General features: G+C 46.2%; 2 protein-coding genes and 1 long non-coding RNA gene across 8 annotated transcripts in view; 2 read left to right on the top strand and 1 right to left on the bottom strand.

Moving 5' to 3' along the window:
• Positions 1-4103, bottom strand: part of LOC125166750 (zinc finger protein 883-like) — a 14968-nt gene extending 10865 nt beyond the window's left edge. Inside the window, exons 1-3 of one of the 2 annotated variants that reach the window (XR_007152524.1) lie at positions 3686-4103; positions 3100-3190; positions 1920-2351 (exon numbers count right to left, since the gene is read on the bottom strand). The gene's annotated coding sequence lies outside the window, so the exon portion shown is untranslated. Of the gene's footprint in view, positions 1-1919; positions 2352-3099; positions 3191-3685 lie in introns of those variants that run through there. The other variant, XM_047860768.1, reaches the window with a different exon arrangement.
• A 10092-nt stretch (positions 4104-14195) lies between these two features.
• Positions 14196-24824, top strand: ZNF391 (zinc finger protein 391). Of its 5 annotated transcripts, none has more exons than XM_047858574.1 (4): positions 14196-14392; positions 14777-14829; positions 20539-20631; positions 21383-24824. In XM_047858574.1, exon 4 carries the CDS (start codon positions 21460-21462, stop codon positions 22534-22536), a length of 1077 nt encoding a protein of 358 aa, XP_047714530.1. In that variant the 5' UTR covers positions 14196-14392; positions 14777-14829; positions 20539-20631; positions 21383-21459; the 3' UTR covers positions 22537-24824. The 5 variants fall into 5 exon arrangements, with proteins under 5 accessions (XP_047714530.1, XP_047714531.1, XP_047714533.1 ...); XM_047858575.1 differs by having other exon boundaries at positions 20536-20631; XM_047858577.1 differs by lacking the exons at positions 14196-14392; positions 14777-14829 and adding an exon at positions 15890-15947 and having other exon boundaries at positions 20536-20631.
• Positions 24825-48251: 23427 nt separating this feature from the next.
• Positions 48252-49318, top strand: LOC125165529 (uncharacterized). The gene is made up of 2 exons (XR_007152151.1): positions 48252-48742; positions 49169-49318. It is a non-coding gene; the product is annotated as an uncharacterized LOC125165529 (long non-coding RNA).
• Positions 49319-61559: the final 12241 nt, after the last annotated feature.

Here is a 61559-nt window from a genome sequence, read left to right as displayed (position 1 = left end):
TCAAATTGTTTCCAAGTATCCCAGATAAAAGCTCAGAAATGCCTTTAGGAACACAAAACTACCTAGCACTCAAAAAGAAAAATTGATAATGCCTGGCATCCAAACAAAGATCACTAGAGGAAAAAAAAGAATAAAATGACAACCCACAATGAAAAAGAATCAGTCAAATGAAACTAATCTGAATGAACAGAGGTGAGAATTACAATTAATACAGCTACAGTCCATGTGTCCAAATAAGTAGAGAACAGTGGAGGAAATTAAAAAAAAAGGTTCAAACAGAATTTCTAGAAATAAAAAACTAATGATCAAGATGAAAAATGCATTGATGGGTCAATGGCAAAGTAGACACTGCAAACGTAAAGGTTAGTGAACTTCAGATAGCAACAGCAACATTCCAAAAATAAATAGATAATTTTTTTTAAAAGAATGAACAGCGTATCAGTGAGGTGGGGGGCAAATTTAAACAGACTAATATTTGTGCACTTGAAATCTACAGACTGGGGGAGTGGGGCAGAAAAAGTATGTCAGGAAATAGTGGCTGAAAACTGTACAAATCTGATGAAAACTACAGACCCGCAGACCCAAGAAGTTCAACAAATTCTAAGCTCAGAAACATGGCGAAAACTAAACCAATGCATATAATAATCAATGTAGTCAAAACTAGTGATAAAGAGAAAATCTTAAAAATCAGCCAGAGAGAAAAAAGACACATTGCATACAGAAGAACACAGACAACACGTCAGAAACCATGCGATCAAGAGGACGATGGAGGAACTTCTTGAAAGTACTTACAAAGAGAAAACTACCTGTCACCTTAGAACTGTATATACAGAGGAAATGCCTTTCAAAAATGAAAGTAAAATACGGGGCGCCTGGGTGGCGCAGTCGGTTAAGCGTCCGACTTCAGCCAGGTCACGATCTCGCGGTCCGGGAGTTCGAGCCCCGCGTCGGGCTCTGGGCTGATGGCTCAGAGCCTGGAGCCTGTTTCCGATTCTGTGTCTCCCTCTCTCTCTGCCCCTCCCCCGTTCATGCTCTGTCTCTCTCTGTCCCAAAAATAAATAAATGTTGAAAAAAAAAATGAAAGTAAAATAAAGGCATTTTTCAGATGTAAGAAGACTGAGATCATTCACAATATATTCTCTGAGAAAAATGGAATTAGCAACCAGTCACAATAAGATATCCAGAAAAATCCCCATATAATTAGAAACTAAACAGTGGTAAATCAATTATTCAAGAAATTATTATTTTTAAAATTTTTTAAAAAGTGTATTTATTTGGCAAGAGAGAGCACAAGTGCATGTGCAGGCACAAGCAGGGGAGGGACAGAGAGGAGGAGAGAGAATCCCAAGTAGGTTCCGCGCCATCAGCGTAGAGCCCGATGTGGGGATCGAACTTGCAAACTGTGAGATCATGACCTGAGCGGAGATCACGAGTCAGGTGCTTAACAGACTGTGCCACCCAGGAGCCCCTTTATTTATCTTCTTATAAAGTTATAAGAAATGTAAGAAAATATTTTGAACATAATGATAACATACATAACAAATCAAAATTTGTGAGCTATAGCTATAGAAGCACTGAGTAGAACTGTCCACAATAACTTCGGAAATGAGGAAAACTTTCTGTCCCTGGGCTGTCAAATACAGCAGTGGCCATAAGGATTTGAAATATGGCTAGTACAAGTAAGGAGGTGAGCGCTTAATTTCATTTCATTTTAATTAATTTAACTTTTTTTTTTTCAACGTTTTTATTTATTTTTGGGACCGAGAGAGACAGAGCATGAACGGGGGAGGGGCAGAGAGAGAGGGAGACACAGAATCGGAAACAGGCTCCAGGCTCTGAGCCATCAGCCCAGAGCCTGACGCGGGGTTCGAACTCACAGACCGTGAGATCGTGACCTGGCTGAAGTCGGAAGCCCAACCGACTGCGCCACCCAGGCGCCCCTAATTAATTTAACTTTAAATAGCTACCTATGGCTAGGGCGTTCTTCAATCGGACAATACAGTTCTAGATCTTGATTTGGTAGACGTTTCACAACCATAAACAATTGTTAAAACTCAAACCATTCAAATAAAATTGATGAAGATAATTGTATGTAAAATACACCTCAAAGCTGGGCAAAAAACAGGAAGGGTACAGTTGCAAAGGTGTATAAACTATGAAGAGGGAGAAGGGAAAATTAAAGGTCTTGGAAATGTAGGATGGATGGGATCCAAGGCGCAGACAGAAGGGCAGACAGCCCTCTACTAACATGGGAGGGATAAAGAACGTGATGACACAGATCTGGGCAGATTTATGTTGGTTTCAGGAGGGTGAAAGGGTTCTCAGCCGAGAGACTGTATTTTCCTTGCCATCTGTGAAGAAAATAGAGTGGTTCAAGGTTTGAGGAGGCCAGAACTGAAATCTTCCTTACACACAACCACAGAGTGTTGTTTCTGTTTTCAGTGATTATTTTGTTTTCAATGATCTTTCTATAAAGGCAACTACCATCGAAATCAAGGTACTTTGTTCTGAGTTTTTACTAAGATTCGGTCAGTTTTTTGTTTTTCTTTGTTTTTTGGGTGTTGTTTTTTTTTTTTTTTTTTTTTTTGGTGGGGGGGGGCTGAGTTGCAGTGCGTTCCTTTTTCTTTCTCCTTTATTCTAAAGTTAGGGCATTATATAGCCTTAAGAATTATGTACGTTAGTTTTACCCATTTCATAAATTTCATTTCAGGATAGAAATGAGGGCATTCCACAATACTTGTAATAAAAAAGGGCCTGCGGAGTCTGAAAAAGTGGAGAACCACGGATACGCTGGGTCATTTAACCTCACAGCAACTCCCTGATAAAGTTACTCAAAAAAGTTAAGTAACTGGTCTCAGGTCACTACACAATCAATAAATCTCAAACCAGCATTCAAATTCAGACCGGTTTGCTTTTCAAAACCAGGCTGAATGAAAACTTATGTTCACAGAAAAACCTGTACCTGAACATTTAGAGCAGCATAATTCATAATTACCAGAACCGGGAAACAATCCAAATGTTCTTTAACAGGTAAGCAGATGAAAAACAAACAAACTACGGTCTATTTGGTGGAATATTACTGAGCGATACGCAACTCACACAAGACAAACGAGTCTCCAAGGCCTGGTGCTGAGTGACAGAAGCCAGCCCCAGGAGGTTATACAGAGTCAGATTCCATCTCTAGGACGTTCTGGAAAAGACAAAAGGAGAGAGATGGGGCACGGTCTGCGGCTACCGGCGGTTAGCAGTGGGGGGCAGGGGTGACTACGATAAAGGCAGCAGTGGGGGCAGGGGTGACCACGATAAAGGCAGCAGTGGGGGCAGGGGTGACCACGATAAAGGCAGGTGCGTGGAGTGCATCCTGCCGGTGCTGGTGGCTGCACCTGTCCGTACAGCTGTTAGATCGGCACGCCCCCCTGCGGTACGGTGACTTTGAAACTGATCAAACCAGGCCTTCTTCCTTGAACCGCGAAGGATAAAAGGCCTGCGTGGGAGGAGGGGTCCTGGGGAGCGACACCGGAGGGGCTTTGCTCGGGGCTCCACACAGATCCCACCTGTCTCCCCACCTTCGCCAAGAGCTCCTCCCCTCGTGCTCTCTGAGCCCCCGGGGAAGCGACAGGACAGTCGTGTCCCCACGTCCCGGCTCCACCTCCCCCCCACACCTCCCCCCCGGCCGAGGTCTCACCTCTCCCGCCGGGGCCTCTCGCAGGCTGCCTCCCGGCGCTACCGCAGCTCTGCTCCCTCAATGGCTCGGGGGTGGGGGGGCGAGTCCCCTCCGCTCCTCCCTGCGGGACCCCCAGGCCGCGCGTGGGACCACCAGGGCCGCTAGCGCCGGGCTCCGAGGCCCGGAGGCCGCCTCACCCGGGAGACAGAGCCCCTCGAAGACACCGCGCAGATCCGGGCCCGGGGGGGGGGGCGTGCCGAACCCCGACCCCGCCCCTCCCGAGGGCCACAGCTGGCGCAGGTGAAAAGGCGACCCCCCGCCCCTTCCGAAAGGGCAAGGCCCTGCGAAACTTCGGGGCCTGCGAGACCTGACCCACCAGTCCCGAGCCAGGGGCACCGACTACTGGGTCCCCGTCCCAAAGGAACTACGCCTGAGCAGCTCTCGGCTCCACAGGACCCGCTCTTTCTCCGCCAACAATTCCCAGCCACGTCTGCGGCTGCGTGGACTCGACTTGGGGGGGGGGGGGGGGAGGGGGGGCGGGTCTGCAGACGTCCACGTGACCCTAACTGGGCGGGGTCTGGGCGTGGCCGCTGGGGAGCCGGGCTTGTCTGGGAGGACGTTCGGTATACGGTCCTGGTCTGGTCGGTGCGGCACAGCCTCGGGGAGTGGGGTTTTCGTGAGTAACTCGCGTGCAATTTAGTTCCTCGGTTTTACAGCACTGACTCTGCTCTCGTAAGCGAAGGAGAAAGGAAGCTTCCTGCTATCTTCTCTCGACATACATTGAACCACTAAAATCCCAGAGCCACAGGAAAATCAGATTCCATAGCAACAGGCAATGATTATTAAACGCATACTGTGTGCCAGGCACTCTTCTCCGCGCTTTGTATGTATTATCTCGTTTGAGAAAGCGAAGTCAGCTCTGCCATTAACCAGACTCAGATGACACGGATAGAGCCTGCTGCAAAGTTAACAGCAAATATTTCTCCCCAATTGGTCATACATATTGCAGTTGTGAAATTTCAGTGGTTTTTTTTTTTTACTTTTTAATCTTTATTTATTTTTGAGAGAGAGACAGCGTGTGAGCAGGGAGGAGCAGAGAGAGAGGGAGATACAGAATCGGAGCTGTCAGCACAGAGCCTGACGTGGGGTCAGGACCCGAGGTGAAGTTGGAGGCTTAACCGACTGAGCCACCCAGGCGCACAATGATCCTCTTTAAAGATTTCCTACGTTCTTACTAATGGTATGCCCACCTTTGCCTTGCTACTCCCACTTTTTTTTTTTTTTTTTTAAGAAAAAACTAGTGAGAAATCTTCTTTGCTAAAATCAGAGACCATCAGAAACTATTTGACATCGTTCTCAGGATAAATCAACATCCCACTCTTGCCTGGGGAATTCGAGCCATTTTCAACAGAAACAATCTCTATTTCCAAACCGGGTGCAGAGCTTCAGATACAGCATTTTCACACACAACATGTCACGTTCATGTTAACTTGGAGATTTCTAAAACAACAGGCCTGCATCTATTTTTTAATCCAGACCGACCTTGCATTGAGCCCATCAAAAAAAAAAAAAAAAATGCTGCTTTACTTAATTTTACCTAAAATTTACTCTTCCTCGAAATCCTACAATAACTCTGCTTCATTCTTTGTGAGATGGTCCACGTTTCTACTGGTAAAGGTCTACCTTGTTGCAGCGAATGAATAAACCGAATTTTGTTGGACTATACATTTATTCCTGGTAGTCCTTATCAGATGTGTTTTAGCACATTTCACCTCAAAACATAAGCTCCAACAGAGACTGGCACATTGCAGATAATCAAAGAATTTTTGAATAAATGATTGATGTCATTATTAACCTCATTTTACAGATGAGAAAACGGTCTCAGAGAGGTTAAATACCTTGCCCAAGGTCACCCATGATTTGGCTACAGGAGCTCACTTTTTTTTTTTTTTTACAGGAGTTCACATTCTTAATTGTTGCGCTGTGTGCCCTAATGCTCACCCAAGATAGGTGGTGCTTAAAATTTCACAACTAGCAAATGTTCAAACTGGGATTAGAGTCCATGTCTAATCCCAGTTCAATTATTCTCCTACTCTATCTACTGTGGGGTGTGTGTGTGTGTGTGTGTGTGTGTGTGTGAGAGAGAGAGAGAGAGAGAGAGAGAGAGAGAGAGAGAGATGTATACTCTAGCTCATCTGCCTGACCTTGGATAGACACCGATATTTTTACCAATGACAATATCTCCAAGATCCAAACACTGTCATATTTGAGATGGAAAGTCTCAGATTCCATCCCTCAGTAAGGTATAGCCTTGATGTTGCTTGTTCATTCTAATAGTGAAGGAGGTGAGTGAAAGGGCCCAGCACTGAGAAGCACTTTGGTGGCTGTAAGAAGTCAGTAATGAGCAGAGAAGAACACCTCCTGGTGCTGAACAAGTGTCATCTCCGAAAACGTCTTGTTCCTCCATCAGTGGATGAGCCTGAAAAGACAACCATCAATGGATTCGTCTGATCGTCTCTCTACATTTCTTGAGTCTCATATCCTTACATCTAATCAAGCCTCCGAGAATGGGCGGGATTTTGAGACCCCTCAGTGTGAGGCGCTCTCTCTCGGCAGATGACACAAGGAACATCTGAAAGAAATTAAGGACAGTTAAGAGAGTCAAACACAGCTCAGAATTATCTAGAACGTCAATGCTCCCAAATGAAAAATTGCCGTGAAGATTCAAATAAAGCAAAATTGGAAAAACAAAAGCAATTCTATCTGGAAAAATTAAAAACTACAAAAGCATTGTCAGCATAAACTGGGAAAGATGAAGGCTCATGACCTTCAATAAGGCCGCAGAACATGGCAATGCATATACATACAAGTGTGTATTGTGTGTGTGGAGGGAAATTGATGGGGTTGAGCTTGACTCTGGATCCTACAGTCTTGCAAATCTAAATAAAGAGCTCATTTTATAAACTTCTCAAGAACGTGTGCATGTTTTAAAGAAAAAAAAATCACATGATCTGAAAGAGAAATAATAGAAATCAATGGGCCGTTCACATAACATTCTTTTCAAATATTTATTGAGAGTATTTTTAAGTATACAGGTGAACGATGTGACAAATGTATACACTTGAGTAAGCACCACCCCGCATCATGATCCAGAACACTTCTGTGTCTCCAGAAGGTTCCCTGTGTTCCCTTGCAGGCAGGATCCCTCTATAGAACATTTTAATGATTTCCCATTGAATATATGAAACCAGAAAATTTTTATTAACATATTTGGATCATTGATTCTATAATAAAAATTTATATGCTATTTTGTTAGAAGCTATGTCTCTTGGCATTTGTTAACCAACTTTAACTGATTTTGCCAATGAAAAATAACATTATTGACTCTTATGTATTCCAACTACCCCAAATGCCAGCTGCTTACCAAAATAACCATTATCTCATTACCTCATCGATGAATGGATTAAATTGAAGTTAATGGGGGGTGCCTGGGTGGCTCAGTCGGTGGAGCGTGCAACTCTTGACCTCAGAGCTGTAGGTTCAAGCCCCACATTGGGTATAGAGATTACTTATTTTTTTTAATTTTTTTAATGTTTATTTATTTCTGAGACAGACAGAGACAGAGCATGAGTGGGGAAGGGGCAGAGAGAGAGGGAGACACAGAATCCGAAGCAGGCTCCAGGCTCCCAGCTGTCAGCACAGAGACATCGGGCTGATGCGGGGCCCGAACTCACAAAGCATGAGATCATGACCCGAGCCCAAGTCGGTCGCTCAACCAACTGAGCCACCCGGGCGCCCCAGGTATAGAGATTACTTAAAAAAATGGAACATTTTAAAAATGAGAGCGGGCAGAGGAATTATTGAAAATATTGAAGTGAACAGGCTGAAATTTAATATGTTCATTTAAAACTTTTATCTACTTCTTTAAAAACATATGGCCCAGGGGTGCCTGGGTGGCTCAGTCGGTTAAGCATCCAACTTTTGATTTCAGCTCATGATCTCACGGTTCAAGTTCAAGGCCCACGTCGGGCTCTGTGCTGGCAACGTGGAGCCTGCTTGGGATTCTGTCTCTTTCTCCCTCTCTCTCTGCCCCTCCCCCACTCACACTGTTTCTGTCTCGCTGAAAATTAATACACTTTAAAAAATAAAATCAAATAAAATATATGGCCCCAGGAACTTCAGTTAGGTAGAATCAATAGATATTGTTTACTTTATACGTTTTTTCCCCCCATAAATATTAACTGATCCTCTCAATGGGCCAGGCACTGTGCTAAGTACCAGAACACAGAAGCGTGGACTCTATCAAATATGACGTGGTCTGTGTATTAATTTTAAAAATAAGAGTACAACCTAAGAAATGCCTGGAGCATTGTTTTGCCACCCACCGTATGTATACATACACAGGCCAATGTCCCTGATGAATATAGATGCAAAAATTGTCAACGAAATATTAACAAACCAAATTCAACACTACATTAAAAGGATCATACACCATGATCAAATGGGACTTTTCCCTGGGATGCAAGGATGGTTTAACACACACAAATCAATAAACCACATTAATAGGACGAAAGACAAAAATCGTGTTATGATCTCAACAGATGCAGAAAAAGCATCAGATGAAACTCAACATGTTTTCATGATAGAAAACACTCACATTGGGTATAAGATGAACACACCTCAACATAATAAAGGCTGTATATGAGAAACATGCAGCCAACATCATACTCAATGGTGGAAGGTTGAAAGCTTTTCCATGGGGCGCCTGGGTGGCTCAGTCGGTTAAGCAGCTGACTGTGGCTCAGGTCATGATCTCATGGTCTGTGAGTTCAAGCACTGCGCTGGGCTCCACACTGGGCACCTACTTAAAAAAATTGAAGTTAATGGAAGTTTAACTTGTATTTTCCATTTCATGTTATTGAATACTAGCCTAAAGATTAGACAAATAACTTGTATACATTGCCATTATTTCTGTTGTCAATGTATGGCTGTATTATAACTGCTGCCATATAATTTAGGGTATATTTTAAATTGTGTTTGAATTTACACTGTTTAATAACAGCCAACTAAAACTAAATAGAAGTAAGTTTGGGGAGAGATGAGGGAATCAAGTTTCACAATTCATCATGTTTAGGTCATTTCTGGTTTCTTTCTCAGATGCTGTGGGTATCTCAAGGGAACTCAGATTTACTATCATCGTACTTTCTGACCTGAGGCCCAATCTCTTAAAATGATGTGACCTTATTAAAATATGGATAATTAGGATTCATTCATGAAGCATGATGACATGGTACTTTTTAAACCAAGTGCCAAGTAATAAGAAATAGGCTCAGAGATAACTGTGTGTCTTTCCTAATCTTCTGCTTTACTAGTATGTTCAAAGGAGAGAAGATAGTCTTCAAAAAGTACATGCTTAGATCCTGAAGAATTTATTCTTGTAAAACACCTTGAAAATCACTCTCTTCCCACGTTGTCTTTCCGTCTTAGATAAGATCTTGTGGTGTTGGAGATGAGGTAGTGAAGAGAAGCATAGTGATGAATGGATGGCTCTGTGTTGGGGATGAGGAAGTGAAGCATAGTGGAATGAATGGCTCTGTTTAGGGGTTCAGCCATTTAAAAGATGTCCCTTTGCTTCTTCAGGTCCTCTGGAATTGTCTCTGTCACGGGTGGGAAGACTTATGGGATAGATACTTGGATTCCCGGCTTCTCTGAATAGAACTTGTGGAAATAGAATTTGGGGTGATCTTCTCAATAAAAAAAAATTTCTTAATTTTTATTTGGGTGCTTCTGTTTCCATTTGGGGCACTCTTTTTTTAAAATTTTTTATTCAAGTATACCTGGCATATGATGTTCTATTAGTTTCAGGGACACAACATAGTAATTCAATAATTCTATACACTGCACAATGCTCACCATGATAAGAATAGTTACCAGCTGTCACCATACGTTATTACAAGGTTTTTCTACTATACTCCCTATGTTGTACTTTTCATCCCTGTGACATATTTGTTCTATAAGGGAATTTCTTTTTTTTTTTTTTTAATTTCAGAGAGCTTGCGAAGATGAGAGCATAAAAAATCTGGCCAAAAATGTATTAATGAATGATGTAAGTATTTAAATGGAGTCTCTCTATAAAACACTGATAGAAAGCTGAAATATCAGAACTACACAGTACCCGTCCTCAAATATCTTACAAAATTTATTTGGTAGTTTCTTGCTCACAACGCTAACTTGATCACCTTTCATGAAATATCAAGTCTTACTTAAACTTTCCTTGTTTTACCAGTGAAATCTTTGATCTCTGGTGATGACTGACCTTTACGTGAAGTCATTAATATATTCATCACATTCACAGAATTTCTAGGTAGTGTGAGTTATCGGATGCTTAAAGGAATTTCACTCTGGCTGAAGGCTTTCTCAGACTGACTATGTCCATAGGGTCTTTCTGGAGTGTGTGGTCTTTTGATGTTTGATGAGACTTGTGCTCTGGGTAAAGATTTTGCTACATTCACCACGCTCGTAAGGTTTCTTTCCAGGATGAGTTGTCTGATGTGTGGTAAGATTTGAACTCCGGCCAATGGCTTTCCCACACTGGCTACATTCATAGGGTCTCTCTCCAGTGTTTTTTTTTTTTTCTGATGTTTGGCAAGATTTGAGCTCTGGCTAAAAGCCTTCCCCCATTATGTTCATAAAGGTTCTTTCCAGTGTGGATTACTTGATGTAAGGCAAGGTGTGAACTCTGGCGCTTGGCTCTCTCACACTCATTACACCCGTAGGGTTTTCCTCCAGTGTGTATTTGCCAATGCTGAATCAGAACTGACTGGTTTTAAAAGGCTTTCTCAGATTCATTACACTCACAGGGTTTCTCTTCAGTGTATATTCTTCTGTTTAATGAGTGTTTAATGAGCCAGGGCTGAAGGACTTTTCATACTCATATGATTTCTCACCAGTATGAGTTCTCTGATGTTTAATAAGAGAAGAATTCTAGCTGAAAGTTTTTACACAATCATTGCATTTAAAGGATTTCTCTCCACTGTGGATTTTCTGATGCTGAGTAAAGGTTAGATTGTCACTGAAGACTTTCTGACTATTACATTCAGAAGATTTCTCTCTAAAATGAGATGATGAATGATGAGTCTTTAGATGACTATTAAGAAAATAATCATAACTGAACAATTTCCCACATCCCTTAGATTTGCATGGCTTCTCAACGCTGTATATTTGACGAGGTCTTGCTTTCTGTTTGAATATATCTTCAGTCTTATCACATTTATATGGTCTCTCCCTCCTATAGGAATTTTTTGTTGTGTAGTAAGAAATGGTTTTGCAAACGTTGTATTTGCCTGGCCCTCTCTTAGATGAGTATTTTCTTGCTAGCAAACGACATTTGATCCGATACTCTTTGCTGCTCTCCCTGCTGGCTCTGCAACCTATTTTTTTTTAAATCTTTTTTTTTTTTAATGTTTATTTATTTTTGAGACAGAGAGAGACAGAGCATGAACAGGGGAGGGTCAGAGAGAGAGGGAGACACAGAATCTGAAACAGGCTCCAGGCTCTGAGCTGTCAGCACAGAGCCCGACGCGGGGCTCGAACCCACAGACCGCGAGACCATGACCTGAGCTGAAGGCAGACGCTTAACTGACTGAGCCACCCAGGCGCCCCTCTGCAACCTATTCTTACATTCCAAATCTTCTCCCAAGTTTAGGTCTTAAGGACCGTCTTTTGTGGGTCTTTCCATTATTGCCCCCAAGGCTAAATCTTCTTCAAAAACATCTTGGTTTTCAATAGACTCCTTGGTCTCTAGACTATTTTCTCAACCTGAAGAAAATGTTAAAGATTCATGCCTTTTGTGCTGAGTGAAAAGAAACTGGTAAAGATGAAGGGATGTCATGAAATTAAATATGTTCACCGATATATACGGCTCTTACACTCTGAAACATGTCTTTGCATTTGATGGAACTCAGGGATGGGAAAGGAGAAAAGGTACGTTGGGACAAGAATGGTAGGAAAGGGAGCACATCAATCTATATACAGAATTCAAAATGTGAGAGAAGGAAAGTGATCTGGTGGGAAGCATCATCAGAAATTAGTGACATATAAGACACACACACACACACACACACACACACATTTCAAGTTAGTGTTTTCCTCTTCTTCAGATCAATATTCAGCAGGGGAACTGCGGGATCATAAAGTAGTTCTATTTTTAACTTTTTGAGGAGCCTCCATACTGTTTTCCACAGTGGATACACCAATTTACATTCCCATCAACAGTACGTGAGGGTTTGCTTTCCTTCACATCCTTACTAACATTTGTTATTTCTTTTCATTTTTTGGTCCTAGCCATTCTAACGGATGTAAGGTGATAATCTCATTGTGGTTTAGATTTGCATTTCCCTGATGATGAGTGATGTTGAGCATCTTTTCATGTACCTGTTTCTTTGGAAACAGGAAAATGCCTTTGGAAAAATGCCTATTCAGATCTTCTGCCCATGTTTTAGTTGGGGTGTTTGGCTTGTTTGTTGTTGTTGTTGTTGCTTATTTGCATGTGGTTTTTGTTCTTTTTTTCCTCTTGAGTTGCACGAATCCGTCATATATTTTGGGTAACAGCCTCTTACTACTTAAATGATTCGCAATTTTTTCCTCCCATTTAGTAGGTTGTCTTTTCATTTTGTTGGTGGTTTCCTTTGCTGTGTAGGAGCGTGTTCGTGTGATGTAGAGCCACTTGTTTATTCTTGCTTTTGTTGCTTTTGCTTTTGGTGTCAGATCCAAAAAATCCTTGCTAAGACCGGTGTCAAGTAGCTTACTGCCCGTGCCTTCTTCTAGGAGTTGTATGACTTCAGGTCCTGCAGTCAGGTCTTTACTCCGTTTGAGTTAAATTTTATGCATGGTGTGAGAGAGTGGTCCGGTTTCATTCTTTTGCACAGTCATAACCAGGAAGATTTGTTATTATTTGTTCCACTATTGAGAAAGGACTCTTTCATCTCACCAACCCCGGCTCCTTGGGGAGACTCCTTGGGGGACAGGGCGAACATGCTGCCTATATCCAACTCTACCAACCGTACACAGAGTTACGCTCCCTTGACAAGCGGCATGTCATGCCTCGTTTGATGTGTTCAAGCACAGCCTGGATAGTTTTCCGGTGGAGTGTTAGAGAAAGGATTCAGTCATTGAAAAAGTGGTGGGGGCTAAATCTATAGTTCTCACCCGGGGCAGTACAATCTCTCGGAAGTCATTTTGGAAATGGGCTGGGAGTTTCTAGTTGGCTCTATGATTAAAGGGTACAATGGCATTGTGTGGACAGGGACCAGATATACCAGATATTATGCACTATACCAAAAGCAGTCCCACACAATAAAAAATTGTACCTTCCTGTACGTGAACATAAACCTAAGTGCATTTTAAAATAAACATTGTATCTTTTGCATGTTTTTAACAAAGCCTGAATTTTCCAAGGAGGCAACTTCCAGATGCCAGATGTATTAAGATAAAAGAAGACTTTATTTCGCTCTGATATATACCATGAGTGATTCATTGATACAATGCTACTCATGGTATTTGGGTTGCCAGTGCAAGAGGATGAGACACTCTCCCTGGTCTGCATTGTAGCTGTATATTCACGGTGATTTTATCTACATTTAGCCCTTGTTGGAACATATTAAATGCAACGAAAAGTATAGACAATATTCAATTCAATATTGTCTTCCTTCTCTAAGCTACATTTGTTCATTGTTTTTAGGTGCAAGCATTTGACAGCCTCATTAGGCAGTCATGCCCAAGCATTTACAAACCGAAACACGTATTACTTTGTTATGCATTCCTTTCCTTTTATTTCTTCATCTCGCAATTACAGCATCGTATCGGTGGTGCTAAATTGCGTATGTGGTTTTACTTCTTTTTGAAATTTCAAGAAGACAAAGAAAATGTTATAAAATATTTATCATGTAAGGGTTTCACTGGGCTTGGCTGGGTAGTGTACTCATGGTGTAGATGAATTCGAACGCATCTTCCAACGTTGAGGTTCTGACAAATAATTTAGGGGGAAAATGAACCCATAGACTAAAAAATTATTTCGTGTGTGATAAAAGCTGGGTTTTTATCTGAGAAAAACCAGGGTAGGGTCCTGATTTCACCCATCTCTCCGGCTCCCGGTGGGGTCCGGCGTCCAGGCTGGGCGAGGAAGCCTGTCTGTCCGGGGCGGGTCGGGGACGCCGGCATCGGGAGAACGAGCGATGCGCACCGGAAATGCCGCGTCCCGGCGCCCCTCCTCGGACCCAGGGGGACACCTTGGAGCGCGAAGCCTGGGGATCTGCGTCCTGCCCGGTGGTCCGGGTGCGCTGGGTAACACCGGGCACCCCTGGTCTGCGCTGCGCCGTGCGGAAGGCACAGAGGCGCTCAGGGCCCCCGACGCCTCCCTCAGCCTCGCGCCCGACGGGAGGGGCCGAGCGCTGGGGCGCAGGCGCAGAGCCGCCCGCGCCGCCCGCGCGCCCCGCCCGCTCCGTCCGGCGTCGGCTCGTCAGCGCAGGGTGAGGCCGCGTCCGCGCAGCCGGGCTCCGCCCGGAGCGCGAGCGCCGAGGCGCTGCTACCCCGCAAACCGGGAAGCGTGGGAGTCGACGCGAGGGCTCCCCGCTAACCCTTCCGGCTTCCTCGAGCGCCGCGCACACTCCGGTTCCGTCACCGCGCGGGCCCGGCCCCGGGTGTGTCCCGGCGCGCGGCCGGAGGCGGCCGGTGAGTGCCGCGCGCGGGGCCCGGGGCCGGGCCTGGGCGGCTGGGCCTGGAGGCTCCGGGAAGCGGTGTCGCGGAGAGCACGGGTGGTGTGGCCGCGGGGGCGGGGACGCTGGCTGCGGGGGGCCGGGGTGGGGGTGGGGGGCAGGCTGGTCCTGGGGCTGCGCGGTCGGCGGGGGGTGGGGGGGTGGTCTCGGGGTGCGTCCCCGCCACCAGCTCAGCACCCGAGTTGCGTTCCGCTCCCCTCTCGGCTCAGCCGGGCGACTGGGGTGTCCCCGGTGCTTGCCGTGTGCTGTTCACTGGTCCAAGCGTTTTTCCACCTGGACCGACTCCTCTTGTCCTCGCATTAACCCCGTGACATGCACTGTTCTTGCTCCCATGTTGCAGATGAGGAAACTGAGGCACAGAGATGAAGCACCTTCCATGATGTTACGGATCTTGTGAGTAGTAGTCCCCATTTTGTGGTTCCGATGGTGACGGTTCGTACTTTGATATGGTAGTTTATTAATTGGTGGAGGTATTGACAAATTCTGTGCATCGAATCGTGTGATCTGCTATTATTTTGAGCCGATTTCCCCGAACGCTGTTGCCTGAAGACCATTTTGCAGTCGGTCTCAGGACTTCGCTCCGTTCTAGGGTTGAACTGAGGCTGCCCAGGCCCTCGTGCGGATTCCTTTGCGCGCTGGCAAAGGCTCCAGCAAGCAGTCCAGCTGAAATACTACAAAACAGAGCACCTGGAGAAGAGCGGTTCCAGAACCTTCCGAACCTGCTTCCTTCCGAATGACATAAATTTTTAACACTGAAGGGAGCAGAGCTAAGCGAGCGTTCTTGCTGGATTCCAAGTTGATTCTAAGAAGAAGTGGCATGGGCAGAAGAATTTCGGATGGTTAGGGTAACAGGAGGTGGCCAGCGCTGGGAAGATTGGGGCGCTTGTGACTGCTCTGCTTGAGAAAAGGATTTGGAAGGGACGCAGGATCCATAAAGCAGGGAGGTGACCCAGAAAAGGAGAGGATGAGGAAGGAAGGAGGAAAAGAGAAAATGGGAGGCGACTTCCCACACTATGGTCGAGAAATCCCTTGGAGGGAAATCTGGGTAAGGGCATGGCCCTAACCTTGGGGAGATCCAGTGACCTGCCCTCTCTGAAATCTGGGGGTTCCTCCCTGAGACTTGGGTCACACAGCCCAGTCATGCCTTGGTGTGCATCCTCCAAAGCCGGGATCTGTCCAGGCGCTAGAGCAGCAGCCGCTGGAGGGGACCTCACCAGTTCTCTGAGAGCAACTTCCCTTTTTTATTTATTTTTTAATGTTTATTCATTTTGAAAGAGAGGGACAGAGCACAAGCAGGGGTGGGGTGGAGAAAGAGGGAGTCACAGAATCTGAAGCACGCTCCAGGCTCTGAGCTGTCAGCACAGAGCCCGACGTGGAGCTTGAACTCACGAACCGCGAGATCATGACCTGAGCCGAAGTTGGATGCTCAACCGACTGAGCCACCCAGGTGCCCCTGAGAGCAACTTCCCTTAAGTGTACACCAGCACGATTTTAAAATTACTTCATTTGAGGTATGTCTCCTTATGTTGTGTCTGATATTCCTTATTATAAATGCTTTGCTACCTTTTAACTTGTAACATTAACAGAAGCTTTGTGAGAAAAGCAGGTAGTAGTTACACCGTTTTACAGTGTGTGACCAGATTTTCAGGAAGGCGAGTGACCCGCCCAGGGATGCACAGCCCTGTGATGGTGGAGCGGTGGCAGCTGCCTTCTGTATTGATCCCCAGGGGGAAGTAAGAGACTGCCGTCGCTCGCACCCTCATGTGAGGAAATTGACAGAGAGGCTGGATTATATGCCTCCATTCACCTAGAGAGTTTAGGAAGAGTTTAGGCTTGGCCCAGATCCACCTCCTTTACCTTTGGTCATTAAAGAATTAGGGACTTAAGGTCAGACATCCGTGTGTATTGTCCTGTTTCTGTCTCTGGGAGGAGGAAGGATTGCTTTTAGGCATTTGTTTTACCTCGTAACCCTTAAGGTTGCGTTCAGCTAGCCAGAGGTGGTCGTTGCTAGACCAGTGGTTCTGGCTGCCCAGGAGAAGACCTCTGCCAGCTTTGCTTTTGGACAAACAGAAAGCCAGGAGGAAGCAGAAGAGGGAAAGGCAGCTGTCTGTCCTCCCAGAAGAGCTCCAGCCCATGTAAGGGAAGGATTCTTTTCTGAACGTCTGTCATCTCACCAAGCAGGGGATACACTTATTTCTCTTTTCAAGAACTTCCTTCAGGTGACTCTGCCCAATTTTGCCCCGGATGGGACTCGCCATTGTTTGCCTGCCGACCGCCCTTAATGCCTCGCTCTCCACTCCTTTGGTCTGTTTCGTCATCAGGTGATTGAAGAACACAGCCTCTTGGCCTGTTTCTTGAATGGTTTCATCTGACACATGGACCTTAGGCTCTCACATTTCTCTGGTGCTTTGAAAAAGACAAGGTTCATTCTAGTCTCATCCCCTTAGTCTAGGCAGACAGTGTCCCTTAGCGTTTGGGACCTAAAATTAAACTCCAGGAATCCGAGACCTTTGGACCAAAATCAAGTCTAACATCTTCATTTGACATATGGAGAGACATAAAACCAGATTGGTGGTTTTCCCCAGGTTTTTATATAGCTACCAACAGAGCTGTGACCAAATTCCAGACTACCTGGTGAATGCTTACACCACAGGGCTTCCATCTGGTATTTTGCCGATTGCTGCCAAGGATGCCACCTGCACTGTGGGCCGGCGGATTTGATCCTCAGGCTGCAGGGTTAGGGCTTGAGCGTGCTTGGGACTTACTGCAGCCTCTCAGGGTGATCACCTTTTAGAGACAGGCACTCTCTAAACCTCCATGGTGCTCTGCGGTCAAGGTCATGCTGGTATCCCGGTATCTGTAGAGGTTAGTTTCTTGGCCTTTTAGGGGCCACAGGAGTAAAAAGTGCAACTGAGGCATTCGTCTTTAGTGAGTCTGAGTCTAGCATTTATCACTTGGCCTTGGGCCAATTACTTAACCTCTCTGTACCTCAAATTCTTCCTGTGTTGTATTGTGGGAATAATCATAGTATCCCCCTCACTGATGGGAGGCATAAATGAGTCAACATTCATAAAAGTGCTTACAATAAGCAGACACAAAAGACCTCAAGAGCTTCCAAGTTAAGTTCCTTTTTTAAAAAAAATTTTTTAAATGTCTTAGTTTTGAGAGAGAGAGCGCGCGCGCAAGTAGGGGGAGGTGCAGAGACAGAGGGAGACACAGAATCCAAAGCAGGCTCCAGACTCTGAGCTGTCAGCATAGAGCCCGACGCAGGGCTTGAACTCACAAGCCTCGAGATCGTGACCTGAGCCGAAGCCGGATGTTTAACCAACTGAGCCACCCAGGCGCTCCAAATTCCTTTTTTTAATGTTTATTTATTTTTGAGACAGGGAGAGACAGAGCATGAACGGGGGAGGGTGAGAGAGAGAGGGAGACACAGAATCCGAAACAGGCTCCGGGCTCTGAGCTGTCCGCCCAGAGCCCGACGCGGGGCTCGAACTCACGGACCGCGAGATCATGACCTGAGCCGAAGTCGGACGCTTAACTGACTGAGCCACCCAGGCACCCCCAAATTCCTTTTTTTAATGTAGAAACGTTCCCCAGTGGGGTTTCTATGTATCGGTCACACATGCCACATATACAAACGTAAAATGCATGGTACAGTTACACATGTAGTGAGCTTATTTGAAATGCCAGAACAACTACGTTTGGCGACACTTGTACTACCGGAATAAATGAATTGATTTATAGATGCCCTGATATAACACTGGCTCCTTTTACCAATCGCCAAGGTATTAGTGAGTGTGAGGGAGACACTTGACCTCAAACCGGCCATCTCCTTTGAATTCTGTCCTAGTTCTTTCTCTGTTCAGGATATTCTGTTTACTTTAGATAGCCTATGTTTGCATGGTTCTAATATAAAGATCTTCAAATTTCAGATCTTCCTGGTTGAGGGGAAAACCTTAAACAAATCCCCCCAAACGTAAATATTTTCTCAACAGTGTCTTTTCTCCAGGATGGACTATAATATGTAATAACGTGGTCACATTCCACTACGGACAGAAGTCCCACTTCCACATCACCTTTGTGGCCGTGCAGGTGCTCTCATATGTTCAAGGGCTTCTGCTGGGGACGAGGACTTGGCTTTAGAGGCTTTGTAATTTACCTGCTGTGACACGCACGTGCAACTGTTACCATTTTCGTTCCATTTCGCTAGAGAAGTATTTCTCCTCCTTTCAGACCTACCGTCCCCTTCATCATCCTGAAGTAAAACTTACAAATAATAGTAATGACCTATAGATGTAACTTCCAAAATATCAACACATTACCTATGACATAAAGGAAAGTAACTTATTAGGATGGTACTATTACTATTGCAGCACTTAAAGGCTGGATGAAGTAGGTGGCAGCATCTATAGAATCACTGTGAAGACAACAGCTACAAATACAGCCCGGTAAACGAATGGCATATCTGTGAATTCAATACCGTGAGTGGTTTGAGTTTCCTGGAATGGTGAACACTTCCTAATATCCAAAGAAAAAGAAGTGTATTTCCTTAATTTTCCAATATATATCAAAGCTGTGCAAAACATTTTGTATCTGTATGTAAAGCAGCATTAGGTAACTATTAACAACTTTTTTGAAAGTCTCACAGGATCGGGAACATTTTTTGTTTTGCGGGAATGCCCATTATCCCTGACCTGCACTAAATTCCAATAGCACTATCCAGTCAACGGGACAGTGAAAAAGAAAAAAACAAAATCAAAAAACGCTCACCGATTCCCCAAACTTTCCCGAGGAGGATTACTGTAATAAGAGAGAGAAGTAGCAGTGAACCGCCAACAAAGTAATGCTAGAGTAGCTAAAGGGTCTGGGCCGCAAGACTGCGGGCCAGCCGGCCCGCCAGCAGGGGGGCAAAGCCCGGTTAAGGGAGGAGGCATCAGGTATGTAACTGGATTTGTGCCTCAAGGACCAAAAAGAGTTAGCCTCTTATTCAGCCTGGTGGTAGGGCTTCCGTGTTCCCTGTTTCCAGCTGAAAGGCAGGTTTTTGGCAAAGGTGGATACAGACGGCATCACCCTGGATACAGACAGCAGCCCTCTTGGATACAGACGGCATCATCACACTGCCCTCGAGGCTCACCCTGCGTGACTTCTTGGTGGATGTCCTCCATTCACCCTCACATCTGGGAGGTTCCTGGTCTACGAGAAAGGAAATACCTGTGAAACCAGATCATCTCCTAACCCGGCAGATGTGTGAGCAGAAGCATTAGGGGGAACGTTACACGGTTTGCAGCCTGTTGTCGAGCACAGGGGCTCCAGATGAGTCCACGCGAGAATGGCTTAAAGAAAAAGCTTCAGTGGGGAAACTTGGGAGTCCAGAGATGGGGGAGAAGAAAAGCCGCGGATTCCCACATTCTCCCATTTTCCCAGCAGGAAGGTTGTGGGGTTAGGTTGTGGGGTGCTCCGCCGGTCACTCGGCACGGGTCAGCGTCCCGGCAGAGGGCCTTGCCGCTCTTCCCTTACGAGCCAGTGTAAGCACAGCCCTGTCGGCGGGGCGTAAATAGACCGCTTGGTGCCAGGCAGTCTGTGGGGTGCCGGCTGTTTAACAGGGCGCGTCTGAGAAGCTAGCCGCCTAGTACCTGGGAGCCTTGAGATCCTTGGGAAGTGCCGGCCCTGCCGGCAGCAGGAAGTCTGTGGGAAGCGGAGCTTCTGTTCTAGACCCTCCTACATGAGGAATGTCGGGTGGGGGGGAGGCTGGTTTCAGCCAGCACATTTCTCAGGCCACTTAGAGTAGGTTTCTAAGGTTCTTTGGGGACAGTTCTACTTGTTAAGTTAGAAGAACTTACTAAATACAAATGTCTGGGCCCCATATCATACCTGCTAGGCCTGAGGCAAAGCCAAGATATCTCGAGCAACAAGCTCTAGAAGGGATTCTGATGCGGATGTATATAACCTTTTGGAGCCCAGTTTTAGCTCCTGTCACACAGCCGTTTTCGCCAGCCCCTCCTGCCACAGACTCTGAAAGTCGGCAGTGTCTTTTCTGTACATCGAAGCATTAAGACCGAGATCTGACTAGCCCTGTGTTACATCATTTCCCATCAGCAGGAATCCCAGCATGTGAACTGCTTTGGTCATTCGGTCGGAGGGAGGAGACAGCGGTGGATGCCGGATCTTCAGTGACCGAAAATCCCTGTCTAGGTGAGTGATATCATTGAAAAGACCGCCAATGTGATACTTAGGAGACGTCAGTTCCAGTCCAAGCTCTTGTAATTCGCCAGGTGACTGACTACCCAGTCTGCTTTCTGTTTGTCACACGCGAGCTGGCCTAGATGACCTCTGTGGAGATGAACTCGGATAGTCTCGGGTAGTAGACTTGCTCAGAACACCTAACCGGTTGGAGGGAGGGCTGGGGGACCCGTGGCAGTGGCAGTGCTGTAGTTACTTAAATCCTGTTGTCTCTCAGGGCCAAGAGAATGATTGCATTCACGCTTGATAGAGTCATCCTGCACTTTTTGCTTTTTCAGAGGGGCTCTCTTCTACACTGAGTCTGTTCTCACCCCTTCCCTTCTTCCCATTTACTACCACTCATCGGCTGCAGTAACTAACAGCTCATTGTCCTTTCGAGGCCCTGCTCTCCACTCATCAGCTGGTCTACCTGCTCATTTCCATTTTTTTGGCTCAGCATAGTACCCGCCTCCCTCCCCCTGCTTCTTGATGTCTCTGTGCTCACCATGCCTATTATAGGATCTTGGCCTGCTAGCTTTTCTGCCCCTGTGCACTTCCCTTCAAGTGTCCCTTTTTATTTTCTCCCCACTGAAAGCTGACACTAGGTGTGAATTGCAAATTTGCTGTCTTTTTTTTTTTTTTTTCCCCTGATGGCTTCTTTCCCTTGGTCTCCACACTAGAGGCAGGTGAGGCAGGTGACGTTTGCACTTTAAATGTCTTTCAGATAGGGAGATTTGAACTGAGCCAAAGCATCAACACCAATCAGACTATTGCCGAAGAATAGAGTTTTCAGGGTCAGCAATGGAAGGTCTCAGAGGGAAGACTGCCCAAGGTCGTACGAATGAAGAAGCCTGTAAAAGTGGGGGCCAGTTGTCAAGGCAGACAAAATGTCCCGTACGGAAGACATCTTCTTTTGGGAAAACAGCGATCAGAAAAGTGTCAGTGACCCTCAAGGAAATTTTCACGAGGGAGAGAGGTCCCGAATCTAGTGAATTTAGCCCGAGCTCAGAAGTTAATACTCAGCAGAAAACTCCAGAGGGAGCTAGATCCCCCATATCTAGAAAACACTTCGAAGACAATTCAGACTTAATTCAACACCAAAAACTCTTCCCGCAGAAGAAACCCTGTAAATGCAATGAATGTGGCAAAGCCTTCAGTTACCAGTCAGACCTTATGGTCCACAGTAGAACTCATGGTGGAGAAAAGCCTTTTGAATGCCACGAGTGTGGGAAAACCTTCAGCCGAAGCACACACCTTCTCGAACATCAGAGAACTCACACTGGAGAGAAGCCGTATGAATGCGGTGAGTGTGGAAAGGCTTTCAGCCGGAGTACTCACCTTAGTCTACACCGGAGGATCCACACGGGAGAGAAACCGTATGAATGCGGTGCGTGCGGGAAAGCCTTTAGCCGAAGCACTAACCTCAGTCAGCATCAGCGAACTCACACCCAAGAAAGACCTTACAAATGTAACGAGTGCGGGAAAGCCTTCGGTGACCGGTCAACCGTAATTCAGCATCAGCGCACACACACCGGCGAGAACCCGTACGCGTGTCGCGAATGCGGGAGAGCTTTCAGCTGGATCTCCTCCCTCGTTGAGCACCAGAGGACGCACACCGGGGACAGCCCCTACGCGTGCAGCGGCTGCGGGAAGGTGTTCAGCAGAAGCTCGTCCCTTAGCGAACACCAGAGGATCCACACCGGAGAAAAGCCCCATGAGTGTGGAGAGTGCGGGAAGGGCTTCGGTCGGAGCTCCTCCCTCATCGTTCACCAGAGAACTCACACGAGAGAGAAGCCGTACAAATGTAACGACTGTGGGAAAGCCTTCAGTCAGAGTTCAACTCTCATCAGACATCAGCAGCTTCACGCGAAAGGGTAACATCTGAGCTCTCGTTGATGGCAGCGTAAGAGCACGCGGCGTGACTTCCTGTCGCTACACGTCTTGGAAGTCCCCCCTCTACTAGCTGGCCAGAAGCCAATTTCAAGTTAGCCTTCCTGCCTTCCTTCCTTGATGCTCAAAGGACTGATCAAGACAAGGGGATGACTTTCAGAAGCCAACACGTTCCATCCCCCACTATTCTGGAGGACTCCAGACTTAGAGTATAGACCTCCTACCTGACACCTTGTATTTGCTCACTTTATCTGTTCCGCAGGGCTTGGCTCCCTGAACAGTCAGTGAACCTTCTGTTTCCCGACCACGTCAGCCCCTCTACTTAAGAGGAAATCCTGTGTGTGTGTGTGTGTGTGTGTGTGTGTGTGTGTGTGTGAGAGAGAGAGAGAGAGAGAGAGAGGGAGAGAGAGAGAGAGAGAGACAGAGAGAGATGCTGGCTCTACTCACAGAAGAGAAGGAGCTGGCTTCAGAACAGGACAAAACACTTCCCACTGGTTTGGTGATAATAGTGTTGAGGCAAATTCAGTCCCTCATCTTACAAGGACAGGTTTTTCTCTTAAACCTTTTTTGCTGTAGCATATTTTCCTCAAAGTATAAACCATGGTTCTACTAATGTGCTTAATTAATCCTAGTAGTATTTTATCTCTTCCTTACCAAGAATGTCCTGACACTTAACGTTTAATTTTTCCATTATTTAGAAAAAATGCTGCCCTAGTTTTTAAATTTTTCTTTTGCTTACAGACTTCATGAAGCTTCGGCCCTCTGGCCCTAATGCTCACTGATCCTGTAGAGCTGATCTCTCAAGGACAAATTCAGTGCCTATTTCTTAGTCTTTTTCCTACTTGACATTTGCAGAATTGGCACTTTTGGCCACTCTTAGGCCTTAACATTTGCGCTTCTGCTGGGATCCATGATTGTGTGCTGATCCACACTTTCCCTACCTCCCAACATTCTCTGATTACACAGTGATGAGCTCTATAACTTTGGGCAAGAATTAGACCAGAATAGTCTCATTTTATCGGGCCATAATACTTGAGGTTATTCAATGAGGTTGTAAGCTTCTTGAAGACACAAACCTTTCTTTAGATCCCTTTAAAGCATCCAAAGTGCTGAGCAGTCCCTAAATGCCCTGTGATTATTGCCCGCCTTATCCCAGGTAATCAGTTGGCTAGGTTTTATCTGAAATGGCTTACGAGTTGATTTCTCTCTCTGTTCTTAACTGCTGCTGCCGGGGCCTCAGGAGTTTGGGCCCAGATTGTGAGAGTAAACACCATTGCCCTTGTCTCCCTGTCTCCAGCTCGATGCCTGACTAAACAATCACCTTGTCTGAAGAGTCCACAGTTCTCATTGTCCCTGGGAAAAAGGTCAGACTGTAACTTCAAGGCCTTCCACAGTTAGGTCCATTTCCTTATTTTCCATTACTGCCCGGTATCCGTGGGCAGACCTGTCCTTTGTCCCTACCACACCCTCTGTTCACACTTGGCTTCTTTTCAAACTATTCTGTGGCACCCTTTTACACCTCCTGCTTTTTTCCTTGTGTCTCTGGAAATCCTATCCACACTCAAGTCTGCCCCCACTGACACTTCTAGTTCCCCACCTGAGAAGTCCTTTGCAGAAGGGGCGCCTGGGTGGCTCAGTCGGTTGAGTGTCTGACTTCGGCTCGGGTCATGATCTCGTGGTTCGTGAGATTGAGACCCGTGTCCGGCTCTGTGCTGACGGCTCAGAGTCTGAAGACTGCTTCAGATTCTGTGTCTCTCTCTCTCTCTGCCCCTCCCCCACTCACACTCTCTCTCAAAAATAAACATTAAAAAAGAAGTCCTTTGCAGTGATGGTTTGCGTGTATTTTCCTACATTACACACTTTCTTATTCTGTTCTCAGATCCTTTCAGGTGCTTTTTTTCCATAAACTTTTGAAGTTAGAAATTGTCTTAAATCTCTCAGAAGCCCCATCTAACACATGGTACAATGCAGGTCTGCACTCTCGTTTTAATCTAAACCAGGAGGGTTTAATTTAATAGTGCAGTGTCTTTAGTCTTTTGACTGGTGAGATGACCTCATAAATATTTTGGTCCTTTTCGTCCTACTTGGAATTATGTAAATTCACTCTTGGGACTAAGTGTCCTTTAGAGCTCTGGGATGCTGGCGTCTTGGCTTTCCATCTCATGGGACTGTTGTAAGGAACGAATGAAATGAGTTTATTCATGTAAAGTGATGAAAACAGTGGCTGACAAAGTAAGCGCTCAATAAATGCTAATTGTTATCATTCTACTGCTTCACATTGGCCTGTAGCCTTTCATTTCATCCCCTGCAGGGTCTGTAAGTCCATTACCAGAAATGGAAGCCTGGGATCACCATCCATTAGATTAGGAGACATTTCTTCTAACCTCAGTAATAGGCAAGAGCCGTCTATTATATTACAACTCTATCATGTATCAAAAAGGACTCAAGATAGCTTACAACATATGATAAAATAGAAAAACAAACACACATACAAATCAGCATTAGGGAAAGGAGAAAGCCTGGAAGACCAAGATCAGGACAACTTTTGGCATGCTTGAGTCATCCAGGTAGGGATACAAACTGAGCATTCTGGCAACTAACGTGAGTAAAGTGAATAGAGCATTTGCTTACTTAGTATTTGGAAAGAAAAAAAAAGTCCATTCTTCAAGGAAAACAAACCTTTCCTCATAGATTTAAGATGCATTTCTCCATTGGTCTGCATGTAATTATACAATACATTTGATAACAAAAAAATGAAAACCAATATATTCTCCACAGCACCTAGCATGTAGTAGGTTCTCCAGTGAATAGTTCATAGTGGAGGCTCAGAAGGGTAGGGGTGGAGTGGGGTTAGAAGGAGCAAAGCACAGAATACTTGGATAATCACATAATAACTGGGTGCTAGAAGAAAAGATCTTTTCACACATTTGAGTCCTTTAATTGCTTACATAATGGGATGAAAAAAATTGAAGTTTACAGATGTTACGTAACTTACCAAGGACCAGGACTGGGCCCCTTAAGCTGGCCCCTGGCAAGGTCTGGAGAAAGAGCCGTAAGGAAAGGCATAGAGATGGGAAAGCCCTGTTTGTCCCAGTAGATGAACTGGACTGTGGCAGGAAGCTCAATGAAGTGCAAATGAGAAGCTTGACTTAGAACTGGGTACCTCGATGATGGCACCCTGGGGTCCTAGATCGTGTTTGGGTTTAATAAGGGAACTACAGGAGGTTACTGATCGTATCGTGCTAATCAGGTGTGGTTTCAGGGGGAAGGACTAATTCTGGAGAGGAGACAGGATGGTCTGGAATGAGAGAGAGGGCAGTCAGAAACGAGGTGGGAGGCTGGACTGTAAGGGCAGTGGTTTTGGGACTCGGAGAGGGCCGGTTGTTGGAAGACACGGTGCCCAGATCCGGGCGACGAAGAAGAGCGGGAGAGAGGTTCTGTTCCTTAATTGCTCTTAATTTTCACGAAAGCTACCGGCACCTGCAGGGAGGGGTTCTGATCTGCCGTCCGCAGGTAGCCAATGAACAACACGTTAAATGCCGACCGTCTGACAGTGATTACTTTGCGTCTTTTCGAAGAAGTGAATGTGGAACCAGAAACGTCTGGGATGTCTCGTGGGGAGGTCAAGTCAGAAGGGAAGAGTGATCATTGGGAGGACCGGGGCTCACTGCCAGCGACTCGACTCACGGAAGCCCCGCCCCAGGAACGTGCGCCTCACGCGGCGCGCACGTGCCAGCGTGCAGCGCGGGCCCCTGGTTCCCACGCGCCCCGCGTTCCGACGCGCTGCGGCCCTTCCCGGCCTCCGTCGGCGGCGAGCCAGGCGCGCGGCGGTTCCCCGACGTGGGCGCGACGGCCGCTCCCGGAGCCTGCGGACGCGACCGGGCCCAGGCTTCCGCGTCCCTGCGTCCTGCGGGCGCTCCCGGCGACGCGGGCCCCTACCCCCCAGCACCCCCCCCCTCCCCCCCCGGCATCCGCGTCCCCGCGTCCTGTGGGCGCTCCGGGCGACGTGGGCCCGGGGGCCGGGAGAGCGCGGCGTCCGGGCAGCCCCGGAGAGGCTGCCGCCGCGGCTGCTTGGGTTTCTTTTTTTTTCTTTCTTTTTCTTTGTAAACTAGCTTGCAGCCTTTTACTTTGAGACAGTTTAGAACTAGCAGTCACCACCTCGGTTCACCTGCTGAGAAGGTTTACCGCGCGGACGCAAGCAGGGCCGGCGGTGCGGCGAGTGCCCGGCTCCCCGGGACCAGGCGGCGGCGGGACGGCAGGTGAGCGGCGCGGGTGCCTTCGCCGGCGCTCTGCTTCCCCTCGCGGACCTCGACCGTGACTTCCGTTGTTCTCTACGTCGTCTTCGTGCCTTTTGACAAGGGGTGTGGAGAGCCGACTCTAGATTCTGCTTTATTACGTTTTGATGAAGGAAGTGCATTGTTGGCTGTGTTCGCTGAATCAGTATACTTATTTTTCAGTCCCGTTTCTATGCTAAGGTTTGTGTTGAAATTCTAGTGGTTTTCCGCCTTGCGTGATAGGAGTTAACCTATTCCTGCACACGGATCAGCGGGTGTTGCATCTTTTGTATTTTTTAGCCGTTGGGGGCTCCGGGGTGGCTCGGTGGGTTGAGCGGCCCACTCTGGTTCGGCTCAGGTCACGATCTCACCGTTGGACGGCCTGCGCTGTGGGCACAGAGCCTGCGTGGGATTCCCAGTCCCCCTCTCTCTGCCCCTTCCCTGCGCGCGCTCGCTCTCTCTCGCAAAAGAAATGAACTTAAAGACCTATTTTGTAGCAGTTGAAGATAGAAAAAGGAACATGGATGGGGCACCTGGGTGGCTCAGTCGGTCCGACTGTCTCTCCTTCTCAAAAATAAATGCGTGTTAAAAATGTTTTTTAAAAGAAAAAGGAACATGGACTTTGAAATTGCTGAGGAATAGCCTCTGCCTGAAATCCTAGTTGATGGCTCTTTATGCAGAGTTTTGGGACATAGAGGCAGCAGCTGCTGATACATTTAACTTTTACATCTCATCAAAGCCATTTTTGCCTCTCTGTGTCACCTTTTGCCTTTACTCTCCCAACACATGAGGTCTTTTCAGATTTGGTTGTGAAAGGACACGAAGGAGATGGAAAGGAAGGGCGATCATGTAGGGTGATAGAATTGAGGAAAAGGGGTTGGAGGGGAATCAAGACACCAAGTCCGTATCTACTGATTGTTTTGAAGTTTTGTTTTGTTTTTAATGTTTATTTTTGAGAGAGACAGAGTGCGAGCCGGGGAGGGGCAGAGAGAGGGAGACACAGAATCCCAAGCAGGCTCCAGGCTCTGAGCTGTCAGCACAGAGCCCGACACAGGGCTTGCACTCACGAATTGTGACATCATGACCTGAGCCGAAGTCGGACACTTAACCGACTGAGCCGCCCAGGCGCCCCTAAAATTTTTTTAATTTAATTTTAAATCCTAGTATAGTTAACACACAGAGTTATATTAGTTTCAGGTGTCCAATGTAGTGGTTCAACAATTCCATACAATGCCCGATGCTCATCACTTCTTTATATTCATCCCCCCTCCACACCCTTCTGGTAGCTGTCGGTCTGTTTTCTGTAGTTAAGAGTCTGAAGTCTGTTTCTTTGTCTCTCTTTTTCCCCCCTTTGCTCTTTTGGGTTTTTGTGTGTTTGCTTCTTTAATTCCACATACTAGCGAAGTCATATGGTATTTGTCTTTCTCTGAGTTTTTTCACTTAGCATTATACTCTAGCTCCATCCTGTTGTTACAAAAGGCAGGTGTCATTCTTTTCTATGGCTGAATAATATTCTTTTGTGTATACATATGGCGTCTCCATTCACGCATATTTCGTCTGCCTCCATAGTTTGGCTGTTGCAAATAATGCTACTATGAACGTAGGGGAGCACGCATCCTTTTGAGGTAGTGAATATTTTGAGTAAATACCCGGTGGTGTGATTCCTGGGTCATAGGGTAGTTCTGTATTTAATTTGTTGAGGAACCTCCACACTGTTTTCCAGAGCGGCTGCACCAGTTCGCATTCCTACGAACGGCGCGTGAGGATTCTTTTTTCTCAGCATCCTCGCCAACACTTGTTGTTTCTTGTGTTCTTGGTTTTAGTCATTCTGCCGGCCGTGAGGTGATATCTCATGGTAGGTTTGATTTGCGTTTCCCTGATGATGAGCGATGTTGAGCATCTTTTCGTGTGTCTGTTGGCCATTTGGATGTCTTGTCTGGAGAAGTTTCTGTTCGTTTCTTCTACCCGTTGTTTAATTGGATTATTTGCCTTTGGGGTGTCGGGTTGTATTTTGCTGAGATGTTTTAAATGAAACTGAAACACCATGTAATTTCATCCTTGCCTATTTCATTATGCATTTCTAAAAACCGGGGACAGTTTGTAACCACAGTGTAACCACAGTGCTACTATCATGCCTGAAAAAAGTAACCGTAGTTCCTCGAGACCCTTCATTTTGTAGATGAAATACAACCCGAGCCTCATCTTCTGTTTTGGAAAATGGACAGAAACTAAGGTAGTTTGGCACCGGATGTGGATCCGTACTAAGTTCAAGGGTTGAGGTAGGGTATTTCTTCCCACGTGATGCTCACCGTTTATCCCAGCTTCCAGGACCCCGGACTGGAGCTGTATTAACCTAGCCAGTTGGTTCCTTCAGAACATTGGCTTCTCCTGGGAAGCTGGAGATTTGAGTCCTTGAGAACCATTCTCTAATATTTTCCCTTACTTTTCATCTTCTCTGATAGGCCTCTTCCCGCGGTTAACAATTTCCTTACAACCTCATAGTCTAAAAGGACTCTTGAGCAGTGTGGCAACTGAAAATAAAAACATCCCACGTCCGGTCCACCAGCAGATCCTACTGGCCCTGCTTGAGAATTGTTCCAGAATCAAACTGTTTCCCACTGTCTCTACCCTGACGCAGGCTGCCTTCCTATCTCTGCTGGAGTGTCGCCTTCTAACTAGTCTCCTTGTTTTCGTCCTTGTCCCCCTTCCCACCCCGGGCACACACAGACACACAGTCTGTTCTCAGCACACGACCAGGAGGGACCCTCTTCAAATGTTTGTTCATCATGTCACCCCCGCTCAGAACTGTCCTGTGGCTTCTCGTCTTACTCATCGGAAAAGCCAAAGCCACAGCCCCTGGGGTGGCCTACAAGATCCCACCTAGTCTGGCTCCTTACGACCCCTTGAATGTAACCTTCTGTGGCTCTGCTTCTCATTCTCCTTCCTCTGGCCACACTGGCCTCCTCTTGTTCTTCAGCGGCCTGGCTGCTCTTGCCCCAGGACTTCCACATCTGCCCTTTACTCTGCTTGGGTGGCCTCCGCCCAGACCTCACCTCCTGTGCCGTCTTCTCAGCGTGAGGCTGTTTCTTGTCACCCTACTTGAAATTGCAACACAAACCCTACCAGAATCTTCTGTCCCCCTGTCTTGTTTTATTTTTACCTATAGCATATACATGGTACTTTCCTTTTAAAATTTTTATCGTCTACCCCGTCACTAGAACGTAAGCTTCATGAGAGGAGAGATTTTTATTCATCGTATTTACTGCTGTGTTTTCATTACCTGAAAGAGGAAGCGCCTAAGGAATGAACACACAGAAAAGTTGGTCTTTGTCTTTTTGTTTGCTTCAGATTCAGGGATGAGAACTTAGGCGGAGTCAGTGATTTCAGAGCAGAGGCAGAGCATTACTGAATAAGCAGTCCCAGAGAGATACTTTGAAAACCTTCCTCAGCACCCTCTGTATGAAGAATCTCGTGTTGGGGAGACTAGCAAAGCTTAGAAGGAATTGTGTAGGAACACATCACAAGAAAGTGCCTTGTCGAAGAAAGGGGCTTCACAAAAATTACCACTTACCTAAAAACCCCACGGTGGAGCAGCAGTATGAAAGTGATGGGTTTTGGAAAAGCTAAGGCAGTATTCACTGAACAACGGAGGGTTCTTACGGACAGATCTCATTAATTGTACCATATATGAGAAAAGCTTCACATGGAATTCAAAGGCAATGAAACATCAGATCGTTTTTTACTGAAGAGAAAACATACTGTTGTAATGACTATAGGAAAGACTTGTACACCATTCCAGTCTCATTCAAGATAAAAAAAAAGACAGAGTCCTTATTTATCATCAGAGAAGCCATAAGAAGAGAGGTCTTGGGGGCACCTGGGTGGCTCAGTCGATTAAGCGTCGACTTTGGCTCAGGTCATGTTCTCATGGTTTGTGGTTCAAGCCCCCTGTAAGGCTCTGTGCTGACAGCTCAGAGCCTGGAGCCTGCTTCGGATTCTGTGTCTCCTCTCTCTGCCCTCCCCTGCTCATGCTCTGTCTCACCCTCTCAAAAATAAACATTAAAAAAGAAGAAGAAGAGAGGTCTTATGCGTGCATTGAATGTGGCAGATCCTTTACCCAGCATGCCTATCTTGAGTCAGTGTCACATAATCCGTACGGGGACGAGGCCCTATGAACACACTGCATGGGAAAAGGCATTTCGTTGAAGTACCTTCCTTCCTGTGCAAAATAGAATTCGTATATAGTCAGTGAATGTGGGAACATTTTTTGACAGATGTCTTTCTTCTCTCCCTTTCTCTGTTACCCTCCATACCTCGCCCTTCCTGTGTCCCTCTCTCCCACTTCTTCTCCCTCCTTTCTATCTTACTACATCAGAGCTCATACTGGGGAGAAACCATATGAATTCAGTAAATGCAAGAACACTTGTCACAGTTCACATCTTACTCAATAAGGGTAGGAGAACTCTTTCGACCAAAACGCATGGCTTATTCAGCACATAATATATCATGCTGGAGAAAAACCAAACAGATGAAATTAATATGGGAAGGCCTTCACTTGCTCCGCACACCTTGTCAAACATCAACCACTGATGCCGGAAAAGGCTGTACAAATGTTGTGAACAGGAGGAGACCTTTAAGCTGTAGGGGCCAGCAGCAGGCCGCCGCGAGATGGGCCACTTTGGCAGGAAGAACGTTTTGAGTTCAAAAGCAATCAAAACCCAGCAGATTCAGGAAAAGCTATTTACCTTCCCCAACAACAGCCTAAGAATAATTTAGATAGAGGTCCTTCTCCGGGAAGAGAGCTGTCGCCGTGGGTAAGTACACTGTGATATAAACTAGGTATGGTGGGACAGGGAGGAACCTAGCAAGACCTATTTGACAAGCGTCTTCTCTGTGTCCCATTCATTTACCAGCAAATGTTTGTTTACCAAACTTGTACTCTTTTTCATTATTCCTGAGAATTGCATTCCTGCCCTTTGAGTCCCAGACCTCTACTCCTTTCTCCTTAGTTGAGAATGACATGTGTCTCTCATTTTGCGTGGCTGTCTTTGGAATGTCATGTCTGTGTGGATTCCCTGTATGTACACTATTAAATTTGATTTTCTCCTGTCACATGTGTCTCATGTCAATTTGATTCCTAGTTCAGCTAGAAGGACCTTGAAGGGGACAGGAGATTCTTCCTCCCCAGCAAAGTGTAACTCATCTCCCACTATGACTTGACACATACAGGTTCAAAACATTATCTCATCAGTGTGGGAAATCTTTTGGTCTTGTGTCATCTATTAACATCAAGGAATAAATAAATACTAGTGAGAAGCCCTATCAGTCTGCCAAATATGGAAGGATCTTCACTCAGAGTTTATGTCTTTCACAGCAACAGAGAAAAATCTCAGAAGCAGTTCTGTTCTTACACAGCATCAAAACTCTGTAACACACAACACATACTTCTGGTTTCCAATCCAACATGTAAAGAACTTGGAAGTTATCATTCCCATCCTCCCCACAAGTAAAGCTACAGAAACTGAAAATTAGCAACTCTTCTTCGATTCATCAGAGAATTGCAGTCACGGGGCAAATACCACCTGAAAACTGGAGAGACAGATAGGCAGACACGGAACATCATAACTTACCAAGAGCAGAAACTGAGGCTGGAACCAGTTACTGATGGGATTAAGTACAGGCTGATTGACTAATTCCTGAAGACTGAGCATGGTCTAACTTGAGAATTAAAAAACCGGGGGGTCCGACCTTTGTGGAGCCCTGCATTATGCATTATTATAAAGGTTACCTCCAGGAGCCCTTCTCACTGTGAAGATCTGAGAAAAATCCTTTCCCCGCTGGAAGCAGTGATTTTGAAATACAGCCAGAGCTATTCCATTCTCCTTAACAAATGCCCTCAAAGAAAACCGTTTCACTAGAGTCTGGCTACATGGGGGAAGGGAAGTTCCCAATCCTAGCCCCCTCTTGCCTTCCTGTCTCTCTTAAAAGGGAGGAGGAGTACTGAGAAGTACTTGTGACAGTCCCAGCCCAGGTCACAAGCACACTAAAAGACTGATGCCTAACCATAGATTAGAGAACACTTCCCCACCCACCCTGACATCTTACCACATGTCAGTGTGGTTCCTGTATGATAACAGGGGATTACACATGAAAAAGCTGTAATGTTACTAGGTGAACAGGGGAGACTCCGGGCCCTGAGACCTCAACCCAGCCTGCCCCAAAGCCATCACCGAATGCTCTTGGTCTTGTCATGAGAAAGGGCAGACAACGCAGTGGATGAGCAACGCAAGAGGGCGTTTATTCTAATGAAGGTACACTCTCAAGTTGTGAGAGTGGGTGAGCTCCAGGGAGAGTGAGCTGTGCCCTTGGGGTTTAGGTTTCTGTCTTTTATTGACAGTTGTGCATGGTGGTGGTGGAGCGGTGGATTTCTTGGAAGCAAGGTTTTGTGTCTTTTCTGTTTTTGGTCAAGGGTTTTTTGTCATGGCATCTGCCATCTTGGGCCCATCTGGTGTGATGGGGCTTCTCATGAATGCTGCCCGGACAGACCTCTGACCCTCCCCACAGCTGGGCATGGCTTCCTCTTTGCTGGCCTCCAGACATCCTGTCAGAGCCTAACTAACTGCCTGCTTTCATAATAAGACTCAGGCCATATTTAAGAAACAGTCTCTAGGGAAACCCAAGGACAACAGAGGAGACAAAAACAAGGACAGAGAGGAAATTAGCCTCTGACACCTATGGCTGAAGAAAATATTAAACACCGTCGAACTCCTAGCCACACAAACATAAAATCCCACACACTAAAGGCCTGTTTACTTCAGTTCCTTTTACCCAATATATTGTATCTGGATTTCAATAGAAAATTACAAGGTATACCACAAAGCACAAGACGAGGCTAAAGAGACTAAGCAAGTGTTGATGAGAAGCAGATTCCAGTATGGCAAAGATTTTGGGATTATCAGACCAGGAATTTAAGATATGATGAATATGTTAAGAGCTTTAAAAGGGACAACATAAAGGACACCTGGGTGGCTCAGTCAGTTAAGCATTCGACTCTTGATTTTGGTTCAGGTCATGTCTCACAGTTCATGAGTTCAAAGCCTCGCATCGGTCTCCACAGTGACGCTGTGAGGCCTGCGTGGGATTCTGTCTCTCTCTCTCTGCCCCTCCCCTGCTCGCTTGCTCTCTCTCTCAAGATAAATATTTAAAAATTAAAAAAAAAAGAGACAGCATAAAAGAACAGATGGATAATGTAAGCAAAAACTCTAAGAATGAATCAAAAGGAAATGCTAGAATTCTAAAGCACTGTAAAGAAATGAAGAGTAGTTTTGATAGGCCCATCAGTAGACTGGACACAGCCAAGCAAAGAATCATCGAGCTTGAATATATGTTAGTAGAAACTTCCCAGACTGAAGAGCAAAGAGAAAAAAAGAATACAAAGAGCAAAACAGAATATTCGAGAACTGTCAGGCAGTTACCAAAAAAAGTGTATCATACTTAATGGGAATACCAGGAGGAGAAAGAGACAAAGGACCAGAAGAAATGTTTGGAGTAATGATGACTGAGAAGTTTGCAGAATAAGTGACAGACAGAACATAACTGTGGGGAACAAACTGATATGAGAACAAAACAAGGTCAGTCATATTTATCATCTTGTGAAACCTAATTAAAATGTATCTGGGACTTTTCCATTGTTCAGATAAAAGAGTGTTAGCTATTCAAAGACCAATTTGCGTGCACTTAACTTTCCTAGTCCACAGTCTTATGCATCAAGACCTCAGAAGTATTATAATCACCACCCCACACATTTATTCCTCGTAGTGAGCTCTTTGTGAGGAACTGAGGGCAACTTCTGCACAGATTATTTGATATACAGTAAAACCTTGGATTGCGAGTAACTTGTTCTGCGAATGTTCTGCAAGATGAGCAAACGTTTCTAATAAATTTAAACAAGGGATGTCTTGGAATACCAGTCGTACAGAACACCAAATGTCACATGATCACAACTGAGCCAATAGTGTTCTCTCTCTCTCTCTCTCCCCCTCCCTCCCCCTCTCCCTCCTTCCCCGGGGTTGTGGGTGATCATCTCCCATGCTCAGATGCACAGTCTGAGGCCAAGGTGTTTGGCACAAATCAGTGATTTTTCAGCACATTGGAAGGTGCCCGTAACTGGCACTAGTGTATTTTTTGTTACTTCCAAGAACCTGTGGACAGTCTTTTGCTTTTCCAGAAAAGTGAGCTTAGGAATGCTTTGCTTCATTCTAGGTCAGGCTGCCTGCAGATATAGACCCTTTCCTCTGCTGCCTCGTCGCCAGTTACATTAAATACAGTATATGACAAGAGTTTATCGACACTGCACTGTAGTCAGCATCCCTGCGAGCGTATACAATGGCCCCCATGCAGAGAAAGATTCCGTTGAGCCAACAGGTGGCAGTGATTCTGTCAGTGATAGTGAAAGTCTTTCTACACAAGAACCCTCCTCTCTCTGGCCTCCCTCACACCAGCCGTGAAAGTTTTCAAAGGGAAGTGCAGGTTAATTTGTTTATTTTTCTTTATATTTTCTTGATTTTTTTTGTATTATATTACAATATTGTAGTCATTTTTATATGAATATTTCTGGTTGTGGAATGAGTCATCCGAGTTTCCATTATTTCTTTTGGGGAAATTCACTTGGATACACAAGTGCTTTGGATTACAAGCATGTTTCTGGAAGGAATTATGGTTGCAAACCCTGGTATTATTGTATTGTTAATCCCAGGAGTACTGATTTAGCAAAGCAATGACAAGGAAAGAGGTTTGGAAGACTTCGAAGTAAGTAACACCACGCTGCTGTGTAAGTACTGATCAAAGGACACAAGGCAGGAGTGGCTGGATGGACATGTGTAGGGCTAGGTATGTGGGAAGGGGCACAGAGCTTCCATGCCCTCTCCTGGTACTTTGATGTACGCACCAACCTGGAAGTTCCCGGAACGCCTTAGGTTGGGGTTTTAATGGAGTCATTACCTTGGCACCATTGGTTAAGTCCCTGGCCATTAGTGATTAACTCAACCTCTAGCCCCCCTCCCCCTACTTGGAAGATGGGAGTGGGACTGAAAGTTCCAACTCTCTGGCCACCTGGTTGGTTCCCCTGACAACCAGCACGCCCATCCTTGGGGGCTTCCGGCCCCTAAAGATCTTCACTTCATTAACATTAACTCAAGGTGGTCGAATGGGGCTTTTGTGAATAACAAAAGATGCTCCTTCATGTTTTTCATTCTGGAGCTTGTTTCTGGAGCTGGGGACAAAAATGAAATATAAAAGTAGTTGCTTCTGTTGTTTTTATTACTGAGCAAATTACAAGGGTTTTTAGGAGCTCTGGGACTGAGGCAAAGACCAAGTACAAATTTCTTTTTATGATATCACAATCAGAAATACAAAAGTTTGGAAAAGAACAAAACTCAAGAAAGAATTGAAAAAAATAATTTCAGAAATGAAGACTAGACTACAAGGAACAGAAGAACGAATAAATACAACAAATAATACATCAAGAGAAATAAGGTAGACAAATATTTAAAATCCGAACTAAATCAAGAGATAAGGAATTGATGGAGGCAATGATCATCAGTGGCTGACAGCATTGCCATTCCGTGCCTCTGATAGAGGTATGCAACACCACCTATGAAGTATCCTTGCCCCTTAAAATCGATATAGATATATTTATTATTTTTTAATGTTTTTGTTTTATTTTTGAGAGAGACAGAGTGCGAGCAGGGGAGGGGCAGAGAGAGAGGGAAACAGAATCTGAAACAGGCTCCAGGCTCTGAGCTGTCAGCACAGAGCCTGAGGCAGGGCTCGAACTCTCAAACTGTGAGATCATAACCTGAGCCAAAGTGGGATAGTTAACCAACTCTTGACTTTGGCTCAAGTCGTGATCTCACGGTTTGTGAGTTTGAGCCCCGCGTCAGGCTCTGTGCTGACAGCGAGGAGCCTGTTTGGGACTCTCTCTCTCCCTGGTTCTCTGCCCCTTCCCCACTCATGCTTTTTGTCTTTCTCAAAACAAATAAACATTTAAATATTAAATGTATTTATAAATTATATATAAATATAAAAAGCATAAAGATAAAGATATAAATAATATAGATATATCTGATCAAACCTCTTGGACCTATTGATTTATAGGAAACACAGGGACAAAATAAATCTATTAAATGACACTGTGGAAATACAACCAGCAAAATCTAGTACAACGATAGGAAACACTGACAAACAACATAGCTAATTCAATAAAAAATTGCAAGAAAAAAATACATGGAAGAAGACTTCATGGATTAAAAAGTCGCAAGAGACAAACTAAATCATAATATATGGGTATTATTTGGATGCCAATTCAGCTTGTTAAAGTGAGTTAGTTAGGTTCCAACAAGGTGCGTGGAGGTCGGCCAAGAGGAAGTCATGGTCACCTTTGGGAAACTCAGAGGCCTGTCTACACAGCATTCCAGAACAAGCCACAGGCCCATGATGACTAACAAAGTAGGCTGGAAACCCCCAATCAAATAATAGGTAAGGTACAAAACCCTTCCAAGAAATCCTCACCTCAAATAATGGATATCACACACCCCCTTGTTAACAACTGTCAATAAAAAATGAAACCCAACCCCAGGGCACCAGCTCGCTCGCTCTCTCTCTCTCTCTCTCTCTCTCTCTCTCATTCACCTGTTCTCACATGTAAAGAGTGTCCTTTCACTTTAATAAGTTTTGCTGCTTGTATCACTGCACATCACGTAATGTGTCCTTGAATTCTTTCTCATGAGGAGACCAAGAACCTTCAGCGACATCTTTGGGATGGACTCAGGGCCTGGGGTCTCCCCAGTTCACCAAGCAACAAAACAAATACTTGTAAAATTTAAAAAATATATAAACAAGAAAATGTGAACCGGGATATTATGTAGCTCCAATGAGAGAACATATATAGAAATAATATAAATACTGTAAACAACAAACAAATAAGGTACTAAGACCATTTTAGATTGAAAGCAGAAAGTACCTTAGGTGAAGAAAGTTGAGTTATGTGAGAGGCTATTATTTCCTAGTGCTACCAGAGTTATTAATTTTCTTATTTTATTTTATTTATTTTTTAATTTACACCCAAGTTAGTTAGCATATAGTGCAACAATGATTTCAGGGGTAGATTCCTTAATGCCCCTTACCCATTTAGCCCATCCCCCCTCCACAATCCCTCCAGTAACCCTCTGTTTGTTCTCCATATTTAGGAGTCTCTTACGTTTTGTCCCCCTCCCTGTTTTTATATTATTTTTGCTTCCCTTCCTTTGTGTTCATGTGTGTCTTAAAGCCCTCATATGAGTGAAGTCATATATTTGTCTTTCTCTGACTAGTTTTGCTTAGCATAATACCCTCTAGTTCCATCCACATAGTTGCAAATGGCAAGATTTCATTCTTTTTGATTGCCGAGTAATACTCCATTGTATGTATGTATGTGTGTGTATGTATGTGTTTATATATTTTATACACACGTACATACATAAAATGGGTATATACATATATATGTACACACACACATATACACAATACATCTTCTTTATCCATTCATCTGTCAGTGGACATTTGGGCTCTTTCCCTACTTTGGCTACTGTTAACAGTGCTACTATAAACATTGGGGTGCCTGTGTCCCTTCAAAACAGCACACTTGTATCTCTTGGATAAATACCTAGTAGTGCGATTGCTGGGTCGTAGGGTAGTGCTATTTTTAATTTTTTGAGGAACCTCCATACTGTTTTCCAGAGTGGCTGCACCAGTTTGCATTCCCACCAGCAGTGCAAAAAGATTCCTCTTTCTCTGCATCCTTGCCAACATCTGTTGTTGCCTGAGTTGTTAATGTGAGCCATTCTGACAGGTGTGAGGTGCTATCTCATTGTGGTTTTGATTTGTAGTTCCCTGGTGATGAGTGATGTGGAGCCTTTTTTCATGTGTCAGTTGGCCATCTGGATGTCTTCTTTGGAGAAGTGTCTATCCATGTCTTTTGCCCATTTCTTCACTGGGTTATTTTTGGGGTGTTGAGTTTGATAGATTTTGTATACTAACCCTTTATCTGACAGGTCATTTGCATATATCTTCTCCTATTCCGTTGATTGCCTTTTAGTTTTGCTGATTGTTTCCTTTGCTGTTCAGAAGCTTTTAACTTTGATGAAGTCCCAATAGTTCATTTTTGCTTTTGTTTCCCTTGCCTCTGGAGACGTGTTGAGTAACAAGTCGCTGCAGCCAAGATCAAAGAGGTTCTGCCTGCTTTCTCCTGGAGGATTTTGATGGCTTCCTGTCTTACATTTAGGTCTTTCATCCATTTTGAGTTTATTTTTGTGTCTGGTGTAAGAAAGTGGTCCAGGTTCATTTTTCTGCATGTCGCTGTCCAGTTTTCCCAGCACCACTTGCTGAAGAGACTGTCTTTTTCCATTGGATATTCTTTCCTGCTTTGTCAGAGATTCGTTGGCCATACATTTGTGGGTCCATTTCTGGATTCTCTATTCTGTTCCATTGAACTGAGTGTTTTTGTGCCAGTGTCATACTGTCTTGATGATTACAGCTTTGTAATACAGCTTGAAGTCCAGGATTGTGATGCCTCCGGCTTTGGTTTTCTTTTTCAAGATTGCTTTGGCTATTTGGGGTCTTTTCTGGATCCATATAAATTTGAGGATTGTTTGTTTTAGCTCTGTGAAGAATGCTGGTGTTATTTTGATAGGGATTGCATTGAATATGTAGATTGCTTTGGGTAGTATTGACATTTTAACAATATGTGTTCTTCCTATCCAGGAACAGGGAATATTTCTCCATTTTTTTGTGTGTGTCTTCTTCGGTTTCTTTCATAAGCTTTCTATAGTTTTCAGTATATAGATTTTTTTATATCTTTGGTGAGATTTAACTCCTAAGTATTTTATGGTTTTTGGTGCAATTGTAAATGGGATTGATTCCTTGATTTCTTTCTGTTGCTTCATTGTTGGTGTATAGGAATGCAAAAGATTTCTGTGCATTGATTTTATACCCTGCAGCTTTCCTGAATTCATGGATCAGTTCTAGCAGTTTTTTGGTGGAATCTTTTGGGTTTTCATATAGAGTATCATGTCATCTGCAAAGAGTGAAAGTTTGACCTCCACCTGGCCGATTTGGATGGTTTTTATTTCTTTGTGCTGTCTGATTGCTGAGGCTAAGACTTCCAATACTATGTTCTACAGTGGTGGTGAGAGTGGACATCCCTGTCTTGTTCCTGGCCTTAGGGGGAAAGCTCTCAGTTTTTCCCCATTGAGGATGGTATTAGTGCTGGCTCTTTCATATATGGCTTTTATCATCTTGAGGTATGATCCTTCTATCTCTACTTTCTTGAGGGTTTTTATCAAGAGAGGATGCTGTATTTTGTCAAATGCTTTCTCTGCATCTGTTGAGAGGAGCATATGGTTCTTGTCCTTTCTCTTATTGATGTGATAAATCACATTTATTGTTTTGCAGATATTGAACCAGCCCTGCATCCCAGGTACAAATCCCACTTGGTTGTGGCGAATACTTTTTTGTTGTATTCTTGGATCCTGTTGATCCAAAATCCTTGTTGAGGATTTTTGCATTCACATTCATCAGGGAAATTGGTCTATAGTTCTCCTTTTTAGTGTGGTCTCGTCTGGTTTTGGAATCAAGATAATGGTGGCTTCATAGAAAGAGTTTGGAAGTTTTCCTTCCATTTCTATTTTTTGTAAAGCTTCAAGAGAATGGGTGTTAACTTTTCCTTAAATGTTTGGTAGAATTCCCCTGGAAAGCCATCTGGCCCTGGACTCTTGTTTTTTGGGAGATTTTTGATGACTAATTCGATTCCTTTACTGGTTATGGGTCTGTTCAAATTTTCTATTTCTTACTGTTTCAGTTTTGGTAGTGTATATGTTTCTAGGAATTTGTCCATTTCTTCCAGATTGCCCATTTTATTGGCGTATAATTGCTCATAATATTCTCTTATTATTGTTTGTGTTTCTGCTGTGTTGCTTGTGATCTCTTCTCTTTCATTCTTGGTTTTATTTATTTGGGTTCCTTTATTCTTTTTGACCAAACTGGCTAGTGGTTTATCAATTTTGTTAATGCTTTCAAAGAGCCAGCTTCTGGTTTCATTGATCTGTTCTACTGGTTTTTTTTTTTGTTTTGTTTTTTGTTTTTTGTTTTGATAGCATTAATTTCTGCTCTAATCTTGATTATTTCCTGTCTTCTGCTGTTTTTGGGTTTTATTTGCTGTTCTTTTTCCATCTCTTTAGGGTATAAGGTTAGGTTGTGTATCTGAGACCTTTCTTCCTTCTTTAGGAAGGCTTGCATTGCTATATAGTTCCCTTTTATGACTGCCTTTGCTGCATCCCAGAGGTCCTAGGCTGGGGTGTTGTCATTTTCATTGGCTTCCTTTTACTTTTTAATTTCCTCTTTAACTTCTTGGTTAGCCCATTCATTCTTTGGTAGGATGTTCTTTAGTCTCACAAGTATTTGTTACCTTTCCAAATTTTTTCTTGTGGTTGATTTTCGAGTTTCATAGTGTTGTGGTCTGAAAACATGCATGGTATGATCTCTATCTTTTTGTACTTTTTGAGGGCTGATTTGTTTGTGGTCTATTCTGGAGAACATTCCATGTGCACTGGAAAAGAATGTATATTCCGCAGCTTTAGGATGAAATGTTCTGAATATATCTGTTAAGTCCATCTGGTACAGTGTGTCATTCAAAGTCATTGTTTCCTTACTGATTTTCTGCTTAGGTGATCTGTCCAATTGTTGTAAGTGGGATGTTGAAGTCCCCTACTATTATGGTATTATTATCAATGAGTTTCTTTATGTTTGTGATTAATTGATTTATATATTTGGGTGTCACATTTGGAGCATAAATGTTTACAATTGTTAGGTCTTCTTTGTGGATAGGCTCTTTAGTTATGATATAATACCCTTTTCATTTCTTGTTACAGTCTTTAAAGTCTAGATTGTCTGATATAAGTATGGCTACTCTGGCTTTCTTCCGTCAACAATTAGCATGATAGATGGTTCTCATTCCCTTACTTTCAATCTGAAGGTGTCTTTAGGTCTAAAGTGGGTTTCTTGTAACAGCATATGGATAGATCTTAGTGTCTTATCCTTTCTGTTACTTTATGTCTTTTGATTGGAGCATTTAGTCTATTGACGTTTAGAGTGAGTACTGAAAGTTATGAATGTATTGCCATTATGTTGCTTGTAGAATTGGAGTTTCTGCTGGTGTTCTCTGGTCCTTATTAGTCTTTGTTGGTTTTGGTATTTATCTATTTATTTATTTATTTATTTATTCAGTCTTTTCTCCCCTCAGAGAGCCCCCTTAAAATTTCTTGCTGGGCTGGTTTAGTGGTTCCAAACTCCTTTAATTTTTGCTTTGGAAGCTTTTAATCTCTCCTATTTTGAATGACAGCCTTGCTGGATAATGAATTCTTGGCTGCATATTTTTCTGATTCAGCACATTGAATATATCCTGCCTCTCTTTTCTGGCGGGCCACGTTTCTGTGAATAGGTCTGCTGCACACCTGATCTGTCTTCCCTAGTAGATTAAGGACTTTTTTCCCCTTGCTGCTTTTGTGATTCTTTCCTTGCCTGAGTGTTTTGTGAATTTGACTATGATATGCCTTGTTGATGGTCGGTTTTTGTTGAATCTAATGGGAGCCCTCTGTGCCTTCTGGATTTTGATGTCTGTGTCTTTCCCCAGGTAAGGAAAGTTTTCCGCTATGGTTTGCTCACATAACCCTTCTACCCCTTTTTCTCTCCCTCTTCTGGGACCATGATTCTGATGTTGTTCCTTTTTAATGAGTCACTGATTCTTAAATCACGCTCTTTTGCCTTAGTATCCATCTTTTTTTGTGCTTCATTAGTCTCTATAAATTTGTCCTCCATATCGCTGATTCTGTGCCCTGCCTCATCCATTCTTGCCTCTGTGACTGCAGCTCAGTTATAGCACTTTTTTATTTTATCCTGACTAGCTTTTACTTCTTTTATCTTCACAGAAAGGGATTCTAATCTATTTTCGACTCTAGCTAGTATTCTTATTGTGATTCTAAATTCTGGTTCATGTATCTTGCTTGTATCTGTGTTGCTGTCATTTCTTCCTGCTCTTTCTTTTGGGGTGAATTCCTTTGTTTCATCATTTTGGAGGGAGAAAAGGAATTAACGAGGTAAAAAACATTAAAGTTAAAAAATTAAAATTAAAAAATTAAAAACAACCCCCCCCCCACCCCCGACACACACAAATCAAATAAATAGTGCTAGATCCTAGGTGTGTTTTGGTCTGGGTGTTGAAAGGGGCTTGATAGATTAGAGAAAACAGGAGAAAGGAAAAAAAAAGAAATCGCTTGAAAATTTGAAAAAATGAGTACACTGAAATAGAATAAAATGAAATGATGGAAGTAAAATAGACTTTGAAAAAAATTTACACAAGTAAAAAATATAGTAGGAAAAAATAAAAATATTTTTAATAAAAATTGAAAATAAAAATAAATGTTTTCTTTATGAATTCAAGAAAAAAGAATGAAAAAGACAAAGAAAAAATTGAATAGATGGACCAGTGAACAGACTGAAATACGATTGACATTACTTTATTTTCCCCTAGAAGTCAAACCATGAAGTGCTTTATAGTCCCTAAACTAAGCCGGCAGAGAGATCTGTGTTCCTGAAGAGCAAGGTTGGCCCAGTTGGGCGGGGCTTAGTGTACCAGCTCTGTTCTCCACTAGGTGGCGCTTCTAGCCTACTGGGGTGGATTGTTGTGGTGCTTGTAGGTGTGTATGCTCATGCACAATTGGGGCAAAAATGGCGTCACCTAGCTACCCGGTCTCTAGTATCAGAACTCTGTTCTTCCTGATCAGCAGTCACGCACCCATCCTTTCTCTCTGGCTTCCATCCACTCCCTGCTTTTACACTGTCCTGACCGAGCCCCAGGCAGCACCTCCCTCCTGAGTTTTATCTCTGATGCGGCTGTTTCCCGACCTCTTATTTCTGAGGGACTGCGGCTTGTACCTGCTCAGATCCTCTGTAGGAGGGTCTCACCGAGCAGTGGCCGGGTGCCAGCTGCACCCAGGAACGTTCGCGGGACCGTGCTGTTGCCGATGCCCAGAGATTGCTGCCGGGTGCCAGCCTGCCCCAGCAAAAGCACACACGACTGTGTAGCAGCAGCGTGTCAGCCTTTCAGGGATTATGGAAAATCACAGCACACATCTGGCGCCAGGCTTCACCCCCAAGGACCTTGTTCCGGCACCAGCGAATGTAGTTGTTCTCCCGGGTCCACTGGGGCCTTGCCTGTGGGGAGGTCACACAGCCTCCACCAGATGTCCTCCCAGCAGGGACACCACCTCTCCCTGTGTGGCCCAAAGACCCCCGGACTTCACTCTGCTCCTGGGATTCGCCCTTCCCACCAGAGCACCTCCACTTACCAAACTGCGGAGTTTCAGACTCTGCGCTCCCCCTTTATAGAGTCTCCATGGAATTTAAGCCCTCTCCTTTCTCATTTCTCCCTTTTTGGTTCTGTCTGTGGGGCTGTTTCCACTCTTCCACTTTCTCTCCAGCTGCTTTCATTGGGAGGTGCTTTTCCTGCCCCCTGTCTCTGTCCTTTCTCCACAAGCAAAAACAGCTCCCTGCCCTCTGTGGCCTCTCTCTCCCCCAGTTAAACACTGCACGGCATACCTGCTGAGTTCTGTGGTTCTGGTTGTGCAGGTTGTTGTGTTAATCCTCAAGTCAGTTTTCTAGGTGTGCAGGATGGTTTAATGTTGATCCGGCTGTGTTTCGTGGACGCGAGACACACAAAAAAACTTCCATGCTTCACAAAACTTCACAAAACTTCACAGTTTTGTATTGTTTTTTTTTTCAAATTTTTATTTAAATTCTAGTTCATTAACATACAGTGTAGCATTGGTTTCAGGAGTAGGATTCAGCGATGTCATCACTTACATACAATACCCTGTGCTCATCCCAACAGGTGCCCTCCTGATACCCATCACCCATCCAGCCCATCCCCCACCCACCTCCCTCCATCAGCCCTCAGTTGGTTCTCTATTGTTAAGAGTCGCTTATGCTTTGTTTCCCTCTCTCTTTCCCTCGTTTCCCATATGTTCATTGGTTTTTGTTCCCTAAACTCCACATATGAGTGAAGTCATATGGTATGTGCCTTTCCTTGACTGGCTTATTTCTCTTAGCATAATTCTAGCTGGATCCATGTGATTGCAAAGATTTCATTCTTTTTGATGGCTGAGTAATATGCCACATCTTTATCCATTCATCAGTCGACAGACATTTGGGCTCTTTCCATACTTTGTTGTCGGTAATGCTGCTATAAACATTGGGATGCATGTGCCCCTCCGAATCTTTATTTTTGTATTCTTTGGATAAATACCTAGTAGTGCAATCGCTGGATCGTTGGGTAGTTTATTTGTAACTTTTTGAGGAACCTCCATACTCCATAGAGTGGCTGCACCAGTTTGCTTTTCCACCAACAGAAATCTGTTTTCCATCTGAATAAAGATAACATTCTTGAATTAAAAACATTTTTTTTAATGTTTATTTTTGAGAGAGAGACAGGTGTAAGCAGGGGAGGGGGAGAGAGAGGGGGAGGCACGGAATCTGAAGGAGGCTCCAGGCTCTGTGCTGTGATGCAGGGCTCGAACTCATGAACTGTGAGATCATGACGTGAGCTGAAGTCAGACGCTTAACCGACTGAGCTACCCAGGCGTCCCCAAAGATCAGCGTTCTAAACATGGCCCCCACCGTCTGTAGAGACCCTTGTTAACCTCTCCAGCTTCTTTCTACCCTCTCAGGCCACTGTGCTCCTGAAGCTCTGGGCTTCTCTTGGGTTTTCAGAGGTGCTCACCTGTCTTAGCCCCTCTGCCTCAAAACCGTTCCTTGTTTTCTTTGCCTATTGTTTTAAAAGGTAGGTCTTGTTATTCAGGTACAGTGACACCAGGAGATCAGGTGATTGCCTTTGAAAAGAGTTTGTTATTCACAGATGCCTCCAGGAGCAGGCCCCAAGTGGCAGGCCTGGCCACAGTGGGGAGGCCCATGGTTGGTCTGGAGGCTGAAGAGGTGGGAGGAAAATGTGGGCACAGCTTTGTTCGTGTTTCCTGTGGAACAGAACAGGCAGAGAAGGGAAGGCAGGTTTAGAATTGGCTAATTTGAATTATTTCCAGTGGGGGAGCAGAGGGGCCGTCCTGAGTTGTCTCGTACCTGCGATGGCTGAGAGTGAGCCACGGGGTAGGTGGGAGGCCACAGTGGACTCTAGGTTGCTCGGTTTATGTAGGAAAGATAAGCTGTGTGGGGAAAGGTGTTTGCTGTCACTAGGAAGTGGCTAATCCTGGGAAGGGACAGTCCCTCTCCAGGCTCTGAGGTTCCAAATGCCACAGCATGGAGAAAACAGCGGGTGGGGGGAGAATCTGGAAAATAAGGAAGTATGATTAATACAACCTTCTATGTGCTCCTTATCAGTGAGCTTTCAGCTCAGCTGTCCCCTCCTCTGGGAGCTTCCAGTGACTTCCCAGACCACGTCATTTTGCTCCTTCACAATTTCTAGCTTACGTGATTATTTGACGAAAGCCTGTCCTCCTGACCGAATCAGACATGAGGGCAGGTAATTTGTCTCTCCCGTTCACCTTTGTGCCCACAGCTACAAAACAGTGCTTGGCACACAGTAGTCGTTCCAGAAATACCTGTCGAATAGATAAACGAGGTCTCCTGGCCTCAGTCACTGCCACGCCAAAATGAATTTCCCTTTTATCCACAAATTAAATCCTAGAGGCCAGCAACTTAGAAACTATTTTTCCTAGGAAATCTTGGCAGTTAGGGTGCTAGGTGAAATCTTAAATGCTGGGCACCTGGGTGGCTCAGTTGGTTGAGTCCGACTTCGGCTCAGGTCATGATCTCACTGCTGGTGAGATTCTGTCTCTCTCTCTCTCTCTCTCTCTCTCTCTCTGCCCCTCATCCCCTCACGCTCTGTCTCTCTCAAAAAATAAACTTAAAAAAATTTTTTTTTAATCTTAAAGCTTATGCAGTGAATAACATCCCTGATGTATTTGACTCACAAACCATCATAACAATGTGGGAAAGGTGTTTTCTGAGTTGTGGACGTGAGAACCCAACACTTTCTTAGAGCAGTCAGCGTCTGTAGCTGCAGTTCTCAGGTCAGCAAGATTTTGGAATGAGGCTTCCTCCGGTGTGAAGGGAGATGATAACCAAGTAATTCAGTGTGCTACCAGTTTACTTTTCCATAGAGGTGTCTGTCAATAACCCCATACTGTATACACCAAAATAAATAATGAACTTAACATTCTCCTTAGGTGTTTTGAAACAGGCAGAGATCATCTTAGGACTCAGAAATTTCTCTCTAGCCCTTGCAGGGGTCAGTTTCTTTTCATAAATTGAGGACTGCCTGAATGCCCAACCCCTTACTTGACTCTGAGGTGTGTCCAGAATCACTGTGGCTTCATAGATACAAGCTAGAAGGCCGTGAACAGGGACAGCATGTGGTGGTGGTCAAAAGAATTCTCCAGGAGATGAGGCTTCCAGCCCCAGCAATGCTACTTACTCCCTGAACAAAAGTCAGCTACTTAGCATGAGTCTGTTCTTCATTTCCACTTATCCCACCAGACTGCTCTGATAAGAAATTTAAAACGTGGAGGCACTTAAAAAATACTCAGATCTTATTTAATAACTTGTAACAATAAAGAGATGGCTGACATTATTTATCTATAAGCCGCTGTTCTAAAACTTTACATGAATTTATTGAATCTATTGAACCCCAAGAAGGATGTCCATGGGGCATGTGGGTAGCTTAGTCAGTTAAGCACCTGACTCTTGATTTTGGGTCAGGTCATGATCTCACGTCTGTGACTTCAAGCCCTGTGTCAGGCTCTGTGTTGACAGAGTGGAGCCTGCTTGAGATTCTCTCCCTCTCTCTGCCCTCCCCTGCTTGTTCTCCGTCTGTCTCAAAAATAAATAAATAAACCCATCCCTGATATTATCCATATTTTAAACATGAGGAAACCGAAGTAGGGGCTAGTAATTTAATCAAGGTCACACAGCAAGTAAACTAGAGCCGGGGCTTGAACCTAGGTAGTCTGGGGCTGGGGAGCAAGCACTTCTCTTCTACCATGCCTCCCTGCAAGGAAATGCATCTTTGCAAAGTAAGATTTGGTAATTTTGTTGTTCCTTCCCCGGAACCATCAGAGGCAACTCAGCATTTTTTTTTTTTTTTTTTACGAGTTTCCTAGACTATAATGGCACATGGCAGAGCCTAAAGGGAGAGAAGTGGTCTGCATGGCCTGATGTGAGGGTGACGTCACAGAGGTCCCATGCATTCCGCTGGCACCCGGTGCTGAAGCAAGAGAGACGTTCGTTTTCCCCTGGCTTCTTCAGAGTTCTCTTCCGAGATGTCTGCTCTTCGCCTTTCACCCTTTGGAGACGGATTTCGCCTTCTCTTGAATCTCATCTTTCTGTTAGCCATATCTTCCTATCAGACTCTGAAACAAAAAACTCCACCACTCACCACCTCTTTGATACTCCCAGAGGACTTTGTGGTTTTATCTACCTTAATCCTAAATTTCCCTGGGAAAGCAATGAGAACTGGCTTCGACCTCTGCTTTAGGATGTGTTCCTTCATGTGACCCTTCTTCCCCACGATCTCAGGCTGAAAAGTTGTAGGTCAGGTTTGTTCGTCCTGGTAAAGATTCCTGTTTCCCAGAGTAGCAGGCACGCGGTGGTCTCAGCCTCTTGGTCCTACCCTGTGGCTGCTGCTGCGCAGACGCACTGGGAGGCACGGGTCTGTTGTCAGACAAGGGCGGCAAAGCTGATCTCCCAGGAACTTCGGTAGACCAGAGCTTGCTTTCGTGTGCAGCCAGGGGACACGCAGCCTTCACCAACGGTAATGACAGGTGAGAACGCGGGGAGCCTCGCGTCCCTTCTCCGAAGTGGAGGTGGCCTCCGCGCAAGGCCGAGCTGGGTCCCAGCGGCCGGAGCCCCTCCCGGCCTGCCCTGAACCCACAGCTGCGAACTACAGTTCCCAGAAGCCCCCGCATCGTCCCAGCTCCCAGACTCCATTTCCCGGAAGTCTTGGGCCCTGCGGGACGTCACTGGCTTCCCGCGGAGGAGTCTGCGGGTGTCGGGTGGGCGGCAGCTCGCCAGGTGCCGGGGAGGTGCTGCTGGGCCTCTTTGGGGAGGCACCCTGAATCTGTGGCTGCTGCTTCTCCCAAGATAAGTCAGAGTGAAGCTTTCCCTTTCCCCCTTCTCTTTATTCGTTTAACATGTACTTTCTGTGCTTCCTATCTGTTCATCTGCATTTCTGATTTGTGGACTGGGAGACTGAAGAGGAGTCCTTCACTTAATCCTGCCCAAAGGGGCCACGATCCTTCCCCCAGCACCGGCCCCGCCGCCCTTCCTCGACCCCCTCCACACTGGCCTAGAAGCGTAAGGGATGAAAAGCAGAAAATAAACACTTGTCCCATCACTGAGATATTAGTAATTGTTATTTCAGCCCCGCCCCCCATATCAATGTGTTTATATCTGCACATGCTAGGTATGGAGATGTGTATATAAATATACATCTCGACACATAACAAAAAAGTTTTGGTTTCTATGTAACAAATTGTTTACATATTCATCTTGAACGTCCACCAGTATTAATAGTTTACGTTGTAATTTTTCATAGTACTATCAAAGACCTGCCCTGTATCAGCATTTCTTTTCAGGGTTTCTAAGCACCAGTGTTTTTATTTGGAACCCCTAGCAAATGCTTCAGTCAGGTATTCTCAAAACAACTTTATAAAATTATTTTATTAGTTGTGGTAATGGTATCATGGTTATGTTTCAAAGGAAGAAAAAGCCCTTTGTGGGTTAAGAGGTACAAGTCATAGAGTATCTGGGTCTTAAAAATACTCCGGGAGGGGCACCTGGGTGGCTCAGTTGGCTGAGCATAGACTTTGGCTCAGGTCAGGATCTCAGTTGGTGAGTCCCGCTGTCAGCTCAGAGTCGGTTCTGGCCCCCTCCCTCTGCCCCTCCCCCACTCGCACTCTCCCAAAAATAAATATTCAAAAAAATACCCCAGGAATAAAAAAAAGTGGGGAAGGAGGAGGTGATGGCTAAACAAGGTTGGCATCATGGAAGCTGAGTGAGGGATACACTGGAGTTCGCTGTACTGTTCCGTGTCTATTTGAAATTTTCTGTAATAATTTTTATGCGTACAAGGATTCTTTTTGGGACAATGAGGTCCACTCATTCTCCTGCCTCGTGTTTAAGTCACCCCGTGACCGCTGCGCAAACGAACAGTTGTCACCTCCAGTCCTCTCTGTGATGCTCAGTGATTTCTTTTCCTGGGACCTATCTTCTCACAGGTTTTCCACAGTACTTGTGAGACCAAAGTAAATCTCCGCTCTTCCCAGAACATGCCTTTCACCTTCACGTTCCCCCGTCTCCTCCTGGCCTCTCAGACACACCTGACTTCGGCGTCTGGCTTATAGCCTTCTGCTCCATTTCCTGGTCTCATTTCATTCCGAGTGACATCAGGGTGCCTCGCCGGGTAAATGCTCAGTAAATATTTGTTGAATCTCAGTGTCCACATGGATGAATCATCGGGCAAACCTTGGCCTTCTGTCTGGAGCCGGGGGTGTCGGCGGGCAGGAGTCCCCGGGCCTGTGGGCGGTGGGCATCTGCCGCGTGTGCTTCTCCTCGCCCACTGGTGACTCCGAGCCTTCCCTTTTTAATTCTTGTTCCGAAAGTTCTCCTCCCCCTGTGCCTTCAGAAGGGGCCTGCCGGCTGCTCCCCGCCCACGGCCTGCTGTCCGCCACGCTTTCCACACCCACCGCTGGGCCCCGGCCGCCACGCGTCCCAGCTGTCGTTCTCTGTGTCTCCTCGTGACTCCGCTCTCCCGCTCGCCTCAGTTTTCGGTCGGTCTCTCCGGTGACTCATCTCGTTATCACTTTCAGCAAGTCTAGTGGGGCTCTTCTATTTAAAAACATCTTCACCAAACCCACATGCTACTCCAGCCAGCAAGCCAGTTCTGTCCTAAGGTTGCCACACTTCTGTCCCCTTAGACTGCTGTTTCTTCAGTCGTACACTTACCATCACCCACTGGCTCCCTGGCCCCTAAAATCTGACCCATCCCCTTGAAACTCGACTCTCTCTGCTCACAGACGAGGAGAATGAAAACTACATGGAGGGACCATTTTCGCCGGTCAGACTGGCAGAGATCCCCGGGTCTGACGGCAGAGTCCTTGTCAAGGAGGTGGGGAAAGAGTCTCATGTTGCCGGTAGGCAGCGCGGCCGAGGGGAGTTGGGCCACATCTGACAGTTGCACGCATCTGCACGTGTTTTAAATGACACACATACGAGGTAATTCACCGAGTAGTTTGTAATAGCAAAAAACTGAAAAGGACCTAAATGTCCATGGAATTGGTCAGATAAATTCCGGCTGTCCATGTGGTGAAACGCTGCGGCTGGTGATGGTTCATTTGGTGTGTGAACTTGGCCAGGCTATGGTGCTGAGTCGTTCGGTCAAACACTAGATGTTTCTGTGAAGGCATTTTGTAGATGTGATATTTAGTAAAGTTGATAACCCTCCAGAATGTGGGTGGGCCTCACTCAATCAGTTGTAGGCCTTAGGACAAAACCTGACATTTCCCGGAGCAGAAGGAATTCTGCCTCACGACTGTAACACGGAAATCTTGCGCGCGTTTCCAGCCTGCAGGCTCGCTCTTGGGATTTTTGGACTCAAGACAGAAACATCAGCTCTTATCTGGATCCCAAACTGCTGGCCTGCCTTACGGATTTTCAACTTGTCAGCTCCCACAATTGCACGAGCCAGTTAAAAAAAAAAAATCTCTATTTCTCTGCATCTAAATCTATATATCATCTATATCTATAGGTTCTGTTTCTCTGAAGAGAATGATGCAATACTATAAAAAAAAAAGTGAAGATCCTCTCTATGTGGAAAGATCTGCAGAATATATATTTGAATGAAAAAAAGCCAGGTGGATAACATTCTGTGTTAAAAAATAATTGAAACAAGAATATGAATTTATATTTGCTTTTATCCGCACCAGAACTCTGGAAGGGTGCACAAATTAATTAAAGTAGTTACGTGACGGGCGCCTGGGCGGCTCGGTCAGCTGAGCATTCGACTTCAGCTCAAGTCATGATCTCAGTTTGTGAGTTCGAGCCCTGCATCGGGTTCTGGGCTGACAGCTTGGAGCCCGGAGCCTGCTTTGGATTCTGTGTCTCCCTCTCTCTCTCCCTCCCCCACTTGTGTTGCCTATCTGTCTCTCTGTCTCAAAAATAAATATTAAAAAAAATTTAAAGCGGTTACTTGATAGGGACTTCTAGACAGGTGGAGGACAGAGGTGGGAGCGACACATCTTTAAATCTATTTTTTTATATTTCTGTGATTTCTGAGCCATGTGACTATTTTTACCTATCCCCAAACTTCAATTTTCTGTGGGTTTCACTAGCTCCTGATTGCTAGCTGTTCGCTTCCTGGTCCCACTCGTTCAGGAGGCGGCCTTCTCCACCACACGCGATCTTGCCCGGGAGTGTCCTCATCCAGCCTCTCCGAGCTTTGACCCTCCTAGTGCTCTGATTCGCTTTATCTCTTTCTTTGACTCTTCTGTTCTTGACCGTGGACATTCTCCAAAGTGTCGTCTCTGGCATCTCCTCTGGCCCCTTTTCTCTTTCCGTGCAGCTGAAACCATTCAGTCTGAGTTTCCGGTCTGCGTCTCCCCTCAGAGCCTTGCTCATGGTCAAGACCTGCATTTCCAGCTCTTTTCCCACGTGTTTCCAGACCAGGATTCTGTTGTGCCACAGACTAATCTCTGAAAAGGAACTCGTCATCTTCAACCCAGGTTTTTACACTGGCTACTCTGTCAAGTGGTGTCCCCAGCCCTTAAGAGGGCATTTTGGCGGTCACGGTGACTGGGAGCGTTCCTTGGATTTAGTGGCAGGAGTCTGTGATGATAAGCACCCTCAAGTGCGCGGGGTGGTCAGGCACAGCAGGAACTGTCCCACCCAAATGCCAGGTGACGCCCTCCCCTTCCGTCACCGTCCGTCCTGCCATCTCGGTGCATACGGTGTCGGTGTCGGCTCCGGCTGTCCCCTGCCCCTTCTTCCTGCACTTAGCTGATCGCCCAGCCCTGCTGCTTCCTCTCCTGCGGCTCTCACTGGCCTCGTTCACCTGTGAGCTTGCAGCTGCAGCCTTGGCAAAGGCCCCTCGACTGGCTCCGCCTCCGAGCCTCCATTTCCCGCTCTTGTCGTTTGCCGGCCGAGTGCTCTCCCCGCAGACGCGTGGTCACCGTCCTCTTCCGCGAGCGGTGCGCCCAAGAGCCAAGGCCGCCTGTCCGGCCTTGTCTCCGCGTCTGGCCACGTGCGGCAGAGTCACGGACGCTTTCCTCCTGGTCCCCACCGGGATGAGTCCCCCGGGTTCAGGGGTGGGCCTAGCCGTGCCTCAGGCACCTGGAAGCCTGTCTGAGGTGGAGGGTGTGACCAGGCCAGTGTCCAGAACACAGGTCCCATCCCGTTGTGAGGTCACTCCCGCTGGTCCCCCTCTCCACACCTGTTTACAGGGACAGATCCAGAGGGAGAAAGTTCTCTGACCTTTCCCTTGTCGCAGCAAACGATCTTCCCTGGGAACCCCTCTGCCGTCGCGGGAAGGAGGTCTGACCACCACGAAAATGTAGTAATTGCAGCTTAGAGGGGAAAGTTAATGGGTTGGTGTTTGTTCAACACTAGTTTGTCCTGCCAGATTTCTGAAGCCTTTAACGACAGGCGACGCCCCGCAGCCTGGACACACTAGGACATGAAGGAGCAGGGGGCAGGTGAGCGTGCGTGGTTCCGGCGCGGCCTGTTCCCTCCCAGCCCGCGGGCGGGAGCTCCGTTCTCCAGAACGTTCTTGTCGCCCAGCCAGAACTCCTGCAGGCGGGCGGTTGAGTCCTGCCACGCAGGCGTGACGAGTGCTGGCTGAGAGCCGGCCGTGTTCTGCCGGGACGCGGGTAGTGCGGTTGCCCCAGGGGCAGGGGACCCCGCAGGTGCACCGGGCAGGAGGAAAGGGTTTCACTCCAGAGAACGAGGCGCCCTGGGGAGAGAGCCCAGGCCCCCGGGGTCTGAAACAGCACGAGAGGGGCTGCTATGTGGGGTCGGGGCGGCGGCGGGGGGGGGGGGGGGCGGCTGAGGTGGCCCCACACTGAGCCGCGGTCCCGCGGGGGTTGTGCGCTTTGCACACATTCCACCTGCCGTCACAGCCCGGTCATCCAAACCGGGAAGGCCCCGTCGCAGGCGGCCTCTGCGTGGAGGGCCGAGAACTTTCCGGGAGACCTTTCACGTGGAGGGAGGGGAGAGTGGATGTGCAGTGGCGTGCAGGACAGAGGACCGCGGCCGATGACAGGGTGACGCTGAGTGCCATTTCCGCTGTCCTGCCCGGCTGCCTGGCCGCAGGGACCGCACGGGGATGAGACGGAGTGGGGTGTCGCAGTCTGCCAGGAAGGCGCAGCCCTGCTCGCAGCACGGGTCACAGAGGATGGCGGGGGGGCGGGGGGGGGCGGACTGCGGTTCCCAGGGTGGCGGCAGCCAGGAGGGGGTCCCTAGAGCAGGGAGCCACGTCTGTGACCCTCCGCCGAGTCCTGCCCAGGGCGGCCACCGGGGCACCCAGCTGGGGGGGTAGGGTGGGGGGGGGCGAGCAGGCTTTGGGGGCGGGGGGTTGACAGCCACATCGCTGTGGCCGTGTTTTGGGACACGTGTTTGCTGCTGCCATGAGGGATAAGGAGCGACAGCCGTGGGGAGATCCGGGCCACGGAGCAGAGGCCACTGGACCCCTCTCCCCTCCGTCCTTGTGCAGTCTCCGCTCCTCACAGGCGTGCTTCCGGCAACTGAGTTTACACACTTGAACAGCCTACATGTGATGAGATCGGGGGCGCCTTTTGAGTTCTTTCACATTTTCCAGTGTCATTTTCCATTTTGCCGGTCTCTGGAAAGTTTTGTCATTATTCCGTCAATGTTGCAAATGAGGTGGTAGCTCTTACTTTGCTTTTCTGGCCACTCACAGCCAGTACTTTATTTCATATTGAAGACGGCACTCTAGTGACTCTCCTGGATTGTACCCTGGCCACCAGCAGATTGCTAGCAGCATTGAGGCCTTCTCCAGACCTTGAGAATCAGCTGCACGATGTAAAGCTGGAGAAGTACCCCCCCTCCCCCCGCATCGTCTCTCAGCAAAGAGACGACCCGTGTCTCTCACACGTAGAGTAGGAATCCTGTACCCAAGTTTTGGGGTCACCGAGTCCAGTCTTTTTTGTATAACAGGGTAGGAAATGAAACTACCTTATGATCTTTATTTCGCCAAATTGATTTTTTTCAACATGAACATTTTTTATGCTAGAAAAGTGAAAATTGCCCAGCTGAAATGTTACAAAAATCTTAAAATATTAGAATTCATGTATCAGTGCTTTCACTTTTGTCATTACCTATTTCTTTTCCCACTTTACGCAATTGTAACTTTCAACGTTTATTTATTTTTTGGGACAGAGAGAGACAGAGCACGAACGGGGGAGGGGCAGAGAGAGAGGGAGACACAGAATCGGAAACAGGCTCCAGGCTCCGAGCCATCAGCCCAGAGCCTGACGCGGGGCTCGAACTCACGGACCGCGAGATCGTGACCTGGCTGAAATCAGACGCTTAACCGACTGCGCCACCCAGGCACCCCTACGCAATTGTAACTTTATAGTGAGATACGTTTTGGTAAAATGGATGAATTGATTTTTTTCAGCAAATCGGTTACGCATTGGTTTCTGTCTAATGCACATATGGCACATTGATTTTGAATGAATCGGTCTGATTCCACTGAAGGGACGCTCTGTTGAAAGGTGGTGACAAGTGGCTGAGGTACCTAACAATCGGTTTTAGGAAGTGCAACAGCATCCATTTAACAATCCTGTAGCTCTGTGATGTACAGAGAGGTTAGCAACCTGAAGTTCCATTGATGGTCAGGATGTTTAATTTCAGGTTTAAATAGTAATGCTACCTTCTGTCCATCGCTTCATGATCATCATGTTCATTTAAACAGTACTGATCGTGGGGCGCCTGGGTGGCTCAGTCTGTTGAGTGTCTGACTTTGGCTCAGGTCGTGATCTCACCGCTTGTGGGTTTGAGCCCCACATTGGGCTCTGTGCTGGCAGCTCAGAGCCTGCAGCCTGCTTTGGATTCTGTGTTCTGCTCTCTCTCTCTGCCCCTCCCTTGCTCATGCTCTCTCTCAAGAATAAGTAAAACATAAAAAAAAAAAGACAGTACTGATCATTTGTTTGTTAATTTTTAATTGAAGGTACATTGGCAGTCCTCTGGAACACTGATCCAGTGAAGAAGTTTGCCTTGATGATGATGACGTGATTTACATTTCCTTTTTTTTTTTTTTTTTTAATTATTTAGAGAGAGATAGCGCGAGCATGGGAGAGGCGGAAGGAGAGAGAGGGAGAGAAAAAATCCCAAGTAGGATCTACACAGAACCTGACACGGGGTTCGAGCTACAAAACCAGGAGATCATGACCTGACCCGAAATCAAGAGTCAGATGCTTAATCGACTGAGCCCCCCAGCGTCCCTGTGGTTTATGTTTTCAAAAGCTTTTGACAAGGAGCTTCATCAAAAGTTGTTATTGTCATTTTTTTAAAGAGATTTAGCTTGTGTTTTGGGGGGGAGCTTTTTTTTAAAGTTTATTTTGAGAGAGAGGGAAGGAGAGAGAGAATCCCAGGCAGGCTCCGCACCGTCAGCACAGAACCCGATATGGGGCTCGAACTCACGAACCGTGAGACGATGACCTGAGCCAAAATCAGGAGGCAGACGTTTAACCGACCGAGCCTCCCCAGGCACCCCCTGACGAGGGAAGTGCCGGCGCTGGAACTCTGAGTGCATAAAGCTGTGACAGAGATGGCAAGAGGGGTGCCACTGTGTGCTCTTGCCACTGGAGGGGAGCCGGTCAACTCGACACCCAGAGGGTGGCATTACCTTTGGTGGCTTACTCTTAGGCTTCGCAACGAGGTGGAAAAATACGGACTTGGAACAGAATTTGAATCCTCATTCCACCACTTTCTATATAATTGACAGAAAAGTTACTTTACTGTTTAAATTTGTTTTATCATCTGTAAAAGCAGGTGTAGCAACGCAGACCTTCTAGGCCTGTAGTTTTAAAAAGTGGGATAATGCATGTTAAGTGGCCTGGGATGATGCTTTTTAATAAATGGTAATTATTATCGCCGCCGTCATTGTCCAGGGCCTGGTTCCAAGCGTCTGAGCCCAGGTGCGCCAGAACATATTCACATTGACCATCGCAAGTCAGATCGCTCATTTGGGACTCGTATAAAACAGGACGCTAACGTCTTAGCAAAAGTGTGGCTGTGGTGAGGACTGGACTCTGTAATGAGCGCAAACATCGCGTTCTCTCCTGGCGGTCAGATCTGTAGAGGAAAGCATTGCTATCAGAAAACGAAGGTGTGGGAGAAATGTGAAATTTGTGCGGAGGGCATTGGTTGTGTGATTCAGAAGGTTGTGGGAACCTGCGGATCGCCCCACGTTGTCACTCTGCCTCTCCAAGTCCTCCCAGCTCCCAGCCCATTCCGTCATGGGCCCTGTGCCCCTGTTTTCTTCCGTTCCCCCTCCTCTTCTCTCCGCCTGGACGCTGTAATTGACCGGGGGGCTTGGGCCGTGGTTATTTTTCCTCCGAAACGTAAACATAGGATCGTGAAGATCAGTACTGACCCCTCTCCTCCCCCGCTTCACTTTCAGCCAGTCACTCGGTTATACATACTGAGTGTCTACCATCTGAGGTGCTGTGCCCAGGGGCTTGTGCACTGTGAGGCTCTGTGGTCACTAGTCAGTCTTGATTCAAAATGTTCCCAAATTGTCAGGGTGCCTGGGTGGCTCAGTCAGTTAAGCACTAGACTCTTGATTTTGGCTCCGGTCATGATCTCGCCAACCGTGAGATCGAGCCCCACATCACGCTCTGCCCCGACAGCGCAGAACCTGCTTGGATTCTCTCTCCCTGCCCCTCCCCAGCTCGCTCGCTCTCAGAACAAACCATCATTAAAAAACATGTTTCCAAATGATCCAATCTACTTTCTCATTTGCATTTGTCACAGTGAGAGACTTGACAAGAAAATGGTTTGGCGGTGTCTACTGAAGTTGAACGCGTGTCTCCCCCCCCCCCCCACCATGACGCCATAATTTCGCTCCTAGGTGTTCAAACAGATGGGTACACGTGCACAGAAGACACGTACGAATGTCACTGGTGGCATTATTCGGAATTGCCTCACACTGGAAACGGTCGGAACGATGCATCTGTTGGTAGGACGGAGAGACGGTGCTACGTGCACAGCTCCTTGCAGCTGTGAGCCTCACACGCACGGTCTGAGTTTAAAAAGCTAGTCACAGAAGCCTCCAGCTTTGCGAGTTTGTAGGAGCAAAGAGCAAAACCAGTGAAACTTATCTATGGTATTAGAATGCAGGACGGCGGTTACCTTTGGGGAAGAGCGAGGTTGTGACTGGAAGGGGCTTGAGAGGGGCTGCTGGGGTGCTGGTTGTACAGATGTGTTCTTTGTACGCTTGTATTTTGTGTGTGTGTGGGGGGGGTGTTGTTTTTTTTTTTGTTTGTTTGTTTTTTTAACCATGTTTAAACAAGTTCCAAAACTGAATTCTGATTCATCACCCCTCGTGTGAACCTGCGCCCTCTCTGGTGACCTCCGGCTCAGAACACCGCAGCTTCTTTCTGCGGGTTACACGAGCCAGAGCCCTGAGAGCCATTCTGGTTTCTTTCTCTCACGCTTCCACGTCCACACCGTCAGCAAACTGGTCTGTTGTGTTTTCAAAATACGGCTCAACCGCTTCCTACCACTCACTGCTACGGTTTTGTCCAAGTTGCCATCGGCCCTTAGTTGGACTTCTTGGAGTAGTGTCCCACTCGAGTCTTCTGGTACTTTCGACCCTGCAGTCTCTTCCCTACATCACAGCAAGTGACCCTTTTATTTTATTCATTTTTAATTGTTGTAATGTTTATTTATTTTGAGAGCACATGAGCAGGGGAGGGGCAGAGAGAGATGGAGACACAGAATCCAGGCAGGTTCCAGGCTGTGAGCTGTCAGCACAGAGCCCGACACGGGGTTTGAACCACGAACCGTGAGATCATGACCTGAGCTGAGGTCGGACTTTTAACCGGCTGAACCACCCAGGTGCCCATGACCATTTTAAAACATAACCAAAATCACATCCCTCCCCTGCTCAGTAGGCTCCAGTGACTTACCGTCTCATTCCGAATAAAATGCCAAATCGTCCCAAGGCCAGGCAGGCCCCGCGTGAATGTTTTCCAGCCGTCTGACCTCTCCTACCACTCACCGAGCTCCAGCAGGTGTTCCTGGAACAGCCGAATGCTTCCAGGCCACACCCTCTGCCTGGAAAGTTCTCCTCCCAGGTATCTACTTAGTTCATTCCCTCAGTCTGTTTGGAAACGGACCCTCTCCTGAGAAAGGAGTTTCCGGCCATCTGATTTGCGTTGGCAGGGCAGCCCTTAGGGGGGTTTCCCACAAGCCATCTGTGCTGTTTTAGTGCTATTTAAAATACCATCGCTCAGCATTTTACACATCTAAAAAATTTTTAATATTTATTTATATTTGAGAGAGAGAAAGAACCAGCAGGGGAGGGGCAGAGAGAGAGGGAGACAGAATCCAAAGCAGGCTCCAGGCTGAGCTGTCAGCACAGAGCCCAATGCGGGGCTTGAACTCACAAGCCGTGAGATCGTGACCTGAGCAGAAGTTGGACGCTCAATTGACCGAGTCACCCAGGCGCCCTGGCATTTTACACATTTATTTAGAATAAATGTGAGTTCTGCGAAAGCAGATTTGGTTTGGTCCACGTCTGAAGCCCCACTGCTGTAAGGCCGGGTAACTCTCGGGCACTGGCTGTGGATGAATTACTTTTAATGAAGACCGACTAGGTTATGTGATATTTCCCCCTTTCCTGCTTCCCTCACCAAGGTATTGGACAAAAACCCAGTGAGGTGGCCCTTTATAATCTGGCGACAGACTAGGAAATTGCCGATCTAGGACCTTGGGAAAAATGCTTGGTCTCTATATGGGGACTGGACAGTCTTGGATGCTGAAACACCCTTAGAACTACACATGAAGGTCACAGAATTTTTTAGAAATCATAGAGAATTCCTTGCCTCCGAAAGTGTTGTTTTCTGGGTTACTGCTGAGATCCTTGTCAATGGTCGTGGCTACACCTCTGATGTAAACTGAACCGCTCTATTTTTCTGGGCTGATCATAATTTCAAGGAAAAAGCTGTAACTTCTTTTAAAGTTTTTTAAAAAGCTGTAACTTCTAACTTCCAAGTCTCCCCTTTAGATTTTTAGTTGTCCCCCGCCGTCCAGTCCGACACACTGGGATCCGGCACGTTATGTAAATCTGTAGCTACGTTATGGTAGGTGTCTGTGGCGTATAAATAACAAAATTAGGGGAAAAAAGACATACCGCTTAAAGTAACTTCCTTTCTCGGTTCTTCAAATAGGAGTGAGGAGGGAAAAAAGGAGAGCCCGTGGCTAGGGGACACGTCAGGCAAAGGACACCAGGCACCACAGCGGGCGATGAGACGGACGCGTCTGAGCAGCGGCTGATAGTCTGCCCGCCTGGGGACCTGGGAGGTGTTCTGGAACAACTAGGAGATACGGTTTTGTGGGCTACTCAAAAAGACACAGAAAGTAAGGTCACGTTAACTTTTGGAGTCTCCCTGCTCGTCCCTGGTCGGGGCCTGGCATACCGGGAGTGGTTAGCACACAGTCTGGAGAGCTGGCGGGCCGGCACAGGGGGAGGCATGGAAGAGGATGAGGTTAGGCCGTGACCGCATAGTCCCGGGGCTCCGCGTCTGACCTGACAGCATCTCTGAAGGGATCAAGTTAAGGGACCAGAGTGGGATCTTTCAGGGTTCAGGACGCATTTCCACATAAATCCTGTTCATTTAGGAATCGGTGGTACAGGGACAGGAGTCCTCTCCTTGCAGACAGACGCAGGGTTTCCCATTTGGGGATCTCCTCTGAAATGACCCTTCCCACAGATGCAGAGGCTTCGTTTCCTTGGAATCTGAGCGGCTCAGATTCCAGCCGGAGCTTACCCTGTGACCGGGGTCCAGTCCTCCTGGCCAGTCTTATCTCTCCCCAATGGGACGACCTAAGTCCTACGTGACAGAAGTCTCGAGAAATTGAGGAATACCAAGGTGACGTTCCTTTATAGATGCGTCAAGTTACGACAGAAAAAGGTCCTGAGATTTAAATGGCTACATTATTTCCTGAATTCTGTTTTTCACCGTCTGGCGTCTTCAGTCAAGGAGGGGCCCAAATCCCAGTGTAGGTCACTGGCACTTATATAAACAAGCCAAAAAGACTGCATGGATTTTTTTTTTTTTTCACTTGTGACGATCTGCAGCGCTCCCTCCCCCAAACCTCACCTGCAGAAGAGTCTAGAACTCCTTTTCTGTGCTACCCTGTTGTCAGAGCTCTCTATTCTCAAGGCCAGGCTGGGAAGCTGTCAGGTGCCCCTTAAAAGAGCTACCTGATCATCAGACTCCATCCGGAGGAAACCTGATGCTGATTTCTGGCTGACGCGTCACCCTGCCTGCCAGGGGCATCGTGGGCACGGTCGTCTGCTTCAGAAATCTGGGGGCCAAGGAAAAGCAGGTAAAA

The sequence above is a fragment of the Prionailurus viverrinus genome, chromosome B2 (genome assembly GCF_022837055.1).
Source record: "Prionailurus viverrinus isolate Anna chromosome B2, UM_Priviv_1.0, whole genome shotgun sequence".
Classification (NCBI taxonomy): Eukaryota; Metazoa; Chordata; class Mammalia; order Carnivora; family Felidae; genus Prionailurus; species Prionailurus viverrinus.
Note: the sequence above shows the minus strand (reverse complement) of the source record. Positions and strands in the feature narration are given on the sequence as shown.

Excerpts from the sequence above, each read along its gene's own strand:
- ZNF391 (XM_047858574.1), top strand. The coding sequence starts at position 21,460 with ATGGAAGGTCTCAGAGGGAAGACTGCCCAAGGTCGTACGAATGAAGAA.